Source organism: Nelusetta ayraudi, unplaced genomic scaffold (genome assembly GCF_046127955.1).
Source record: "Nelusetta ayraudi isolate G7.1 ecotype Tasmania unplaced genomic scaffold, CSIRO-AGI_Nayr_v1 ptg000019l, whole genome shotgun sequence".
NCBI classification, from domain to species: Eukaryota; Metazoa; Chordata; class Actinopteri; order Tetraodontiformes; family Monacanthidae; genus Nelusetta; species Nelusetta ayraudi.
This window is the reverse complement of record NW_027466069.1, coordinates 1,776,058-1,847,511: the sequence shown is the minus strand read 5'-3', so window position 1 is coordinate 1,847,511 and position 71,454 is coordinate 1,776,058. Positions and strand designations below refer to the sequence as shown.

Genomic DNA, 71,454 nt, shown 5'->3' with positions numbered 1-71,454 from the left:
TCTTTTAGGCCAGAACTAATAATCCTTTAAAACAGTGGACGGACCTTTGTGCTCTCGCTTCATCTCCACGTTTCAAGTAGGCTTTGCAATCTGCTCTTAGCTTGGTCACTGAATTTATCCCCACTGCCGCCACAACAGTCTGCCGTAGGGCACGGTAGAGTGCACAGGTGGGCAAACCAAGAAGATTTTCCCAGAGCTAAAAAAATAATAAAAACATGCAATGAAGAGTGAGAAGAACAATCCAATGCAAGTAAAGCGGGGAAGATGGAAAGGGATTATTGGAGATGGGAGATGAGGAGGAATGAGAGAGGCATGAATGGACAATGGTGTACATCACATTAGAAAATGAAAGTAAGAGAGTTGGAAAGAAAAGAAGCATCAACATCTGTGAGCCGGCATACCGGAGCACACAGGATATTAAGAGTAAGCTGGTGGTCAGCATGAGCAAAGCATTGTTGCTGTGTGTTCAAGTGGCTGAACAAGACATGCACACACGCACACACGCGCACGCGCACACGCACACACACACACACACACACACACACACACACACACACAGACGGACAGCCACACCTCACGAAACCAAATCTCCCACTAGGAGCCAGTGTGGTTTTAACCTGCGACCCCTTGACCTCGTCTTAGTTACACGCCGTTAGCTCAGCCGCCGTGAAACCATCAGATACTTGTGGTAAAGTTTTAGCCGGGGAGTGATAACGGCTCATTTTACCTCCTACCTGAATTAACCGCTTTTGAAGATCTTGGTGCCCAGCACACAGAGTATCACACACAGAGCTGTTATTCTCCATGTGAACATTCTTTTTTGAAAAAACAAAAGTAGTCTGTTTTGCTAGGTGAAGGAGAAATATGATTTATTTTATATCAGCTGGAGAGACGAACCCAAACGCTTTCCTACAGGCATTTTCTTGAGGTCTCAGCAGTGGAACAGGGAGGGAGGAACTCATCTTCTCCCTTCCGTATCCTCCTTAACAGCCTCTAGAAGACTTAAAAGAGCGACGTGTCCACTTCAGAGAACTGTTAATGGTTTTCTTCTTCCTGTTTTAATGGTTTCCTTCAGATGGCAGAGAAAGCAGAGAGGTTAAAGGTAGAGCAAAGTGGTTTCAGTGAAACCTCAGGAGGCCAAACCCACAATCACCTTTCTCTCTCTCTCCATAATTTTGCCCATCTGTGTGTGTGTGTGTGTGTGTGTGTGTTTAGGGGAGCATTCTAACGTAGATCCCCCCTCACCTTTCAGTGGCTCGTTTGAATGAGGCTGCATGTGGCTCACACAGTGCAAAGGTTTTGACAAAGGCTTGGTTCGCTGTGCATGTGTGTGTGTGTGAGGAGATTAGTGGCTTTTGCCAAAGCGTAATCCGCAAGTCCCCAGGGAGTCTGCATAGCCCACCACTGGACTGACTTTGTGGAATGAATTGTATAACTTATGTCCACGTGTGTGTGTGCGTGTGTGTGTGTATGTGTGTGTGTGTGTGCGAAAGTGAGAGTCTGTCTGTTCAGTGTGTGTGTGTGTGCCTTTCAGACCCACTACTGGGCACAGCGAGCCATTTCTCTCACGCTGACTCCTGCATTCAAATGTGATGAAGACTTATCACATCAGGAAGTGAAAATGCACGCATGAGTTAAGAGTGTGTGTGTGTGTGTGCGTGTGTGTGTGTGTGAGTGCGAGTGTGCGTGTGCAAGTATTCTTAAAAACTTGCCAAAAAGTGACCACTGAGATTGGAAGAACGCACCCAAAGCAGGCCTGTCGTGCTGCACATTGATTCTGCACGGTAGATCCTGTGTTTGACTTCATGTATATCCATCTAAATTCTGGTTTTAGCTTTTGCTTCGTATAAAAGAGAAGAGTTTGATTCTTAGCTGGTTCTCTCTGAGTGGATTTTGTCTTTTTGTTTTTCCTCTGCACGACTACGGGCAGGACAGAGAGAGTCCTGAATCCAAACCGTTTGTGGCTTTCCAAGCCAGATCAGTTGACATTCCATCCACAAATATTTGTTTGTATTGCCCCACATATCCAACACAGTAACCCACATTTTTTGACCATCGCTGAAATTAAACAAAGACAAATTCCAAAGTATAAAGTTTAAAGAAAAATTGGATGATTTACAGCAAAAGTCGTGCAAAAAATGTCTGGGCTAATGAAGCGACCTCAGGCCTGGCGGAGTGGGTGAGTGTGAGTGAGTGGAGGTTGATCGATGCTGCCGAGTTTCCTCAGGGCTGCTGGTGGGAAGGTTGCAGTCTTGAGCATGTGTGTGTGTGTCTTGGTGTGTGTTTGTGTGTCTTGGAGGGTGTTTGTGTGTTTATGGTTTAGCTTCGGGAGACATTTCAGCAGAGTTAAACCAAAGATTAGGACGAGGCGCCATGTGGAAATGGGAAATTAGACTGGGGGCTAAAGAGGGGTTTGGTTGTTTGTGTGTGTGTGTGCGTGTGTATGTGTGTGTGTGTGTGTGTGCGTGCGCGTGTGCCCAAAAATTGATGTGTACGCCAGTGCCCCCACACAACAGATTTTGTAATGTACGGCGCCTATTAAAAATATGAAAAAGTATGTTGCCAGTTCTCCGCTGCACTCAGACAGTAGATGTAATTCAGCCCCTGGATTTAATGAAGGGGCTTCGGACCTCTGACACTGCTGATGTTTGTGCAGCATCCAGTGTTATGGTTCCTTCAGCTTAGGCGTGGAACCACTTTTATAGCTATGGTGTAATTTACCAGTGAGCACAAGCCCTGTTTTTTTTTTTTTTTTGAATGTGAATCGGCATGGTCCTTCAATGAGTGCTGTTACTTTGTGGACATTGTCTGAGCTTGAACAAGGTCACCCTTGCTAATGAGTGAAAATCAGTATGTGTTATTTACTTGTCTCATCTTGTTATTTCTTTCTTTCTTTTTCTTGTTTTTTTTCGTATTTGCCAAATTCTCTTCAGTTTTCAAAGGGTGTGTCTCGTAATGTCTGCACTGAACAATCCAAATGCATTGAAAATTAAATCTATGACATTCAGCACAGGCATTTGAAAAACAAAAACAAAAAAAAATCCAATGGAAAAGCCAAGGCTGATGGGAAGTCAAGGCCAGACTGTAGCAGACTCGTTGAATTACCGCAAGATGGAAAAAAAACAACAACAGGGTCTTGTGTAAGCCTTCTAGTGTAACACACGCAACATTTTCTAAACATCAAACCACTGCGAACCTAAATCAGCTTCGCAGAACAAATGCATATGAAGATCATTTGCGGCCGACGTGGATGTTTGTGCTCGTTGCACATACGGAGAATGTTTAGGGCCCACATGTAAACTCGATATGTCGGCGAGAGAGTAAAAGACCGTAAAGCTCGGCCTTGCCTGCAGCTTCATCACTGCGTCCTCCTATATGGACTTCACTTCACAGCAAGAAGACTCCCGCTGTGGGGTTGCTGCGTGCCGCACTGAGAAACAAAGGAAAGCCAACCGTAAAGGTGAGGCCGTGAGTGCGCCGAGGATTAAAGCTGAGGCCTGCGCTTCATCACAAGCGGTCGGATCAGAAGAAGTGCCAAGAACCGCAGGAACAACAAACTCATATTTGTCTGTTTAAAATTTGGCACCAAGAGGCACGTTTCGCGTTTCCCTGCCTGACGTTGCTTACGCTGCCACACGCTGGCTGTTTAGACGGGTAAAACCATTATCGCAGTAACTGGAGGTCGCTTAATTAAAACCTCGTTTCTAAGGACACTTTTATGTTTTGGACGGGATTGAAAGCATCAGTTAAGGCTTTGGAGCAAGTCGTTAACATCAAAGTAAAGCCATCAAGTTGCCATTCGTGGCTGGGGAAACTCACAGTTAATGCGTGCTCACTTTTTGAATAACAAGTGAGGAGATGCTTATCTGGCAAGAAATAAAAAATCTTCTTTTAATCCGAAAGAAAACATTTGTTAAAACTTTTGTGATCGATCATTTTCGATGTTTTGCCTCATTTTCATCCTATTATCACATAAGTTTGGATCGAGAAAACTGTGCTTGGTGTTTTCTACCGGTATTCCCACAGGATGATGAAAAAGCAGGAAAAACAAAGAAACCTTTTATTCATGCAATTTTTATGAAATTGCGCCTTTTTTTTCTTTCCTTTCGCCAACTGTCAAAGTCTGGCAGCGACAATCCTCGGGGGCAACACGTGCTCCCACTCCGAGGCGGCTGGAAAAAGGTGAGAGCGGGGAAACTTTTTGACAGCCAACGCGAGGCCCTGAGTGTGAGTGTTGCAATGCGATGTCAGAGTAGGAGCCGGTGTGTTTCTGATAATACATTTCACAAAGCCAGCTTTCAAGTATCCAGGCGGCTCATGAAACAGAAGCATCCACCTCTGCAGGGATTCGAGTTTTGCTTCAATCGTGACGCTTAGTCAAACGCAGAAACTTGACAAGGGTCTCAAAGTGCAGAGAGCCTGAACATACTGTATATATACATCCAGCCTTACTTCCCTCTATGGTCTTCACATCCGTCCCTGTGTATTTCTTCATCAGTCGTTCACCCCGGTCCTTGCTTGCTTCGTCTCTCAGATCGTAACTTCCGCTCACCTCCCAAACTTTTGCACGCCTCCCTCATCATCCCCGTTGGTTTCTTCCGCCACGCTCTTCCTCTCCCCGCCCTCCTTCGCCCCCAGCCGTAAAACTTGTGACGGGTCTCTCAGGTGTAGTGAGAACGGCAGTAAAGTAAAGGACACGGAGGAGGTAATTGGACTTGACACCTGTTGTAAATCACAGAGGGCTCGGGTTCTCACAATGGGATTATATTTCTACCCTTTTTTAACTATCTCGCACACCATCTCAAAGGTCACGCATGTGGAAGAACACACAAGTGCAAAAAATGTGCATTCGCGCCTATCTGGAAATCTAAATGGATTGGTGCCATGTGCAGCAGGATGTAGCTGAGGCTGTTTGATCGAACTGTTAATTAAATATGGCAAAAAATGTCAAGTAGCGCTTGAGCTATTTAAGATCAACGTGACACAAATGGGAAAGAATTTGATAACCGACTTGTTTCCTGCTCAGCTATTGATGTGTCATATTGGTTTTGACAAAGGTGAAGAAACATTAGACCTGGTCGGGTTGGAAATGACAAATTCAGAGTGAAAAATGAAATTTATACAAATGAACTGCGCACCAGTCGCCTGCCTTCTACGTCTCCTGCGGCTGATCTGTGCTCTGTTCAAGTGATGCATATATTATCCTGAAGAAAGGGACACAAGAAATTGAGGGTGTGTGCCTGTGTGTTAAAATATGTGTTGTGAATATAGCAATGTTAGAACTTCCATTTTTGTTTGCTTTGACCAACAGAGGTTGGACGTTTTTGGGGAAGTGAGGCATTTCCAAAAAACATAGAAAAGTGAAAGTTAATGTAAAGTCATCTTGAAGGCACTTTCAGAAATGTGTGTGCGCGTGCCGTGCGTTTGTGTGTCCAGGCAGACGAAGCTGGTCGATGTTAAACGGCCGAAGACGAACGCGCGGAGACAGACTAATAGGAGCGGAAAGGGACGAGGCAGAAGGAGGAAGGAAGGAAACACCGAAGACATCAGTGGCTCCTGATGAAAGGAGAAGATGAAAGGGGTCACAACCAGGCTGAGAGTGACAAAGAGAGATCGCTGTTATTAAATTAAATGGAGGCAGTGAAAGATAAACTTTGAACCTTTATAGTGGCCGCAGTTCAAAGAGACACGGACGAGAAGCGCGTCGGGAACATCCTAGTGGACGGAGAGAGAAGAAGTCATTTATATGTTTTAGAAGAATGTATTAACAGTGTTATTAGGTGAACATTATTCTACACTAGCTCACTTTTCAAACCTACCTTATACCGTTGATGCTGCAGTGTGAATCAAATTTAATTTTGCCTTAACTTGCATTACATTTTACATTTCATCATTTCTTTTTTGACTTTAGTTGAATAGTTGGCCTATTTATATCATACAATGATGTCAGTGTCACACTAGGAAAAGTTCCACATTATGTTTTTCAAAGACGTTGACTTTTTATGTATTTTGTTCGTACTGTTAAATTTCATTTCACATACAACTGATTCAAGCAGTCCAAATGTAGATAATAGTCTAATGTTATTGACACAAAGGCCTACATATAAATTATCGTCCTTGCTGGGAAAGAATTACCAACAACATTAAAGAAAGGTTTCTTGTCATCAGATGTTACCCCTCACTAGCTGCGATTCCATTATCCCTACAATTGCAATAAAAAACTGGTAATGGAAAAATCTAAACTTTGAAAAACCTCTCAAATACCACTAAAAGGTTTTTACGCTCTCAAGAGGTGGTTTTTCCCAAATCGATATAGAGGTATGTTGCAAAAGTGTCATGGAAGCACTTTTTTGCATTTACATGCATTGGAAAATGCGAAAAACTGTAATGGAAACACAGCTATAGTTTAACTGTGGACACAACTTTTCTTCATGAGGACTTGAATTGACATTTACCTTGATTCTTTTGTAGAGCTTAACATGAACCTCATCAACCACTGCATTCCTTGACTTCACCGTAAAACAATTCTGAATTTTGGACGGGCCAAAATGTCCTCACATTGAAGAAATGCTCTCTCTCTCTCTCTCTCTCTCTCTCTCTCTCTCTCTCTCTCTCACACACACACACACACACACACACACACACACACACACTGTACACACAGTTTATCAAGTGTCAGCCGAAACACTGGTTTGGTTGTTTTACAGGCTTGGCGGTTATTTTGATAAGCCTTAATGATGATGGATTGACTGGGCTTTAATGGTTAGAAATTTAATGTCTCATAAATTTTGAGGTGGCACTTTGTTTTATCTTGGATCAGAGGTTTAAAAACAGTTACGGCAGCGAGGGTTACGGGACATTAAACAGCCCACCTTTACAGGCTGCCGAGGGACCTCAGCAACAGCAGTGGTGCTGATGTTCATCCTCGCCAGGCAAAATAATAAAAATGAAAAAATGAAACTTCAAGAAGAAGGTTCATGACATTTCTTTTCATCCGATGTGAAAGGTTTGCACTCAGTGGGATGTTTTCGCGTGTCAATACAGTCAGCGTGTTTTGATTTAGCGTTCTCTTGAACTGGTGCGTGTTCACCGTTCACATATGTGAAAAATGTGACGGGCAACCCAGAAAAATATTATTCGAGTCAATTCGGCGTACAGTTGTTAGTTTTAGAAGGGGAAAAAAAAAGGTGACTTCCAGACACGGCAGAACTAAAGCCAGCAAATGACATCACTGCTCAGTCAGAGCTGGTGACTGCTGTCATTAAAATATGAAAATAAAGCTTTTACAAGTTAACAATAAAAATGTTAATTTAGAAAACGTTGCGTAATGTTCGATAAACAGTAACGACCCACATGTCACATGCATTCAGGGAGTGCAGTTTTCTATAGGTGGAAACTTTGACTCAAAATTGCAATTCGAAAATATTTGTGAAAGTGACTAGAACATTTAATTCACTGAATTGAATGTTGAACTTATTGTACAGTGCACAGTATATTGTCTTTTAAGTTTTTCAGTGTTTTCAGTTGAGAATTGAGTGTTGGCTTTTGTGTAGCTCCTCTATAATCACAAAGTTAATTGGTCATACTAATTCTGAACTTCACTGCCGTTTTCTTTTTTTAAACTTCAACGGAGGTTTTGATTTCACTTAATTTCCACATAATATCATTTTTAGATTTTCCGCTGATGCCTAAAAAAAGTTAACCCACTTTCTGATGCAACTCGCTGTGGTGTGAACTCAAGTGCAAGTACGAGACCACACACACTCCCCTCTTGTCGCTTACGTCCCTCACTGCAAGCAAATATTGGCACACAGCGAATCAGTCAGCACCCACAATGCCTGTCAGTCTCTCTCACACCCACTCGCGCACACACACACACACACACACACACACACACACACACACACACACACACACACCGTTGCTACTCAGCTGACAGTGGTGACAGTGATGATGGATGTCCGTAAGGATGGAAGGAATCAACAAATGAAGATCTGGCCCAGCCGTGTTTGGGTCGAAAGGTTTCTTGTCCGACGTCTCCGCCTGTCTAGGCCTTAATGACACCGTCATAACGCTTGTCCACATTGAGAGATCGTAACCTTTCAGTGCGGGGTCGTGACCTCCAGTATAGCCTGCCAGAGTGGATGCACATGACCGGCCCGTCTGTTTTCACTCTGCGTCATCATCACTGTTGCGCTTTATTGGATGCAAAGCAACAGTGACTGAGAGTGAGGCCGGTGAAAGGCGGGAGAATGAAAAATGATAATTGACCAACAGGTAACAATCTCTCTTTTGTCCAAATTGGCAAGGACAAAGTCTTAATGGTAGAGTGTGGAAAAAGGCTTTGCTACTTTTTAGTTGAGCTGAGTAAAACACCTGTAGTAAATGTGGTTTCTCTAAATCCAGAAACCCCACGATCCTAAATATGGTAACTGGGTGGAAACTTCTTGTTCATATCAACATTCTGTGGTTTTACTTCAGCTGTGTTGGCGCTATTGGTGTTGTGCCTATTCACCAGCACACACTTCCTTATCTGTTCTTTCAAAGTGCCGTGGGCTATCCTGTGTCTTAGCTCTTGTGTCTTGTTTTCATATTTGTAAGTGTTGTTTCGAGATTTGCTGCCAGTGCTTACTGACATCCGTGTGAATGAAAAATATCTTTTTAAGTGCTTTGAAAAGTGTGACATATGAAAGAAAACATTATTGTAATGGACAGCCCCTTGAGATGCACCATCTCATGTTCAAGGGGGTCCAACATTAAACATACAACACAGCACAAAAACGGTCACATACAACACACATAAGGCTCCTACATACTAACCAACCCACACACCAGTCCCCACGCATACATCCGATTCATTGTTTTATTATTACTTGCAGATGGGTGACACCAACCTTTTTCCATATATTTTCATTTATTGTTGCATATGCAGTATTTGCAGGTAATGTAGAGATTGTGACTCTGGAATGCTGCTTTGGAGACTGGGTCAGTTGCCAGTGGCACTGGCTGTTGGCCTATGAACAAATAAAAACACAGGGACGAAAGGGAAAAGAGAGTGTTGTTGTTCACATTGCTGCTTGCCAACCAAAACAAGATAACAACTTCCCAGATCAACACATTTGCCTTGGGGTCTGGTATCCTTTGAGGTCATCGAGGCTTGGTAATATGTCTTCAGGCGCCTTTGGCCACAACCAGCAAGTTTCTTGTTTATTAAAGTCGACAGTAACAAATTCCCTCTCTTAGCAGTTACTGCCCCCCCCCCCTTCTTCCTAATACAGGCTGTTTAATACATTCATCTGAAAGCCTTGCGAGCAGAGAGAGGTGGATGATTTAGAAGTGGGAGTGGTGGGTGAAGACAGGAGATGTTGCTCAATTTGGATTTAATCCAGGAACATGACTAGCTGCGTGTGCCTGGGAGTGTTTATCCTTGTATTTCCACCCTTACATGCGGAAGCAAGGCCCTGCTGAGAAATAGATAACACATGGACAGTGAGTGAGCCTGTCTCTGTATTACTCCGTCCTTAGGGGTCAAAGCTGAGAGAAAGGACAAAATATTCCAGGCATGTGAAGAAACAATACAGCCATCAAACAAATGCTGATTTTTCTTTTCTTAAAAAAAAAGTCTTATCACACACAAACATACACTTTTTTGCCTTCCATTTTCTAACTAATCTAGATGGCGGCCTCTTAAAAAGCCATTATTCCAGCAACACAATCATAGCGCATTAGCGATAACGAAGTTAGGAAAAAAGCAGCAAAGTATTTAAAGGCAATTTTTAGCAAATTAGGCTCAGATACAGCCATGTTGTAACCATAAGTGGCCCCAGCACATTTCACAGACGTCGGCGATCACTCTGATTGGAAGCACATTGGCTTTGCCTGCACGGGAGTATTTAAGGGAGTTCAGAAGGGCACAATGGTACGAAAGCCTTGAATCATGCCAGGCAAGTGAATTAAAAAAGATACTCCCTGTCTGCGCAGAACCGGGAGCTTGAAATGACTTCCTCATGCAGCACAGCTTGGGCTTGTTCCTCCTTTTCTGCATAATGGTGCTTCCCCATGTTGCCTCTGCAGCAAGTTAGCCCTGTTTTATCCCAGTCTGGGAGTGTTTAGTGTCCACTGGCTATTGGCAGCGGGGTCACGGCTTAATCAGCGGCAAAAGTCGCCTGCGTTTGTGTCTGACATGTCATGGCGGAGGTCAGGCTCTAATCAGACATGGGGCACTCAAAGGTGGTGTCCCCGTTCAACCAGCCTTGGGTTTCTTTGTGTCTAAGACTATATTAAAATCTCCTTCACTTAAAGGCCACAGGTCATTATTGTCAGCAGTGAAATTTTAGAATGTCCTTTATTTAAAGTGTTCAAACATTCATACAGTTTCATATTAATGAAAGTCAATTTTAAAGTCTGCATTTTTACCATAACCTACACCCTTCAGCTTTCCGCTTTCTTTTTCTTTTTCTTCGTTTCATTAAAATCAACCTGTGCAACCTACCAAGAAATCTATGGGGTTCCGGCGCACACGTACACGAAGATCAGGCTTCTTATTCCCACTGAAGACATTAAATATTTTTAAGAGGCAGTAATAAAGGTGCCAAACGCCCTCAGCTATTTTGCCAGATTTACACAGCTGTTCACCATTAAGCCTTAATTTTAGGCGCGTTGCCAGAACTACATTTGCCAAGTTACGGCAAACTGCACGGCACTGAACGGTTAACAAAGATAATACACTTATTATTTAGAGCTCCAGCACACCTGTGGCACTGAGTGCAGATTAAGCACGGATGAATAAAGAAGGCAGGGAAAAGCCCAAGATGACTCCGTGTGCGGCACTGCAACGCCTAGAATGCTTAACAAACTGCAATAACTGGTGTTGAGTTGTGGATCAGATGAAGAGCAGCAGTGCCGACAGCTCCAAATGTCCCAGACACTCTCGGATGAGCAGTGGCAGACAGGAGCAGAGTGAAGGAAGGCAAATTCATAACGTTGGCAACAGGGAATAGATGCACTCCAGCAAGCAGCCGGGAAACAGAGCTGTCTGCTGCCCGCATAATGAATATGTTTCCCTTGACGGAGCAGTTGCGTTGCAAAACAGCCGTTGTGTAAATTGATGTTGTGATAACAGAAGCGTGTGGGACGTCTCAACGTCTCAGTTCTACCTCGAATGAAGTCATGACTCCTCGTTTAATTTCCTTTCTTTGTCAGACGCCGCAGAGAATTCTCGCAGCCGCGCTTGTTCTGGGATTTCTCGCGTTTTATGACCCATCCCTAACAGCATATAAAGTGCTCTGAAAAAGTCAAATATTCCGTTGGAGCAGAGTGATCGATGGTAAACGGTGAGATGCTATTCTGTTGTGGAGCTTCACTGAAACTCGCTTACGTACCCCTGGTAGGGTATGCAAAAATGAAAACCAGTGTGTGGCTTTCTTATATTCTCCTCCATTACATGCAAATTGATTTAGTTTAGTCAGCCAGCTGGGTCCTGGTGTCTAGCTCATGTTTTCCAGTCCACGATCTGGGGCCAAATGAAGTTTGGAAAAATAGGGAAACACAAACGAATGAATAATGTTTGAAGATGGAAATCAGCGCTTCGCTAGATGGCCAATTACACATAATGAGCAAGGTTGTGTTTTTATGGGCATTTGGCAGACACCCATAAAGACAACTCTGCCTCTTAAAACAACTTGAAAAAAAGACCCACAAGCAGTCCGATGACAACTTTTAAAATAACAATACACATTCCAAGACGTTCCATGTCTCCATGTCTCAGTGTGGCCAAATATGTTCTGCTTTCTGGAAACTGGGTCACTGCATTTTCCTGCTCGTAGAAGCAGCCGTTTCCTGATTGATCCCCCGTCCCCACCACCCCATGGATGTAGAATGTTAAATTGATGGTGATTCTTGGTGAAGTGACCCATGTGTTTGCAGGCTTTTCAAAGATACAGTAGCTCATATCTTCTGACACTTTGGTTAGGTTTTTTTCTTTATGCATTCTATATGTTGCCGCCATGTACATTTTATGTTATCTTATCTCAGTGTCAGACCAGTTGGCTGTACTTTTAAATAAAGAATCAACAACAAAAGCAGAGGTTTGGATTAAATGGCTGGAAGTGCAGCCACACTGGCCTACTAAAATTAGTAGGCCAGTGTTTACATTCATTTTGTGGACTTAATTAACAGGTTTTGTTCCTTAACCAAACAAAATATCGCCACAGTCTGTATCCAACTGAATCAAAGAGTTGGGATGGCATCAGTGTATCTATAAAGAAACAGAAAAGGCTAGGAACTGTGTGTTTGCCATGGGAACATATTGCTCTCAAGTGTAAAAAAAAAACACTGGTGTTGGTGCCAAAGGGGATATTTTCAGCCATCCAAACAAGCATATGTTGCATCATGAAATATCAGAATGGGACATGCACAGGTTGTCCCTTGCTTGCAGCCCCTCTCCTTATCCCCCTGTCATCTCCACTGTCAGGAAAAGGGTTCCTGCTCTTAACACCACGACAGATCAAACATTAATGAACCCCCCCGGGCACCTACAGTACGCGCACAAACTCTCATGCTCTGCGCTGTAAAATTGTTCTCCTGCTTTGCTATTTCAGCCCAGCCTCCCCACATTGTGAATTCATGAAGTTCTGCCCCGCCGTCCTCAATCACCGCTCAAGCAGCGCCAGTCTGATTCGTCAAAGTGACACAATGTCAAGATGCAGGTAAGTGGTTTTACGTTTCATCTCCACTGGCAGCCTGGAGTAGTTAATTCCGCCCTCCGAGGCTCAGAGAGACTCTTGCCGTCAGACGGTGCGATCCAATCAGACAGCCGACCGCAGCGCTTCAACGGGGCGGATTCTGAGACAGGCCACTCCACTGGCGGAGTAAATTGCACCGTGCGCTTGGATTGCGGCTCGTGAAACGATCCTCTGCGGTATTTTTTTGGGGGTGACCAACATGTTTGGCACAGATATGGGAGCCGTCTGTGATTAGTAATGACACTCAGGAATTTAGCGAGCCAAAGCTGTTTAATCAGCCCAAGTCCTCGTGTTCCTAACGCAAACATGTGGTTAAAGGCCAAGAAGACATCCATCCTTCCCCTCCATCTTTGCTTGCCAGGACGTTACAGGGAACACTCAGCTAAAGACATGGTGAAGTCGAGTCTTTTTCCTTCTTTTGTAGCAATGAATAGGCCCAGCTCTTGAATGCAAATGCTGCTCGTGGACCCTCCTGACACTGTCCCACGTGAGCTTGTCCTTTGATTCTTCCCTTGGACAAGTGTTGTCCAATCATAAGCTGCTGATTGACGAGAGCACTTGAGCTCAACAACGACAAAAAAAGTGAAGTCGCCAACTCCTCTGATGGGAGCCTTCAATCACACGCTGACACTTTTTGGTAAAATAGTTGGACTTGTTTGTTTGCGATAGATGGAATAAGAAAAGAAAAATGACAACTGTGCTCTCTTTGCATTGCGTTAGAGGAACTGATGTGAGTTTACCGTCGCAAGTTCTCGAATATTCAGCGAAACATATCTCCAGGGAGTTCATGTTGCGACAAACAACAATAGGCCGGTGATTATTGAAAACAGTCTATTTGCGTAGCTGTCTTGGAGGGAAACATGATGCGTGGTACTAAATTCAATGTTTATTAACGGGAGGAAAAACTGACACAGTCGTTCATTCGCAGATTCATTGGCACCGCTGACCGACTTCCCTTCAAATTAATCACCCCGGCATTTCAACGTTTTTCACTGGCACTCGATAGCCTCCCCCAATATCAAAAATACCAAATGGAAAAATCTGTTGAAACAAGTTTGCCCTCTTAAAGATGAAGATCAAGACAAGTAGCAACATCTTTATTTCATCATCGCTGTTTAATTAAACAAAGTCCTCATACCACAGGAATGAGTCGGATGCTACGCATTGTCAGCTCTGTGATTCTGATGTTTCCGCTGCTTATTATTTTTTCTTTGACATTGTGTAGTTAATATGCCACAGTGTATTTTGATGGTGCTTGTAAACTACAAGATTACCGAACTGATAAGAAACTTGGCAGAGACCAGATTTTTTTTTTCCTTGTGAGGTGAATTGCATTTCTGAGGTTGTGTCGGCACATGCCTCAGCTAAAATGCAGCCCGAATATGCAGCTCTCTCTTTAATCCATTAATGAACTACCAAAGAAACATAGAGCATGAGTGATAATAACTGAGCAGCAATGATATCTGTTGCGAGCACATCTGTAAATGAAAAAAATAAATACTGGTGAGCAACTTTGCTGTTAAAAAACAAGCATTCCCCTCAATAAAGCACTGAGTTGCTCTGTGAATGGTCCTCTCTCAGCCGTGACCCTTGTTTTCAAGTGCAGCCTTGATGTGAATAGATGCACATGGAAGGGTATTGAGGAGGAACCCCCACGACTTAATTAAACCACTGAACACGTCCCTGTGGTGCTGAAAGGGTTAAGAGCGGGACAAGCGCGCACATAGTTTGCCGGTGGGGTGGACTCTGGAGATGTTGTTATTTTTCTGTCCTTTCAGTTTTATGAATTTGCAGCCTTTACATCTTGCCAGCCTTTATGTCTTGGTTTCCCTGAATATCACAGTTGTCCTCCAGTCTTCTGCCTCGTAGACATGGATCACACAAGGGCCACTTGCGAAAGAGTTATGATTTGTATTCTTTATCACGAAAGGGGTGGAAGGTACTTAGTTGTATTTGTGACATGTAGCAGTACAGAAACACCTCTAGCCTTTCATTTGGTCGAGATGTATTATTATTATTATTATTATTATTATTATTATTATCATGCCAAATTAACACCAAGGTGTAGTGTTACATACACATATTTTATACACATCCAAGATAAAAAGAAAACAAACAAAAAAAAAAAACAGATAAAAGGTGAACAGATAAAATCAGTGTTACCCTTGGGGCTTGATATGTGATATCCACTACCATGCTCCTGTCTCCAGGATATTCTCCCATGATATGGGGACATATAAACGTTTAACTTGATTTAACTGCTTTAGTTGGCGAGAACTGACATGAACCTGAACCCGAAATGTGAGCAACATGGTGCTCCAAGTTTTAAATATGCTGCTGTTATAAACGGGTATTTGTGAGAGGAGGGCTCGATCACTTGGAGCCCTTCTCTCTCTCTCCCTCTCTCCCTCTCCCTCTCTCTCTGCTGTCAGACACACTCTCCCCTACTCGCTCGCCCTCTGCCGCCGCCTCCTCCTCCTCCTCCACTCCTCTGTCGCGCGCTGTGGTGGAACCAGCGAAGCAGCCGCCAGCACAGCAGCCTCCTCAGCGGAGCCACCTCGCGCACCCACACCTGGCCCACATTGGCGACGTCCGTTCCGCGGCGAGGACCCCCACGTGCCCGGCTAAGCTGCCTCATGTCGGCACCGTGAGGAGTGTGAGCTGCCCGCTGCCGCTGATATATATTTTTTCTTTTTTTTTTTTTACCTTTCCACCTTCTGTTTTTGGACTAGTCAACCGCAAGTCTTTTTGAGAAAATAACAATGAGGGGATTTACACCTTTCCTGGTTGTTATTGCGCTCTTTGCTGGCAGCGCGTCAACGACCAAGTTGAATGTGCCACGGCTGAGACTGTCATACAAAGGTATCTATCTATCTATCTATCTATCTATCTATCTATCTATCATGTTAGTGCGCGCGCGCTGGCCCACAGGTGGCATCACTAATTGCTGATTATGCGCTCGCTAAAGTTGGCTGTCCTTTTTCCTCCAACCTTCCTACATGTGTTTTTCGAAGGTAGCCCACATCCTTATGTAAGGGATAAAAAATAAATAAATCAAAATAAAGCTTTATTGTTTATTTATGTCAGCATTTGTTTGTTTGTTTGCCGCCTTTACCCGCCAACCTCCTCCTCCTCCTCCCACTTCGCGGTGGTCCGACCTGGAAGCGTTTATTCCGGCTCATGTTCGGGCTACCGTTTGTTTCGGGGGCTTTTGTATTTTTTTTTTGGTTTTTGTTGTTGGAGGAGGATAATTTGCCGGTTTCCAGGTTGGAATTAGCTCCGCAGCGTAGGCAGGGTGTCCGCCCGGAGGAGGACTTGGCCGAGCGTCGCGGCTCTGCGGTCGGACAGACCGGGGTGCGATCGGCTCGTTAGAGGGTTTTATGAGGACCGGCGACCGCAGCTTAAAGACCCGGGGAGGACTTCGAATAATTAGCGTTTACTGCTGTGGGGATGCAGGTATTTAGATTGTCAAGTTTAACAACAGCGCGGACTGTTATTTATTTATTTATTTATTTGTTTATTTATTTATTTTAATGTAAAACACATCTTGGCTATGTCAGGTTCCCTATGTCTGTACCACTCAAAGATTTCTGATAGATTGACTGGATGTTTTCCCTTTGGAACTCTGACATACAGTTTCATTTTGGCCAGTGTTCATGCCCATTCTTTCCCCATAACCTAAGTCCTGTTGTTGGCCATGACTCACTCAAGTTTAATGATAATAGCAGCATTGTGTGTGTGTGTGTGTGTGTGTGTGTGTGTGAGTGTGTGTGTGTCTGTCTGTGTGTGTCTGTGTGTGTCTGTGTGTGTGTGTTTGCTTGCTTTGCTGTTGATTGTATGGTTGCCAGACCTCGTTCATTGTTTCGTTCCACTCACTCTGTGCTGCTCTGCAATTATCATCAGCGATAGATATCACACAGGATTTCCTCCTGTTGGGCTCGGCGATTTCTGGAGAAAGAGTCACCCGTCTGACTTTACTGGCCTTCCTGTCGGCCGTGGAAATACTCCAGAGACAGAGGGGAGGCAAACTCTCAAAATGATTCTCCCCTCGACTTGACATCGGGCTTTTTCTCAAGAAAGATCGTGGTGAATCATTGCCGTGAGCACGTTCGTGCTCCCCAGAGGCCGAGCACTGTCCTTTAATAACACTCTGTCGGCTATCCTGTTGCACCAACGGCTTTAGGCCAAAACCCGAACTGGGCAAAAATACATTTCGTAATACGTATATTACCATATAATGTCCCGAGGATATTATGCTGCCGTGGGAATCAGCCCTTTTAATTTGTTTAAGCCAGTACTTCCTCCTGCATGGCCCTCACAAAAGCACAGATTACTTGGGGCTCAATTTCAGGGGCCGCATAGCAAATGAATGATATGCATTTTTCAACATAATATAGCAAATACGCCTTCCTTTATTGAAGTACCATATTGAAGTTCTTGTTTAACAAAGTCAATGTCCTGATACAATTTGTATTTTTCACATCTGGTATCATGCGGTTTTGTGTAATAATGTCTTAAAGGAATTAAGAAAAAAAAAAAATTAAACACAGTTTTTTGTCCCAGAATATTGTGTCACTCTTGACAGGTTCCAATACTTTTTAATTAAACGCACCGTCATACCAGTGCAATACTTTATTTTGTTTTCGGAACTTGATAATCCAGCCACACGGTTGAGAAGCAGATGTGTCAGGGAAATAAAACTGCCTTCTGTTCAAATAAACAAAATTGGGCCCTGGTCAAACAGTGGATGTGGAAAACAACTGTGCCCAGCAGTGTGAGTCACTGGATTTCACACTAGAGCAGCCTGTTCCTCGATGTAAGACTTTCAATTTGGTCTAATCCAAACTGCATCATGATTCTAAATTCGAATTGAAAGATTGGTGGGAATGAGGAAACTGTCCAGATTTATTGGATTCATTTAAATGATTAAATAAAACAATCAATTTAAAAACATAACTTTTGCATTCATTTCTTTCCTTCTATATTTTCACTTCTTCTCTAGCCTCAACATCGAATTATGATTTCCCCCTGTTTTTCGTAGCTTCGCCCTCCAAAAAGCCTCCCCTCCCCACCTCAGCTTCCTGACTGAAGTCTGGCTTGCACTTGTTAAACTTTCAGCGTTGAATCATTCCATACGTGTGCGTGCATCCCATCTTCTCCCTCCTTAGTTTAATTTCCTCACTCCTCCGCCTCACCAGCCTTCCTTTTCCCCCTTCCCCGTCTGTTTTGCATACCTCCTCCTCCATCACCCCTTCGCTCCTTATTAGCCGGAGAAGCCCAGGGGGTGTTTGCATCCTCAGGAGGATGCAGAGGTAATTTAGCAACAGGAAACGCTGTCATTATCTCATTTCAATCAATTAGTGGGTAGAAGTTCATGCACGAACGAGGCTGTCTGTACCCTCCAACTTCTGAAGCTCGCTCTCTCCTTCCCTCGTCTGTTTTCGCATACTTGAAGCCTCACCATTCAGAGCAGATTTAGGGATTTGGGAGGAAATATCAAAAGTGGGTATTTCGTAAGCGCCTGGATGCTGTCAAGCGTGAAGACACTCTAAATCAGAGTTGAAATGAGCACAAGGCAAAGCATTGTTCAGTTTTGTACTGCCTCTGACCTACAAACAGATCAGTTGCATCTCATTGATTATTCATTCATTCACTGTCTTATTTATCAAATATAAAAAATGTATGTTTATAGAATAATAAAACACTCATTTGCAATTGCGAAAACAAAACTGTGTCTCTCCTCATGAGGGTGTTGTGTGTCAGCGTGTGTGTGTGTGTGTGTGTGTGTGGGTGCGCATGGTTGGCTGGAGTCCAAGCCCTGCTGTCAATCATATATACCATACTCCCATCATGCATTGCTCCTCAGCAGCCTCTCTCAGACTCTGTCTGTCTTCATTTATCTTGACTGGGACTAATTTATTCATTTGAATTCTCTGTGTTTATTTGTGTGCAACGAGCACACATGCGTGCACACACACACACACACACACACACACACACACACACCCTCTAATACAATATTCACTTTGTCTCCCCAACTGCAGGGGGCCACTTGAAAAGTGTGATGCACACATCAGAGTCCCATTTTGATCTGATTGCATTAGTTCTCCGAGTGAAGGGTTGGGTTTGTTTTCGCTTACGGCTTTTGAATTAATGAGTTTGTTTTCTCAGTCGGCGGTGCCCAGACGCACACATGCAGACGCGAGTTGGTTGTTCTCAGGCGGAGCTGGATAATCTGTCACCGGCTGTCTGTTGGAGGCTGCATTGAATGTAGGCCGTCTTTCATTCTTGCTTCTCTCAGCTCTGGGCCTTTATTTGCGCATACTTTTCATCCTTCCTCCCGCTTCATTTCCACCGCTCCCTCTCTGCTCTCTGCAACCCCCCCCCCCCATCCCCACCCCCAGCCCCCACCAACCCCCGTCCTCCTGCATAAGTGTAAAACACAGCAGAGCACAAACCGAGGAAACAAATGTGAGAAAGTTGGATGGTTGGCATAACTTTCAGGGAAATGTTTTTGGAATAACAGAGGGGCCAAGTGAACTGCTAGGAAAGCTGTTAATGAGGATTTATGTGACTTCAGCGAACAGGAACACTGGGGGGAGAAAAAGCTCACATGGTTGGCGTTTGTTTGAAATTCAGATGTTTATACGTTACTGTATAATAGAGAGCTCTTTCAATTCAGGCTCAAGAGCTGTAAGTACGTAAGGGATAAGGCAAGTAGCCCATTAAATTGCAGAGCAAATGCAATCAGGACCAAATCCCAGCAAAAGTTTTATTATTATTTTGTTGAATTTGTTCACTAGACATGCTTCTTGTGCCATTGGCTATATTGTCTTTTAGACTCTGTGAGATTCAGATTCACTTTCATTGTCAGATGCACTGTTCAGGTATATATATGTGAAAAATGTATGCACGGAAGCTCCACTACAATAAAAAATAAGAATACGATTGGAAATAGATGAAAAAAACTGGAGACCTACACATGAGACCTAAAAAAAACGCTCAAGACAATAACAGTAAAAAATTCATTTAATAATACAACAAAGAGCAAGGTGCAGAGAGTATTTGCACTTTACATGACACTGTTATTTAGTAGTCTAATGAGGGTGTGAATGGCAAAATGCTGATTGTGATTTTTATCATGGTTCTCCATGTCCCATCAAAGACAATAAAAGGTGCCTGTGCCATCAATAAAAACCTCTTTCACTCTTCTACTCCAAGTGCAGCCTTTTTGTGATAGACACTTCATATAGAGTGAGGTTAGGTTGCATTCATTGGCGGAGCACATTTCAAATGAACCCTAATCTCTTTGGAAAATGAAAGTCCAACACAACACAACACAAAACACAAGCAGCTACTTGAAACCAGATGTGGGATGGAGGCACCGGCTGGCCGAGACGTTGAAGAAAAACAAAATCATGTAAATACTTTGCAAAGGTCGGCGCGCGCGTAAGCCTTCGCCATGCTTGAGTGAAGCGGGTCCGCGCTGTGAGTTTAAACATGTGACCGTGATGCTGGCATGGATAAATGGATTGGTAGCTGAATGGGGAGAGGAATTGGAGAACATCCATGAGAGACTGGGAACATCACCGGATTTCAAAGAACACAGCGAGAGCAGGACAGGGGGTGAAGAGATGGAAGTAATGAATGAGAGATCTGTTGAGTGTCAGGGGAAACCAATGATGGATCCATGATAGAGTGAATGGGGGGGAGAGAAGGAAACACCACACCGATAGGGAAATACCAGAGGGGGGGCAGATAAAAACAGGTGGGGGGAACGTGGACCATGGAGATAAATGGATGGAATGGAGCCGAAAGAATGAAAAGAAAAGGAAAAGACAGGAAGTTGAAAGAGTGGGGACAGGGCCGAGGGAGGAATGACAGATCGACGCATAGCAGGAAGACAGAGGGGCTAACCTGGAGGCTGAAAGACAGTGGGCCCTTTGAGAAGAAAAGGTTGAAGGTTCAGGTCCCAACAAAGTGCCTTTGACCATCTGTCATTTAGATTAGTGAGAACCTCGCTTACACACAGGAGCTGCGTGGGAGCTTCTTGCATCTCTACTCCTCCGGCCCCTCCTCAGTGCTTGACTTGGGATGTCCAAGCCAAAGATTAAACAAATTTTGTGTAACGTTAAGCATTCCACATGGCGGGCACTGCAAGGATGGTGCACTGGCTTATGTAAAGAGAGACTTCGCAGACATATATGGGTTGTTATTGGCTATTAATGTGTGTCATTTAGCAACAACATAAAAAATATGGATACAAGTTTAAGGTAGGCAGTGTGCTCAGTTGGAGCCCTTCCACAAGATGAGTGGTGGAGTAGAGAGGAAACTACATTTGAAACCAGACAGAGGTCAAAGCACAGCTGTCAAGTGGGTGTGGCCATGTGTGAACCTCAGCATGGACAGGAAGAAGGGAGGAAAAGTAGGAAGACTGCTGGTGGTGGATTTAAAAGTTTAAGAGTTGGAAGAGTTTATAGCCTCTCCACTTTCCCTGCCTCGCCACTTTATTCTCAATTCACTCATTTATCCTCATTTATATTTTTACCCTGTGAAACACTTCAACTTACTTGTAAAATTTTAAAACTTCAACAATGTTTATGTGAATGCTTTCACTTGGATTGTGTGTTGTATTTTGCTGCAAATGTTCTAATATGACTTTTTTAGGTTTTGGCCTCTTATTAGGTTTTATATTGATTTTATTAGATTGACGGCTTGAGCCAGTTGGTTAAGTCATATCCCAAGCTTAAAATGATTCTCATAGGAAGTTTTTAACATGGATCTGTGAGATTTTTGACTTCCTCAATCAATTCAATCTAACTGTTTTGCAAGCTGCTCTCTGAATGGAGGCAGTGGTGTCTAAGTTTAATGGGAACACACACTCTTAGCATCATTAGTCTCAAGATTAGCACGATGTTTACATCTTAATTGAAAAGGCAAACAACTAGCGACAGTACATTTATATTTGTGTTGAAGTACAATGTAGTGTGTGTGTGTGTGTGTGCGTGTGTGTGTGTGCCGGCCCCTGAGGAGAGGGCAGCCAAAACCAACTCCAGTGTTCTCAGCGAAGGCCATTGTTTCAACGCGAGCCTCACAAATCACAGCGGAGTTCCGCCGAGGAGGGTTCAAAGTCCTAGAGATCTATTTATCTAAACTTTCTACACCCTGCCACGCCTTGCAGGCGTAGACACACTCAGCAGCTTCTCTCGCAGCTGTCCTCAGGAGAGCCGCCCTTTGCTCTGGGGCTCATCTGATCTGTTGTTATCTGGCTCTGTGATTTGTGATGCCCCGCGGGCACAGAAACATTTGATTTCCTCGGGGAATGTGTGATTATAATGTGCAGATGTACTGCACGCGCTCACAGTTGCAGACGTTTCTGATATAGTCATTTCAAATTGAATGCAACCAACATCAGTGGTTGCAGTTGTGATTTGAGGCTCTGTTTCCTTGCGCAGTCTGCTCAACCACGGCACTTTTACAACGTTCTGTTTTTTTTCTTTGTACTCTTGTTGTTTTTGCAAAAGCTAGTAAAAAGAAAAAGAGATGCAATTGGTCATGCATACTGAACTTTCAAATAGTTTTAAACATGCCTTTCCCTGCCCAACAGTCAACGCTGCTGAATGTATACGGGCTGAAAGAACACACAGTCTCATTCATCCAACATGAAAGAGACCTCCATCCACTAATTTCCCTTTATGGTTTGAAAGACAAACATCCTCTGCACTGTTCATATATTTAGGGTTTTTTTTGTTTTCAGTGGAGCCACTGGAGATAGTTTAGCTGGACCTTCCTACAGAGAGAGGCAAGCATGAAAAGAAAGTAAAACAAAAAGGAACCCCCCCACTGGCCATTACACAAACATACACACCCATGCAAAGAAAAGAGGTCCTCTTGTCTTCTCGTGTCAAAGCAGCATCCTACCATTTGGCACTTTGGCGGAAGACCAATGCAAAGGGCCGGAGGTGATGGGAAAACTCTTTCATGGGAGACGCTACATGTCACACCGATGCCGTTGCCCTCCTGCCACCGAGGCGAATGCTGCCTCTCTCGCAGCAATTGATTAGTTCCACCGGAGCTCCTGACAAGAAAGAGCCGAGCGCAAGGGGGTCTCTGCTGTGGACTGATGAGTCTATTAGACGGCCGCTGACAAGCGCAAACACGCACAAACATCGCAGTTGACAGATATCAGAAGCAGCCTCCTCAGCGTTGGTGCATTTCTGTGCGGTAACCAAGAGAAAGTCAGCTGCCTGATGTGCTCAGCAACCAGCTGCTCCGCTGCCAGCGCTCCGTGTCTTTGCTTTCTTTGGCGTGGAGCAGAGCGTTAGCTCCGAGAGCATCCCGGTCTCCTTCGATGAAAATCATAGGGTTTTTTTTTTTCGTTTTGGCATCACGTTCTTTAATATGACACAGACACCCGTTTCCAGAATGTGCTCGACTTCAGTTTGCAAGTTTTTTTTAAATTTTTTTAAATTTATTTATTTATTTTTGCATTCCGTGCTGTAACAATGATCTCAAAACTGTGGTTGGTCCAGATAAAACACACACTGGTGCCCACAACCATCAATGCCAGGATTCCCTCCTGGCTTGCACCCTGATACTATAGTGAGGGAAGACCTGAGGGGGGAGGTACATGTGGGTTGGTTTAATAATGGAGAAGGACAGATTTTTAAAAAGAAGAAGCAAAAAAATGCCTAAAGAAAAAAAATGGAATGGCCAGTGGAGACGAGGATGATGAGAGACAATGAATTGAGTGATGAGGTAACACCCTGCACTGTTTTGATTGGCTAAGTGGAGCAGATCTGGTAACAGGTCCTCTAATAGGTGTCCTGAGGTTGCCGAGAGACGTGTGTGTCAGCGTGTGTGTGATATTTGCCGCCCCCCGTACCTCCGATGGTTTCATCACGCAATCGTTTGTGTTGGGGTGACATCTCCAGTGAGGAGCAGTAACAGGTTGGCAGGAAATCCCAGGATTAAGGCTGTCATGACTTTTCAAGTGTGTAAATCTCCGAGAGGAAGGAAATCCCTTCTGACAGTTGACTGCAAATATAACTGCTGAAAAAAAAGCTTTGTTGCTCAAAGCGAATCCTGACATGAGAGCCTAAACACAAATTGTGCCACTCAATATTTATTGAAAGACATGCTAATTGCAAAGTTATATCAGGGAAGTAATATAGCACAAATTGCCAAATATCAGATATTCTTGAGGTGATTATGGAAATAAATCTGCGGCAAATATAATTTTTTTGTCTTAATTTGTAAATCGTGTGTCTATATTTTCAATAGACTACCTGTATTTTTTTCTTACCAACCATATTGTTAATTTAGGTTCATGTACTTCTAATTCAGACTTCATCATAAATGTTCTTTTCCAAACCACCTCCAAATTCCACCTCAAATCCCCCCCAAAAATTCCAAACAAAAACAAACAACCAAATAAAGGTAGGCTAAATGAAGGCGGAGGGGTTCTAACTTTGAAGCCCAGGCGAGGACAGTGAGGTTGGCTGCGGGTGGAGAATCCCAGGGAGGAGAAGAACCGTGAGACGGCTTTTTGTGCATACAGCAAATTCCAGGAATACTTGGTGCACTGCAACAATATACATCCCGGATCTAATGACACCCTGGGAAGTCTGTCGGAGTTGTAATGAGTCTATTAGCTCCTTGTTTGCTCAGTCTTGCACGTGTTTGTGTGTCAAAGCTCAAGAAAACACTGAAGTGCAACTTTGCGACGCCAAGATGCATTTTGTCAGCAAACAGAGACGTGTAACTGAACCAGTGATACGATTCACAATGGTGATATGATGCTGTTGTGTCTGTGTGTGTGTGTATGTGTCTGACATGTATTTTGTAGCTGGTGGTGGTGGTGGTGGTGGTGTGTGTGTGTGTGGGGGGGGTGTAATAGGCTTCAGATGTGCCCTCTTTCACACTGAGCCAACGTTGACAACACGCAACCTGTACTGTGTGTCTGACTTAACATAGCGTGCTCTCCGCCGCAGCCCAATTTGTACTTGAGAGATGTCAGCATGAGATTTTGAAAGTCGACTTTTTTTTTCACTGGTTCTCCACTCTCCTGTTTCTCCTCCTTCACCTCCAAACCTGTCAGAGCAAATCAAAAATCTTCAACAGCTTGGGCTTCGCCCGCCTTGCCAAAATTTACACATGCAGTCATTCCTGCTCTCGTTTCTTCCCCATAGTTTACATTTTTAAAATTTTCCCTCTTAATCAGGCCATGTGATTACAGCTCTGGGGAATGCGACTTGCAAAGACCACTAATGCTTCCAGATTGGAAATATATATGCAAATAAAATCTTTTAACAGCTGCATAAGCCTGTATAATCCGGTACAACGCAACTTGATATGATTCACGTGAAGCTTTGAAGGACAGTTTGGTCAAAAAAGCTAAAAATTGAAAAATAAAATAAAAAAAAACTGCCAGTGGAGTGGTTCCTTTTTGCTGTAAAACTACTTGTGATGGGAGCTTTTAAACAGATCTTGTAAACAGTGACCTGAAGAAAAACATAATTAAACATCACAACTGCACCATTTTCCTCACAGAAATGCTTCAGTTACAGAATATTTTTAAAAAGCAGTTTGAAATCTATCGACTCAACTGCATCCAACATGTCAGGGTCAATTCAGCGCTCCACCATCTTCTTAAACTGCTACTGTTGTCACTTTTTGACTTTCGTCATGTCAGTGACGATCGTTTCCCTTCGGCTGCGGCTGCGTGTCGAGCTCCCTCAGCCACTAACCAAACAGAAACAAGCTGGTACTGGAGGACATCGCTGAACGGGGATCTTTTGAAGAGGCTGAGATGGCTGGATACGCGCCTCAGACACGCACTGTGAAACCAGACGCTCCCCGGCGTGTCGCTTCAGTTTGGCACGGCTGCTGTTTGTCAATGCGGCCCTGACTGGTGGCCCCCTAGGGAGGGAAGAAAAAAGCCACATTGGACACAGATGTGGAAGTTTCCCCGATGGATGCTGTGTGAGATGCTTGGGGACGTGGAGGGTCTTTAAAAAAAAAAAAAACGCAGATGGATTAAAGGTCGGGGAGACGCGGAGCCAAAAGGGCGGAGAGAGAAAGATAAATGAACGGGGCAAGAGCGGCGAAATCGAAGACACGCTTAGTAGCGATGAAGTAACGCGTGTAGTGGAAGTCAAGGGTGAATGAAGAGACAGAGGGTGTGTGTGACGGAGAATGTAGCGTTGGGAGGAAGACGGGATAAACAGCAGGAGGCGGAGGAGAGAGGGGTTGGTGGGAGGTGAGACACCGGTGTGGTTTCCACCTAGAGGTGATGAGCTGCCAGAGTGATAACAAGCTGCAGATGGAAGCTGGAGCTCACCTTCAACCCGACCCCAGTGTGCGTGAGAGGGTCTCAGTGTGTGTGTGTGTGTGTGTGTGTGTGTGTGTGTGTGTGTGTGCAAGTGGTATTTATGTTCTGACGTTCGTGTCGTTAAGTTGCGGTTTGGCTTGTTGCTTGATAAAGACCCAGTCGGAAGGAAGGAGACGTCAGTGAGGGAACCTGCTTCCCAGAGTCGATCGGGGTTTTGTTGCGCGGCGGCTGAGGCTGGAGGAGTCAAAGTGCAATGTGAAATTTCCAGGGCTGGTTGGAGATGAAGACAATGAGACGCATCTTTCGCTGTTAAATTAAACACCTCAACAGTGAGGATTTTTTTCTTCTCCTGGCAGGAAGTCGTTTGTCACGTTATCGGGTGCCACATGTGTAAAATCACATTGTAACGAGTGCAGGTGACTTTCTAAAGAAGGCTTGAGGTTGATTTTTGTTTTTAAATTGACTGCAACTCTGTTTTGTCTTTTCCTGGATTCAATGGTTAAAATTTCCTCCAATTCATTTTTCTAATAGTCATTTTTTTCACATTGAAATTCTTCCTATGTCCTATGAATTACTCTTTTGAAAATGGCACAGAAGGTTTAACTTACTCAGTGATTTGCCTCTGATACACTAAAAAAATCCACACACTGGTTAAGAAATGCTCTGATTATTTTCCAAAAAAAAATCTACTTTTATAACCTTGAATGAGTGCAGAGTGGACACAGTGAATGCAGTTAAAGTGTGACCTCTGCTAATTACTGAAAACAAGCCATAAAGCCTATTGTGAGCAGCACCTCATTATGACTTGTGCGACGCTCTCGCCCTGTTTAACCAGCACCCCAGACACACTTTCAGCATCAGGCGTCTCCAAAACACCAGCGCTGCCTGTCATGCCTGATCCCTCCTGTCCAAACAACAAGGTGTGTGATGAGCATGAGGCGCTGACCGGGCGCTATCTGGTCCCCAGCTAACACACACACACAGACATGCGCTCACACATACGTCATCATCACTCACCCCCCGCTGCCCCGGGTCATCTCGGGGCTGGGAAGAGTTAAACCCAGTGGAGACGGGACACCGGACGTCAGTCGGCCGACGTGTCGAGCGCCGTGTTACTCCGATAAAGAGCGTCGCCGATAGTTTGCTCCTACCACCTCCAGGAGCTCCCCCTACTGGCACCTCAGCGCAAGTGTCAGCGTTCAGTTAGTGCTAACGTGTCTCATCAAGTTGTGCTAAATGTAATATGAGTCACCACAATTTGAGAAGTGACTATGATTCAAAGTCAATGTGACTCATAGAAAAAAAATATATATATAATCAAACATTGAGAGGTAGTGAACCGTTGTTTGCATGAAGCGGAGATGACGGCGCGGCTCTCCAGCCAAACTCCCCTCGTCATCTTCTCCCGTCTCCTCCTCGTATTGTTTCTGCTCACCTTGTCTCTTCCAATGAATCCTCCACACATCACGACTGTCTGCTGCTTCTCCCTCCGCCTGGCTTCTATCTGCAGTCGTTATTTTTTTGACTTTTACCAGCTGCTTGAAGCCTCGGCGTGGCCTCCTATCGCTTCCCCCTCTCCAACCTCCTTTCTCTTATTTCCTTGCATGTGTGTGTGCTTTTAAAGTCGTACTTTTCCAAGTTTTTCTTTTTTCATTTAAAACCATTCTCTCCATTGCTGCCTTCAGAGGAACCACATTTAACAGGCCTGTGGTCGGCCTTGGTTTGAGTCGACGCTTCTTCCTGGTTCTGATTTGGCTCCCTGCTAGTCAGCGTGCAGCGGGTGCAGAAAAAAATTATTTGCGATAAATTGGAAGTTATCCTCTTGTTCTCCTCTGTTAAAGTTTCTTCCACACCGGCAATGAAGGTGAGCTCAGGTGAGGCTGAGTGTGTGTGTGTGTGTGTGTGTGTGTGTGTTTGTGTGTGTGTGCACACGCGTGTATGAGAATAATTTGTAATTTGACCAAAAAACCTACACATACAGTAGAGAATCATCAGCATAAATGTAACTGTGGGTGTCGGTTAGACTGAATTAGTGTGTCTGTCAGACTGAGTCAAAAACAAAGAGCGGTAGTTGTCCCAGAGCGACATTTGTGGGATGTTGGTTCGGCTGAAGACTCTATTGACAGTGCGGCTCACTGGAGATGTGTAAGGAACGCATTTTCCTCATGCTCTCCTTTCGCTGAAGAAAGACAGAACCTTGGATAGAAAAGTATTTGCGTGTTAAAATCGTCCAGCGTCTCGTCTGCACTTGGAGTCCAGCCAGTGTTTGCATCTCCTGCCGAGTCGTCGCTTCAACCTTCAGACTTTGATGCCGCTGCCAGATCAGGAAGGACGGCCAGGTGCAGGCCGCTGTGTTCCACGCACACACCCACACACACGCGTGCATGATATTTCACTTGACAGCCGTAGTTTTTGAAGCATGCAAGGCGGCTGGATGAATATGATTTCAAATCTGGATACTTCCAAGACCCCCCTTAAGATCCACCCTTAATAAGCTCCAAATGGTTCAGCAGAACAGAGTTTGGTGCAGCAAGTCAGTGTCTTGCGAGGAGAAAGCGGGCAGTGGCTACAGCCAGCAGGGGAGGGTTCAGCTGAGACACAAACAGGAAGCTGCCGTGAACCTGTAAACTGTGGTGGCTGCAGCGCTGGTGCTGACATCTCGTCGCACGTTCTTGGTTTTGAGTTTGGCTTTTGAAAGAGTTCAATAGTGATGCACTGTCGCTCACCAGTTGTGTCTCAGATGCTCCAGCTACTAAGGTGTATTAGAGGTGACCTTCTCCTTTCTAATGTGACCTTTGCTCTTTGTACCATTGAAAGAAAACAAGCAATATCTCACAGAGGTGTGCAACATTCAGTCAGAGTCAATGGTTTGGACCTTAAAGTGAAGAGAAGTGATGATAAAAAAAACCCCTCTAGTCATGGTTAGCCCGGACTTGTTTATTTTACGAGTGTAAAATAATGTCTTTGTTCCTAATAAAGCAGTGAGACTGAAGAATTGGCCTGGCGGGGATTCTGTCTGCGTGTTCGTTGCTGGGCTCAGACTTTATATTTGTTTGCCCAGAGGGACTTTTCATATCAGGAACTTATACTTTTGCCTTCTTCTTCCTTCCTGATCTTTCCCTCATTTCTCTCCAACTGTCACCCTCCCCCCCTCCATCCAAGGAAGTGTTTCCTCTGAAGGGCAGAGCTCACCCTCTCCGCTCTCCCTTTGTCTCCGCAGACCTGCTGTCCACCAACCGCTCGTCCGTCTTCAGCGGCCATCACGGCCAGCTGACGCTCTCCGCCGTCTTCCTGGACGAGTACCGCGACCGCCTCTTCCTGGGAGGGAAGGACGTCCTCTACTCGCTCCTGCTGGGACCCACCAGCAGCGAGTCCAAAGAGGTGGGTTTTCTTGGCACAAGTTTGAGTGGCTCGGGTATTTTAACGCACCCCGATCCACGGTTGAAGTCCTCAGGATGATGAAGGATGATGCTTTCATTTTTGATTTAGATTCAGTCACTCCACAGCGGCTGTGCATCCACAGGGGTTGAAATATGGCTTAACGAGATAGCTGAAGGTTTTTCGCCTCCCCTCTTCCCCCCTCGCCTCTTTCGATTCGCTCCTTTGCGGAACATCTGTTAAAGCGCTCTCCGTCGTAAATCAGCCGCCGGAGTGGTGACTCAAACCTGAGCCGTCACTTTTACGTGACTGCCATTGCATCACCACTGAAACAGTCACATAAAATTGAGCTGATGCTGAACCGGGAGGAAGACGGGAGAGAGCTCATGTCACAGTCGAATCAGTGGACTGAAAACCTGTGAGTCTCGACGTCTCCGCAGCAGACATTATTTTGCTCCTTGAATTTTTGAAACAAACACCTCGCTTTTCTTCTCAAAGCTCCTGCCAGGAAAACCCGTGAACCTGTGCAAGCTGTCAATCAAACTGAGACGTCTCCCGTTAAACAAGTCTGCAGCTGGTGTGACTTGGAGCCATGAGAGCAGAGTTCAATCTGGCAGCCGTTGTGAAGAGAGAAGATGAAGATGATGATCGCCAGTAGCGGGAATCAAGTGTTGTTGTTTACTTTGGGATGGCAACAAGGTTTGAATCGCTTGTGACACTTGCGATCGGCATCTTGTTCGAGTCAAGCAGAGCAGAAAAACAAAGTATGTGAGCAATTACGGATGAGTTTGCGCTTGTAATTGAAACAAAGTCCGTGCTTTGCGGTTGATTGCATGAAACAGTCAAGCAGATGCAGGCTCAGCTGTGATTTGCGGGTTTCCTGACACCCCCCCACCCCAAAGGGGGGGCCCTTTGACTGATATCGACCCGGCTTTCAGAGACGTTTTATCGAGTGGTAGTGGTGGTGGTGGTGGGGGGTGATCAAGCTTAAACTGAAACAGAATGCCGTGCTGTGCGCAGAAAGAGGGCCAGATGTCGGCCATCTTTTCCAGCCCATAATTCCACTGCATCGCTCTCTCTCGCTCGCTCTCTCTCTCAGCCCGGGTCTCCCTCGCTCGCCGTCCTGGCCGATGATCAGACACCCGGCGTGCTGATAATGTGCTGCGAGTTTCATGGGGTTTAATGCCTCAGTGTATCTATTGCAGCCAGAAGTCGCGATCGCTCACAGTGACGCCAGAGGCATCAGAGACAGAGAGAGCGAGTGAGAGATAAGTTTTATGGGACGGCATCTGGCACATTCTCCATCGGTCAGTGATGACAGGAGAAAATTCTCTTTAAAAAACAATTAAGATCATTTAAGACAAAGCTGGTTAGTCAGCCAGTCCAGTGACGCTACAGCAGCATGATGGCAAAGAGAGAGAAGCAGCTCCAAATTCTTATATTATCATTTATTTGAATCTGTATGTCAAAGACAGAAACACAACACAAGTTGTCTCACCAGCAAAGAGCTCAAAAAAGGTTTGGTGAAGAACTCTTTATTTGAAAACAAGCTCCCTGAACAGCAGCCGGGTCCAACTGAGACAAATCTGGGACATGGTACAAAGTGTTTAAAACAAATTAGCAGGGAAAGTCTCAAACAAATACTAATCAAGGTTCCTGGAAAGGTTTTGTATGATGAAATGAATGTTCCATTTTCTCCTCATCAATAATAGCAGCTACTACCACTGTATATACATATCTGTGAAAGTCGTTTTTGGCATAAAAAAAAGTGGCTGGCACGCAGTCGAATCAGTCCACAGGGTTATTGTGAGTCATGTTTGGTTACATCAGCTGCACCTCCTCCACCTGCGCTAACAGCTTTAGTGTGTTGATGTTCTGACATATCACTTATTATCTTGAAGGCATTATTTTCTCTGTTTTGCCAAATCAACATTTAAAGTTGCTCCCAGTTGTTTTATTAATGCACTTGAAATCAGCAGGAGTTTATCGATCAGTCACGACACTCACTCACTTAAAAAAATAAAAATAAAAATAAAGAACACTTTGAAGGTACCCAGTCACATGGATATCATGAAACAGTGGAGCAGTGGGGGAAACGTGGTTGGCTGGTGGAAGTCGGTCGCACTCCCTAAAATGGTTGCATAGCGGGACTCTTGGCCGACGGCTCGGATTCTTGCAGCACACTGAGTCACATCATTGCCGGCCCTGTTTTTAGACAAGGCCTCGATTTCACAGTATATCTGTAACCATCAGGCGTGTCAGAAGATGCATTGGGCCTGACTATTTTGTGTGTGTGTGTGTGTGTGTATCTGCACCTATGAGCACATGTGTGTGTGCACGTCGAGCGTCACGCCAAAGCAACTGGTCATGGGATCTAAAGTGTTTCAAGCCAAGCGTTAGACTGGCCCTAAATCACCAGTGTCAGCATTGCGAGGCAGGAAGCAAAAGGCAACTTGCAAGACACGTATCATAACTCTACATCAACATTTGTTAAAGTCATGCTCAGGTAAACACAAACCAGATTAAAAATATACACACATATAACTTTTACAAGACCAAGACATTATTAAGATCTCATATTTCAGATGATAATTTTCATCCCCAAGTCCAGTGGAGTAGACTTCCATAACTAATCGTCAAAAAAAAAAAATTAAAAAAAAATCAAGAGCTCTAAAAACACTGTATATTCTGTTTTACATCATCGTGCTAAAATGTCCAGCTTCCTGTTAAAAGTGATGCTATCCTTGACTGTGCACCAGTTTGAAAAGTGCCAAAAGTAAGATGAATAAACACTTTCCTACTCATTTCTGGGCAGTTCATTGTTCATTGTGTTAGAAACACACAGGTTATTGCTAGAAAAACATTGGCAAAGTGAATTTTACATTTAATATGTGACCCTTGCGGACATGTTTTAAATGGTTTATGTTTTCTCCATGAAGTCAAACTCAATTTTGACTCCGTTTGACATTTTAATGGGTGTGTTTTTTTTCCTGAACCTTTTGAATTTTTTTTTTCATGCTTCCATCAAAATATGCCCTGGATGCTGCAGTTTACAATAACTCCTGTGGCTGGAGTCTACACATACTGTGAATGTGCCCCCTTATAGTCACACACACTCTCACAAACACTGAACATGATCAGATATAGTCATGCAAGTCAGCGACATTTGTTTTGCTCTCTGGTTTTTATTCTGTCCTGTCAAGTCTGGACATAAGAAAGACTTATTGTCTCAGAGAAACCTTCTGTTAGTCTGCATCAAATTAGAGTTTGACAACGTCACCATCCAAAGACTGAAAGAAACCTGGGCTTCCCTCTCCAGTAGCAGCGTTCCGTTGCAGAAAGCAGTGTGAAAACAGTTTTCTGCTGAGGATTTGATTCCATTTCGATCTTCCTCTCACTTTATTTTCCCTTACAGAAGACTGTGGGACTTTCCTCTGCAGTTTTCTTGGAACTAAAGTGTGAGAATTGTTATAAAATAAACAGAGTATTTATTTTTTCAAGGTTTTCCAGATGTTTCTTTTTTTTTTTTTTTTTAATGAAGGTCTGTCTACAGGCACAGTTCCAGGTTGTTTGTCGCCCAAGATTTGCTTTTGGCATAAAGCACATGACTGACACTAATGGGCCAAATCAACCTTTGGCTTTGTATACAAAAGTAGATTGTATTTTGCTCATTAAAAGCCAACGACACAGCAACCAATCATATAGCAGAAGGATTGGCTCCACAATTTATTAAATACCTTAACGTAGCAAATCTTCAAGGAACTCTTATAGGGGAAAATTCAAATAATGTTGATCAATGAGGTGTTTTATTTTTATAGTTATGAAATGAAGGGCAGGAATGATGGAAGTAGTCTCACTTGCAATAACTGACTTCTTCACTTGAACGTTCAACACAAGTTTTTTTTTTCATGTAATTCTTCTTGGTTTCTTTGATGTTGTTAGCCCATTAAGTATAAAACCCCAACACTTATATTGTCACACACAAAGGATGTGCTCAAATATAATTAAAGACAAAATACAAACAAAAAAACCCCTTGGGTTGGAAATCTAATTTCACAAAAAAATGGTTCTTGACAGTCACATCAAGCATCGCTGCATTCAAAACAACATTCATACGGAAATAAACAAACCTTGTGTGCGTTTGTGTGGAGCTGCGTGACCATTAATCATCTCCCTTTGTTCTCTTTCTCCTTTGGCTCGTCTGTAGATCTACTGGCCCCCGTCACCCGGTAACAGAGAGGACTGCATCCAAATGGGCAAAGAACCACAGGCAAGAGACAGTTTCCATTTTCATATCTTTTCTAAAGAAAGTACAATCATGAGGAAGGACGGAAAATGCAGGTGGAGGAGGAGGAGCAGAGTCTGGGGTGGCCAACTTCAGCTTAGAACTTTCAACTTTTTCTTTCATCCCTAATGAACGCGGCCGCTGCTCAGGAATGCACGAGCACCTCGTGCAGTTTGCTTTCCTCGCACGCTGACTCAGCTTTCTGTTTGTTCGCCTGCAGGAGATTAAAGCAAAGTCATTCCGTAGCACATGAAAGCCAAAGTTATTAGTTCATTGGACGAGACGGACGTGAAGACTTTTGAAAAGGCGGCCAAAAACATCTGCAGGTTTTAGTTTTCAGCCGTGCCAGAGCCGAGGCTGTCAGCTGATCCATCACTGGGCTCCAGCTCGGGTCACGATGCCGGACGCTGCCGTCTGTTCCTTTAAAGATGATTACGTCCTTGAAGGTGCTGAAAACTGGATTGTGGTCATTTTTTTTTATATTTGGGTAATGACATTGTAAAACTACAAACAGGACCTTTTCCTGTATCTAAATTGAACCCAAACGCTTTGCGACTTCCATTACTTTAACAGTAAAGGCCTGGGGATAATTGTCACAAATGTTTTATCTCCTTCAAATGTTACAATTGAAAATACAGACAGTGGAGATGTGACTTTAATGACCTCGTAAAATGCGGCCTCCTGGACGTGTTACCAAACGTCTTTCTTATCAAAAAGACCAAAAGGGGTTGAAGCCTGCATCTCACAGGGAGGGGGGCGGGTTCCACACAAGGACCTAACAACAACTGGAAAAAAAATAAGAAAAGAGGGCATCATCAAAGGGAAACGGTAGTGTAAAGAAGGAATTCAAGATGTGTGTCGTCTTTGATGTGCTCAGACGCCATAAAAATCGGTCCCAGTTGGAGAAGAAGAGTCCCAGCTGCTTTACTGCTGCTCAGAATACACAGGGCTGCGCTAATTATCTGTTTAGGGGCCACGCAGGACACATACGCAGGGTGACACGCACCAGGGCGAGTGCACGTACGCTGGGCTACACAGCCATGGCTTTTTGTGTGCGGGAGCGTCAGCCGCCTCCATCTGGAACACTTTACAACGTGTGTGTGCGTAGAGGGAGAAGTGCGCGCCGTCCGTCTTTGAAGTGGCAGGTGTGTCCTGGGTGTCTTCTGTCAGTTTTATTAGGCGCTTCCTGCGCTGCGCGCGCCAGCTTCACTCCGCCCCATATGCATGTGTGTGTGTGTGTCGTCAGGCTACTGTCCCTTCCGCAGTGCAGAGGAAACACCCATCAGGCAGCTCCTTAGGCAGGATGTGTGTAACCCTCACCTTGCACGTGCCAAAAAGGCTCTTAAGTGTAATGTGTGTGTGTGTGTGTGCACACGTTCCTGTCTTTTCTTAACCCACCAGAACCCCTTTTGTTGGGAAGGACCTACCTTGCAGGGACCAACAGTCTGGATCCTGCTGGATATTATTGACACTTCTTCACCGCAGACTAATACTGTGGTTTACCTTTGAGCTGGGGATTAATGCGTGGTTATTGTTTTGGTTAGGTTGATCACAATACACTCGTATTAAAACAGCGTCCCAACCAGGGTGGCTGAATTGTTTGTCTGCTAGTATTGTTTCCACAGACCCACATTCCATCACGTCTCCAGTCTTTTTTTTTTTCAAACAAATTCAGTGAATTGCTCCATGCCCTCACACGCACACACATGTTGCGTTCCATTCATTTGTAATTTCTTTTTTTACAGTTTAACCCAAACTCTTACCGCAACTTTAAATAAATGACCAAACCTATTCAGTTTAAAAAACCATTGCCATTGAAAAAAGAGAAATTGGGAGAACCAGCCAATATCCTTACTTTGAAGAGATGCCCTCACAGTGTTAGTTACAAGCGTATTCCAATCCACAAAATTACCACATTTACTAATACAAAACAATGCACAAAGAAAAGTAATCTTGAAGGTCAAATTGGTTTTTATGTAACTTCTTTTCACTTTTGCAGGGATCAGAGTAACACATTTGGTGTGTGTAGATCATTTCACACTGGTGTTTGCATGTACTGAATTACAAAACAGATTTTCCTCTCAGCTTTGCATCTCTAGCCTGAATATCTTCCTGAAAGCACTGTTAGCCTTGGCCTTTTGTGCAGTTTAAATGTTTTCTGGAACTGCATTCATTTCTAAGAGTAATTTTGACGGGTATTTCTGCTTTGATTGATTAGTATATGTATCATTTAAAAAAGAATTGTGCCAGATCTGAAAATGTCCCGTTTGTTGAAAAATTATACAATTCATCTAAAGTATGAAGTCATTCCTGTCACTGCAACATCACCAGTGCACTGTAAGGGATCACCATAGCCACTTCTCTGCTTGTGTTTATGAAACAGAATCTTTTAAGTCTGAAAGTGTATGTCACCGTTTACACTAGACGTAATTCAAGACTAAACAGTGAAGCATTTGGCCTCCAGACGCAGAAACGATACACAGGAGCTTTTCGTTGCAGCTGCTTGATGTTTACTGTTTAATAATAATTTGGAAAAGATGCGATACGGGCCGATGAACCGAATGTGGCCCCGTTTGATGATAATCAGAGGATCGTTGTGCTGCCAACTAGTTGCTGAGCTTCAGTTTGAGCTTTTAACCCTCATCGCAGGTCAACTGCAGGTCACCACAACTTTTTGTTCAACAATTAAAAAAATGAAAATATCTGCCATTTGGAAAGTGCTTTGGTGGTGCATGTTTGTCGTCTGGAGCGTTTCCGCGTGGCCAAATAGCTTCTTCAATCAGTGACTTCTGAAGCTGCCGGATCAAACAGCTGCCGCGACCAAACACTTGGAACTGGCTCAGTAAAACAGCGCCTTTTTCACGCACCGCCTCTCCATGTTTGTGTGTGCCTGCCATTCTGTTTGTGCACGGGCGCCCTTTCGCTGAAGTCATGGGCGCTCGCATATTTCTCTGGAGACATTCGTCTTCTTATCCTGTTAGTGTTTGAGAGACTTTTGACATCTCTTCCGTGAACGTTGGCTGTTTATCCTGGAAACGTTCCCCCGTGTACAAACTCGCCTCTCCTGGCCGGGGTCAGCCGCCCATGGCGCCTGGCGTGGCGTCTATCTGCACGTTTGCTCAAGCCCACCGCAGTGCTCCGAGCGCCGCAGCTTCAACGCAGACTTTTATGCCTTTAATGTTTCATGGTAGTTAAGTTGAATCCCTCAATTCGAAACTTTTTTTTCTCTACAATGTGCCAGGCAACCCGATCAGACTTGGCCAAGCAATAACCTGAGAAGCTCTCGTGGTCCCCCTGAGCACATTGTTCAAATAGTTCACTGTGCAGCGACAGAATCTTGATGGGTTGCCAATCGTCTTTGGCAAAAGTCTTATTTCTTTGGGTTGCAACCATGCAAATATCTACTGTCGGATTAATCAGAGGCTGGAAAGAGCATTTGTGTTTTTTTTTTTTCTTTTGCCCTTGAGTAAGTGGATTTTGTGGGCAGGTTGAAGTTCAAGCTGTGTTAAGGAGCAGCTCGCGACAGCTGGGAAATGTATTTGCGGTCGGCCTCGCTCTCGCTGATAATCACGGTTAAACAAATGAACATTGCAAACTTTTCATTTCTGGCTCTGATAGCCAGTATTTATATAATGATGAAGTGACTCTAATATCATTGTGGATAGATTTGAGACAACTCCCCCGAAGTCTCGAGAGGGAGCTAATCTGGTAATATAAATATTTCATTTTTGTTTAATACAGACCCCCTTTATTCCTGCCTCAGTCAGACCACACAAACATGAAAGATCCAAATGGCAGGTCAGGAGAGGTGGGATCTGATCATGATGTCGCCGCTCTTCGCTGAGCAGGGTTGACTTCCTGAGTATTACAACGGAAACGCGCAAGAAAGATTCCTCCTCACTCTCAGTCCGCTCAGTAGTCTCTCCAAGGCCTCATCAGTCTTCCTCTTGCAAAGACATAATGTGGCCCTCACACGAGCTTCATCTCTCAGGAAGAACAAATTCTTTGCAGCTGTAGCCGTTTGTCACTTCTGAGGCAACAGAAACGTACCAGACTCTGATCTAATTTTTCAGAAATTAAGGGCAAGTTTACCTTTCGGTGACAAGGTTGTTACTTTCGGGTTTATCTCTGCTCCGGTTTTGTTTGGGTCGAGACATGAGGTGGCAGGGAGGGGCAGCCCTGGTGATGTAAACTTTCCCTCCTATGGCAGCGGCATGGTTTACATCAGCACCTCAGAGCACTTGAGGAAATTATCAACAAGTTCTGAGCCTCTGAGCGGGACCTTGAGAAAGGACCCGGGGCCACATGGCCAAATGCTAAAAGACAGATTTACTGCGCTCGCCCTCGCAGCACGTGTGCTTCTGAAAACGGGAAAAACAGAGGAAAAAAAACATATCTTGCACACTTGCACATTCATGTTCAGCCTTTAAACATACAACACTCAGAAAGAAACAATTAAAACACAATAGTCATTGTTAACATCATTGTTTTTTTTTTGTGGAGGTTTGATTGTGTGGATGTGTTTTCACACCAGGTGCTTGTTGTCAGTGTATGAGTTTGACCTCGCAGACCTGAGAGAACGACACCTGGCCGACCCCTTCCGTCCCAGCCGACGGCCGTTTGGCAAAGTGCTGTTGTTACATTCAGGAAGCAGGAAGTATTCCGACCCCGTGTTTCCTCTGTGCAACACAGCAACATCTCGCCGCTCCTCACATCCTCACAGCTGCTTTTGTTTTCGCCCTCGTGCGTTTGAGGATCCCTGTCAAGCTTTTTTTTGCGCAGCCAGGATTAGTTGCCTTTTCGATTTGTGTTTCCAGTGTAGCCGAGTCTATGATTGAGTTTATCAGTCTTCTCTTTCCATGGTACTTTCTGCTCGGAGGCTTTTATTTATAGCCAATGTTATTGTTGGACCCTTCCCGGTAGCGTGACTCAAAACTAACATGTCATTATTGAATTTTCATTTTTTGGAGCTCATAAGGTTTGATAACCTCCCTTCCAGCCCAAACACGATGGAACCAACAGCACCAGTGTGTCGCGCTGGTGGCTGGGTTCCAAAAACCCTGAGACGTGAGCGCAAAGTTGCAGTAATCTCATTTCATCTAATAACACCCTAAGGTTGGTGCTGGTCGTGAACATGTGGGATCAGTGAAGTTTGTTAAGAAATCGGCTCGGTTCTCCTCAGCGCACTGGAAATCCCTTCATCTGCGTTGTGTAATTGGATTCGTTTCCTGTTAGGTTTTTTTTGCCTGCGTGTTTGCAGCTCTCATTGTAAACAATAGATCAACAGTGCCGACCCCGACGAGGGCAAGAGCGTCCAGTGTTTACCCCGACACTCTTTTATTTGTCGGCTCTCAGTTAGCAAACATCTGACACGACTCGCCATGCCATTTTCAACATTGAGGTCTGACCCTGCACGTCTTCCCTGTCCTTCTTCTAGACGGAGTGTGCCAACTTTGTCCGTCTCCTGCAGCCCTACAACCGCACCCACCTGCTGGCCTGCGGCACCGGTGCCTTCAAACCGATGTGCGCCTACATCAACGTGGGGCACAGGGGAGAGGTGAGTCGATAATAAGATGCTGCCGTGACCATGACACACACACACAAGCCTCTGCTGGGGGTTCATTACGGGAAGAAGGGAGAAAAACGTGTCTCTGAGTGAGGAGGGAAACGGCTGTGATTTGCAGCCGTCAGAAAATCATCAGACCCACATGTTGCTTTCACTGTCTCGATGGAAGTGGTTAAAAACAGCAACCCTAACCTTAACCCTCACTTTTTATTCACGTTTTGGCCTTTTTTTTTGACAGACTATTAGGTTCTCTTCCATATCGTCTTACAGGAGACTTGTTTTTTCCAAGTGAGTCATGCCTCTGTGTTGCAAGGTTTTTCACTCCCAGGGTGGACAATTTATCTCTCTGTAAAAATTGAAACACTTCACAGTTACTTCACAGATTGTGTAATCAATGTGTTATTAGGAAAGTCCCGCACAAAGACAAACAAAGAAAAAAAACAACTAAAACATGCACTCTGGCCATGTAGTTTTTCATAGAAACAATTTCTATATAGCAGATACTAAAGGGTGAAGGACACACGGCTGCGACCGAGCGATCCTTCAAAGAGGAAAGCCGGGCTAATGGAACAAATGTGGCCGCTGGCCAGATATTTATTTTGAAGTCAAACGAAGAAGCCCTGGTCTGGGCTGGGATCCCAGAGGTTTATGGTCAAGTCTCAGCAGGCAGCGCTGTCCTCGACTTCAGTGTTGTCCTAAACAGCAGCAGCAGCAGCAGCAGCAGCAGCAGCAGCAGCAGAAGCAGACTCAGCGGGACCCACTGCAGAGTCTCGCACTTGGAGTCCTTTCAGACTGACTGAACAAACGAATGGTGGCTTTTCAGACAGACCTGTAGTTTGCGGTGCCTTGGCAGTCCTCCTGGCCTGCAGCGCTCGCTGCCCTGCTCCCATCCAGCACCGCAGGGTCACACCGGGCTCAGGGAGGGGAGGCGACTGGATATTGGCTCAGAAACAAAGGAAGGAAAGCAACGCGGAGGCCAAATATAAACCGAGACTGTATATGTGGAACTGCTCCGTGTGAGCGACTCGCTCTTTCCTCTTCTTTTGTGGATTTATGCTCCCCTGGATGGCTCTACTTCAGTGTCACACACAAAATGCGTTTGGCCCAGGCTTTTATGATCTTCCTCTGCTTGTGTTGGTTCACGATATGTATCAAGTGAGGCCCAGATGGACAGAAAGGTTTGAAGAAAAATACACAATTGGCTCTCTGAAGCTTTTTATTGTCGTGATGACTTTATGACAATGGGAGGAAGAGAGTCCAACTCTGCATCGTTGTCCTGCCGTGAGCGTGTGTCCGTCTGATAGAGGGTCGATTTGATCAAAAGAGAGACTTGTTGAGGTGATGTGTCCAGCGTGTACCTGCCGCCGCCGGCGTCCTCGCTACGTGCGAGACCTTTCAGCTCTGCGACCGTCTGGACAGACGACACCGCAGGGAGTCTGTCCGTTTATTTAACCAGTCGTTAACCAGGCGGCGAAAACACACAACCTGGTGTTTGCCTGACCTCTCCAAGGGACGGAGGCCGCCAGCCCTCGGACCGGGCTCTGGGTGGGATGACCTTTAACCCCCTGGGTGTTTCATCTCAGTTAGGTGCAGAAGTACACATGACTGTCTCTCTCAAGGCCTCTTTCTCTCTGGCTTTGCCTCTTTGTAGGCTGCCACAGAGACTCAAAGTAGCACTATATGCAAAAAGAAATGTGGATTTGGTTCATTCAACAGGATCTGTGATGAAGCAATGAAACAGCCATGAAATAAAACCAACACAAGTACATTTTTAGAATGCATTTGTGTTGGACAAATTCTAATTGTCCTGCGGTGCCACTTGATCTTCGCCATGTTTCCGTTTTTTCATCCCCAGTTTGAAATGAGGATTGTATTTAAACAATCTCTGCGACACACTGACCGGCATAAATCCTTGACAGAGGGGAGTGTCAGATTTTTATACTTCTGGGGAACCGCTCAGATTTTTCAAACCACATTTAACGATGGAAAAAACAAAACAATTCTGTGCAATTTCATTTCAACTGGCCTGCAGAGTTTGGAACACCGGGAGTCGGTGCCTTTGTTTTAAAAATAGCCTTAAAAAAATCTGTGCTGCTCCATGCATGCACACACACATGCACACGCACACACACACACTCTGTCACACACACACACACACACACACACACACACACACACACACACACACACACACACACACATACACACACACACACACACACGAGTCCCCATGGTGAGTGACATGGCGGCCCGAAACAGTGTCATGCATGAAAATAAACCAGTAGACTATGGTGACGACATACACAAGACTAGACCACACACACACACACACACACACACACACACACACACACACACACACACACACACACACACACGCAATTATGAAACAAAACAAATGACACAAACTCAAACAGTGAAATGTGCTGATGTGCAGACATGCAGGCTGAACCCACGCTGAAAGACACATTTAAACACTCTAATATAAATATATAGAAACTAATTTGTAAAAGGGCGTGCACACACATGCACAGCATACATTCGCTTGCAACGGCATCCGACACGCTGAGCATAAATACTCCAGCTGCCCCCCACCTCCAGCCTCCTCCTTGCACAGTCACACTGTACATTCTCCATCCTCCAGTGAAAGCACTCTCCCTGCAAAGCGAGGGCCTTTCTGGCACTTACGGGGTGACTTGCTGAGTAACTCACTTCCTCTCGACACCGTGGCAGACGTCCACCTTTTGTAAGAGCCACACTTGGGACCCGTTTTTGAAGTATGGGAGGGGGGAAAAGGCACTTGAGCGGCAGCGGGTTGAATTGCTGTGGCTTAAAAGTGGACTGAAGGGATTGAAAGTGTAATTAAAAATGAATTGCTTATGATTTGCCCTCACAGTTTTTCCCAGTCGTGCTGCCTTTGCATCCACGCCTTCATCTGGAGATGAGTGGTGGAGCTTATTTTACTGCCAGACAGCAAATCGCATGAATTTTTTATCTAAGTTGTGTTTATTTTTGAAATTATATTAATGATTAATCAGAACTTTTTTCCACTTTTATGTTAAACCTAAAAAGCAAAGAAAGATGAAGAGAGCAGAGAATGAAGAGAGTCACCTCCTGATCCTGTCACAGAGGGTCTGGCTGAACTAAAGAGAATCACAGTACTCTTCATCATCTGTCTGCTCCATGTCAGTGTCTAAGACACACACACACAAAACAACATAGTGTTAATATAATGATGCAAACACCCCATTCAAATTCAGCAGACCTCACTGTGATGGAGACACCAAAATCCTAATTGATGCCCAAACCAAACCTCAATTTTAGTTGCTTATTTCATTTCACTGAAATTATTAAACCAACATAAACGGGAAGAACTGCTCTCCAATGAGGTGGCATCTCCAACCTACCTGTATTTGGGTCACCATGAGAGTTTGGTTGACCATTTCACAGAGGGACACTGATTGAAAGTGAGTTGAGTTTCAAACAAAATCCCACAGTTTTGGTTGCACGGTCTCTTAAATGTGATTAAGGGTGATATCTGTGAAATGACACATATTTGTACAGATCTCTGCAGTCGCTAGTCCCTGTGGTGTTGTGATTTGGGGATCCTTTCTAGTTTTGCTTGGCGCGACTGAGCACCAAGTGGCCGCGGCGGTCCTTCTCCCTTCCGCATCGCAGCGCTGCTGCGTATTTGTTTTGGCTAAAGTTTGGCCAAAGTGACTCTGACAGTCTAATCAGCTGCGCAGGCCGCCTGCAGTATTCCTGCGGATTGCAATGAGATAACGCAGACACACGCGCTCACAATCACAATCAACCCCTGAGCTGCACAGTCTCCGGCGGGCTCGGTAGGGACGAGTCTGCGGCGGGAATTAGGGTGCCGCGGCGCGCAAACACATGCCGACTCTTACGGCGTGTCAGTCACCCCAGATTACAGACACGCTGAGCCTCATGGGACGCGCGCGGTGACGCATGCTTAAGTAATGAGAGCAAAGGCTCGCTGAAAGAATAATGATGACTAACGAGCAAGCTCAAAGTGCTCAGAAAAACAAGAGCAGAAATCCGGAGACGGAGGCGGAAGGTGACCAAAGACAAGGACGGCCGCAGAGAGACAAAGAGACACTTTTGCAACACGATACGCTGACAAGGACAGCTTAATTGTCAACTATTTTAATTTGAAACAGAATCCTGTCGAAACAGAGGCGGTCATCTTTTTTGGTGTGTCAGAAATTGCATTTCTCCTCTTCAGTGGGGAAATGGGAATGCCTCCAAGCTATACCAATGCACAGTTAATGATACTTTGTATAAACTCGAGTAAATCCATATAAATTTCAACTCTATATCATTGTGATTTTAAAGAAAACGATTCTTGGTAATTATAATTGGAATGCTGTCAGTCCTGCTAATATAACAGTAAATATTTGACAGTGATGAGCGTTGACGCATGACTTCATCCTTTTTATTTACATCAGCCCTTATTCTTCTATTCTGCAACATTTCACAGCGGTAGCAAATGTTCCAGCGCACACATAAAGCACACTGCGCGTGGGTGAGACTATTGTCCACTGTATTTCGTGGTTTTTTTCCCCCTCCCCTCCCCTACTAACTTCAATGTCATCACCTCCCCTGTGATCTCCATCCAGTCAAAGACTCCCACGAACAATGGCCCATTGTAATCAACGGAACACAGAGTCTTTTACGCAGGGTTCACTGTAAGGACGCCTTTAAATCAGCGATAGCGACTGGAATCAAACGCAAGGTCGTGCTGGAGGTCACGCATGTGGCCTGGCCCGTACTCCCTCCCACCCCCCCCCCACTTGTGGATAGTCACAGCGGTCACACCCTGGCGCGCTAAGCCTAAAGCAAGGCTTTTAAAATAGCTCTTTAAGAACGACTTAAAAAAAGGGTCTTTTGTGCACGTTGACCATATTGTGACCCAACAAAGTGCACGATCCAAGGATGTGGCCAGTGTTGGCCTAGCGGGCGGCGTCGAAAGCTGACGTTTTAATCTCATCCTCACTTTTAACTGCTAAAGTAATAAAAAAAATGCATATAAAATGTCCATAAAACTTGTTTTTGATTTTATTATACAGGCCATAATGCTGCTGGCAGTCAGTCAGTCACTCAGCTATAAATGTTTAATGGATGTGATATTGTTCTTATGCATTGCTGCCTTGTGAGAAGGTTGAGAGTTTTTATCCCACAGTGTCAAAGACAATTTTTCTACTCGGGTGAGTTTGATCTGAAAGTCTGCCATGTATTTGATGGCCATGCTGTGTTTTTTGGTTTCTGCTACCCCGCTGGCTGCTCGGTACAAAGTTTGCTTCCCAGCGCCGATGCACTGGAAGCCCAGTGGGAAGCTCGTCTGAACTCCGGCACCTCGACTGATCCCGTGTTTCCTCGTTTCTCAGACAGTCGCAGACGAGTTCAGTGGAGGGTCACAGAAACCTTGTAATCCAGGCTGAAACGGAAAGCAGTTCCTGCGCCGCCTCTTCTTTGTGCAGACAATGGGACATACAACCAGACGAATGGCGTTTTGTCAAGTGAAATTAACTCCTCATAAAGGGCCCGGGCTGGTTTTGATGGAAGGTGTTAAGACTTTCCAAATGGAGGTCGGTGGAGGAAACACACAGCCTTTCTTCATTTATAGACCCCGATTCGAAACACATGTAGCAAATTAATATTTCCAGTGTTTCCTGATGAACAGTTTTGTGTTCTCCTGCAGAGACCACCCTCTGGAACCAATAATCTAACATGCTCAACACGTCTTCTTTTTCCCTTTCTTTTTCTCTTGCCAGCATGTCTTCACAATGGACCCGGCTAACGTGGAGAACGGACGAGGGAAGGTTCCGCACGACCCCAACCTCCCATTCGCGAGCACCTTTGGCGGTATGTCCCCGTTCTAATCTGTCGCTCATTTGTTCTGTGGAGACTGTCCAACAAGTGGAGCCGTCACGTCGGGTTAATTAGACCCAACGCAGCGCCGTGAAAGTCAGTGGGAAAGAAATATGTAGCAGCAAGTGTCCGGTGGTTTTGAGCCGGTTTAATCATTGGCCGAGCCATCAAGTTGGGGCTGGGCGGGGCCAAGGCGGGGCGGGAGGGACTCGGGGGTTTGAGCTGCAATAACAAAATATCAGTTTCACAAGTTAACACTCTGCAGGAATTCTGTCCAACACGGACGCCTGTTTCCACACATGGTCCACACGACCAGATCTCTCCTGTGCTTCAGCGATAATAACCTGAGGAATAAGTAAATACAGAGACCCTGTCTGGCGCTGACACGCACACACGTGCAAAAGTATATAATATAATATGTATGTCTGGCGGTTTTCTCCTTATTAATACCAGTAACTGAAAAATCTTTTAGCAATGGGCCGTGTGTGTCTGCATGTGTGTGCGTGTGTGTGTGTGAGTGAGTGAGTGAGTGAGTGCATGCGTGCGTGCGTGTATTTATCCCGCTGTCTAATCCTTCTGTCTATCCCATTTCAACCTTTTTAGCATTGAACTCATTCGAGGATACATCATCACTGCAAAGCATGTCTATATATGTAAAAAAAAAATGCTTACATGCAAGTCAACACAGGCTTTACACTGAGCCTGCCAAAGTGTTCCATCGCGGACAGCTTTAAGAGATGTTGACTTAAACATGATACAAACGGAATGAGTTATTGGCAGTTGTTCACCTGCCTCAGAGAATCAAAGCATGGAGCAGTAAAAGATTATGAAAGACACAACAATGTTTCTTCCTCCTGCTGGGTCTTCAGATCTTCCCCGAAGATACACGTGGCTCAACAGGCTCCTTCATGGCTGGCGTCTTTCACTTTGTTCACTTGTTCACCACAGGCCGTTGGGATTTCTGAGGGAGAAGAGTGCGCAAATGTTTCTACTTGGATTAAAGCAGCCAAGTGATTGCAATAATATATTTAATTTCTTGCCTGGCGAGACTCTTGGTCCACTGCAGGCGCCACGCCTGGAAAAATCAAAACAAAGGGTTGTTGTCTTCATTGTTAAGTGGCTGATGAAAGTTTATCTGATGTGACTTCACGGTAACGTGTGAGGTCATGTTTAATAGTCGCAGCTCCCCGAGGCTCCGCCCCCGCAGGACGGCGTCTGTCCTGGGTGTGCGTCTCACTCTGCGCGTGCAGGTGTAAACAAGTGCCAGCCACTGTTAGCTGTAGTGTGGAAGTTAAACTGCTAAGATTAGACAAGTTGGAGACTCTTGATTGCACTTGCGGTCAAATAACACAGTTGTTTAAGATCCTGTATCTCATATTCTGGCTAAACTCACGTTATTAATTACAGCAAAGCTCCATAAGGCTCTGGATTGCAGCAGATTTTAGCCCTCTGTACAGTAGAAATGCTGCACTTTTACCTTATTGATGAAATTGATTCTTTGTTGGATCTTCTGAACTACAAGGAATCTCTCAGTGCGTGGAAGCAACATCTGGCTGGGAGGGTTTTTACTAACATGACATCATAAAGAGCTGATTTCCACAACTGAGAAGAAGAAAAAGAAAAAGAAGAAGAAGAAGAAGAAGAAGCAGCAAATTATGGACTATACTCACACTGTCAGAAAACATTGGTAACGTTGCTTTTGCTCAATACGGGATCTTCAAAACAAGTTTTTAAAACAGGAAAAATGTACATCACGTCAAGGCAGACAAAATGTTAGATATTTGACAGCTCAACCTTTGTGTGTGTGTCCAGCTCATGAAACACACACAGTGCAAAGGGGGGCGGAAATGCTGTATTTCGATTGCCGTGGAAAAATCCATTTCCTGACCTGTAAAATTCAAAGCGGTCCGGTGCCGACGCTCAGGGCCCCGGTGGAGGAGGCTAAACGCACAAAGCGTGTTTTTGTTCAGGTTTCACATTTCCCTTCCAGAGCGTGTGTGTGTGTGTGTGTGTCCTTATTGGATTTGTTTGATTTCCCTTTTCCTTTCTTGTCCTCTGCCTCATTTTCCTCGACCGCAACAATTTTTCCCCCTCTGACACGTGTAATTTCCTCACTGTTCTTCAAAGCCAAACCTTTTAACTCCCTCCTACCTCCTAATCTTTGGGTCCTGATTGCTGTAGTTGATGTGTACCATCTTGTACTGTTGCTAAAGGTCAGAGACTCTCACCCTCTCTGTGTTTCCTGTGCATTTTACATTCAGCTGGTCTGAATTCCTTCCTTGGCCCTCCTCAGGTGGGGAGCTGTACACAGGACTGACGGCAGACTTCCTGGGCCGCGACTCTGTGATCTTCAGGAGCATGGGCGGTCGCTCCACCATGAGGACGGAGACCGACCAGAAACTGCTGCACGGTAACGTTGAAGTTACAATCAAAGTGAACATGGGGGAGAGGAGAAGACCGCAGTCATTTTAAAACGCTTTGTTTTCCTCTCGTCTCCCACGTCTTCACTCCTCCGCAGACCCCAGGTTCGTCGCCGCCCACCTCATCCCAGACAACGGCGACAGAGACAATGACAAAGTCTACTTCTTCTTCACCGAGAAGGCCACAGAGGAGGGCGACAGGGAGGGGGCCATGCACACACGCGTTGGCCGAGTGTGCGCGGTGAGAGCCTTCGCAACTTGTTTTTTTCATGTTGAGATTTACCAAGAGGCGCGGCACAGAATTTGTTTTTGTCCTGTTCCTCTTTGTGTACAGCGGTAATGTACACTTGAAGCTTGTCCACTCCACTGGAGTGGAAGAGATGGTCCCAAACTCTCAGCGCAGCACATCCCAAACATAATTTATGGAAAAAAGGGGGCTTGAGCAATATCTGCTGGCAGGACTTAGCGAAGCCAGATGGTCCGGCGGCTTGCGCGGCCCAGTTTGCGCGAGCATGAGCGAGAACGCGTCTCCTGCAGGGGTGGAACTCACCGGGAAGATGTTGCCATGCGGGAGGAGCGTCTTGGAAGTCGCTTCTGATTCTTATTGTTTTCTGGAGAATCTGTTGTGGGCCTGAGCCAGGAGTGAAATGTAGACAGCGACAAGATTCGCTGGGAGGAAAAAAACGTGTGATTTAGCAACACCTCCGTCATTGCAAACATATTTCTGCGGGATTAACTCTCCCAGACAGGTGCCGCTAGTTTTTATGGGTTAATCCTCTTCCCGTTCTGCTCGTCAACTATGAGATTTTGTCCCCCCCCGAGGACTTTGAAGGCATCGCACAAAAACACCCACAGCTGTCAAACCGACCAGCTGCGACTCTATTCCCCGTCTGCAAACACTCTCACGCAGCCATTTGTGCTGCAAAGGCGGCGTGCAAAACCCAGCAACTGTTTCCACCGCGGCCGAAAAGTTTACCCCCTCCTCATACAAAATCCCGCCTATCAATCTTTAATTACAGCTTTAATTATCTGTCTCATCTCCATCTCTCCCGCCGTGCCCTCTCGCCATCTGTCTCTCTTTTCATCTCTTCAGACGCACTTTTCGTTCGTCCTGGAAAAGCGTCTGCAGCGCGACGCGTACAGACTCATCGCCCTGCACACACCGCGAGCTCCTCGGCTCTCCGGAGGTTTAGCAGCTCGTTTACCCATCGCGAGCTCCCCTTCTTACTCATCCAAGCTCCGCATGCCAAATACGGAGTCCTGAGCGCTGCATGTGTATGAGCTATTGCAGAAACTGGCGAATGCGCTCAAGAGGGCTTCTGGTATTAGCATCTGGTGCCGATTGAGGCAGTTTATTGAGCTGCCGGCAGACAAGAAAACCATTGTTTGCCATGGATGTTTCAGTCAGCGCGGGTGAAAGTGATTGATTATAGAAGGCCGTGATTACACGCCCATCATTCAGATCCCATCCGGGCTTTGTTTAAAGTTTATGCAGAGTAGTAATTTGTAGGTTCGGTCACTGATTTACAAGCAGAGCTACTCCTTCTCCGTGTGTGGCTCTGAAGGTTCCTCTCACTTCCAGCATTGTTCATGTTTTTTTGTTTTTTTCAATCTGAATGTTAAAATCTGGATCCACTGTGTTGTAACTAACTGATGTATATCTTTCTTTTTTTTTCCTTTCCTGCCCCTGTATTTCTGTTTGTTGCCACAGAATGACGTCGGCGGCCAGAGAGTCCTCGTCAACAAATGGAGCACCTTCATCAAAGCCCGGCTGGTGTGTTCCGTCCCAGGTCCCCACGGCATCGACACACACTTCGACCAGCTGGGTAACACACTTTTGCCACTCTTTGTCTTAGCTCGTCCTCACTGTAGAAAAACACATTTCAAAACACTAAGTGGTCCTGTTTACTTTGATAAACAGAGGATGTTTTCCTGCTGAGGACCAAAGACGAGAGGAATCCAGATGTTTATGCCATCTTCAGCACTATCAGGTGAAAAACATGTTTTTGTTTGTTGGGTTGTTTTGTACTGGTCAAATTAACTTTCCTTTTATGTTTTATATATTTTATGATCATGTTTTATTCTCTAATTGTAGTTTGGTAATGCCAGAATTTTTTGACATTAACGCTCTTAACCTCTCTTTAACACTTTGCTCATCTGAAACATCTCCTCTCTGCTCCACAGCAACGTATTCCAGGGTTTTGCCGTGTGCGTTTACCGCATGGCCGATATCAGGGAAGCTTTTAATGGACCGTTCGCCCACAGAGAGGGACCCGATTACCAGTGGGGGGTTTACGAGGGCAGGGTGCCTTACCCAAGGCCAGGCGTGGTGAGTGTTTGCCCACTTCTTGCACTCAGAGGCTACCACAGAATGAATTAGACATGTATTTTCTCAGTCAAGCGTTCAAAGTCCAGCGTGTACCACAAAATACTTTTGTGCTGATGACGCACAGTTACGCATTTTACATTTACGTAGCTAAATTTGTCAGTGTATTTATTATAAAACACCCAACAAAAAGGTTGAAAGCTGTATTGTCCATACAATTGCACAAATTCTACGGAGCAGAATCAGCAGTCGGTCTTTTTTCATCTTCCTCCTTTCCTTCCACAACACTGTTCTTGCAAAATAACCAGATTTATCATTAAATGTAATTGTAATAAAACAGTGAAATCAATGAATTATTATTCCATTCCTAAGCCTTAATAAATATAGATATGCTGCTGCTAATAAATAATTTCTACCTTCCACGCTCCACGCTTGCAGAGTAAGTGCTCAAAGTGTTGCTGCAGCTGCGCCGGCAGTTGACAGTGCAGACCCTCCACCTGGTTTACGTCCCGCTCAGCGGGAGCCTGTCACCTTCTCCAAACCGCATCGCCGTAATTTAGACCCACATGTGTGAACGCACAGACTCACGCGGTCACGTTAGGCCGTGTCATTCCGCCTCATTAGCGCGGTGAGGCTGAGCACATTCAGGCAGAGGGAGGATGGAGGATGGAGGGGGGAGGAAGAGTGTTGGAAAGCGGCAGACGCCTCCGCAGTTCCACTTCACCGCCGCCCTGATTAACGGCAACGTTTCTGGGCCAGAGAAGGTGATCGGAATGTGTAGACGAGGGGAGGAGGAGAGGTTTTGATATTTTGATGGCCTGTTTATCAAATCTTTAGGCCGTTTAACTCCAGGTAAAGTGGCTCTGGTGTGACAATCAGGTCGGCGCCGGTGGCCTAGATCTCTCCGCTCAACCTGTGCCACATGGGACATTTAAACCCAGTTTTGTTTCCCCAGGATTTTATTTTTGTTTTAATCTAAATGATTTACTCACAGATCTAAACTCGCGAAGGGACGAGAAGTAAAAGTTCAGTGGTTTAGTTTGAGCGCGATTTGGCAGCTTTATTTTCCCCAGACGTTTTTCTTGGATTGAAATATTAGCAGACGCTGTTGAAAGTTTATTCAGTAAAGAACTGCAGGATAAAAAAAGAAAGAAAAAATGACTTATGAAGGATTTGATGGTAATCCCACACCATTTTTGTAATATATTTGCCTTATCTCCAGTCTCCACACTGGGATCGAAAAATATTATTAAAAGTCAAATATTGGTACTAAAGTAACATTATACAACATTAGTAAAATAAGCAAATATATGACAAAAGTATTGCATTTAATATGTTGTAATTTATCACCACATGTTTTATTATTGATATTAGTACTGTGTGTCCAGGGATTAAATTGGGTAAAAAAAAAACTGTTAAAGGACTTTTAGGTCGGCTTCATTGTGCGCCTGTGTTGGGATTCCACACACTCGACCGAAAATGCAGCTAAAGCTCTGATTCATTCATTGATTTTCACAAAAACGTTGTGTCACACTGAAATCTGACCATTTTCTTTAGCAGAATATTTTTAGGCTTTTTTTTTCAGTCGTATTTGGGGATTTTCAACTTCTATTCATCAGATTCCAAATGAGTTCAACCACAAACAGTGAAGTGAATGTAAAACTGGAGAAAGCACAGACAGGGCTGTTTGTCATTACGGTCCTGTGTCTCTCTCCTGGTGCTGCTTCGCACAGTGGACGTACTTAACCCACAACTAGACCGACGCAATCACGAAGCAGTGGAGGAGAGAAGAGACGCTGCCAGAAATCTTCTCCTCTCCTCTGCCTCTCATTCCTCCTCTCTTGGCTCCTGGTCGGGGACACAAACCAGTCGACCCGCTGCAAGGAAAACCTGGACGAGTTGAGATGGATTTCTGAGTGTTCCCAGCTCGTGTATCGTGTGGCCGTGCAAATACACATGGGGTCATTTAGTGTGCACGTTAAAACGGACTGACGTCTCAAGGATGAGCATGTGGATGCTGCACAAGTGGGTGTCGCCGTGTGAAAGTGGAGGAAAATCTAAAAATGCTCTCAGGGAAAAGTCCCTTTGGTTTACATATAGAGCCATTTGTTCTGGTCGGTTGTGCTGATGCTATTATAATGTGGAGGTTCTAATATAGAGAACCTCCACTTAATATACAGAACAGTATATATATATACATATATATATATGTACAAATGCCTTTAGTTTGATATGTAACCCAAATGTCGGAATTCTTATCTTTTTAAAAAATAAAAAAACATAAATCCTTTCGCACCTGGTTTGAATTATATTTGATGCCAGTTTGAAAACTCAGACTCTGAGAAAGTCCCTCTGTACATGCATAGATTCGGCACAGTTAAGACTCTGGCTCTGAAATGATACCAAGGCCATTAAAGGGACGATTGAGCGGCTCAGTCGCTGTTGTTCAAAATAAATATTTCCACCATATGGAGGTACAGTGTGGTAACAGCATCATGACTCAACCATCCCAACCGTCGCTGCCATCTGAGCCTTCTCCTTCATGAAATGATTAGTGTGCTTATATAAATAAACGCAGCAGCGGCCATAAAGAAGTTAATCAGAACCTGCGGTACGAGTCCCAACGAATCGAAACCCACAAACGACCGCTCGCGCTCTGCCTCTTGATTCCGCGAGCGAACTGCAGCATCGTGGGACTGGTGAGATCAGCGGCCGCGTCACAAGTTTCACCAAAGTTACATCACACCGTAATCACGACTTTGAGGGGATCCCAGCCGGAGCTCTAGAGCAAAGAAGTGAGGTAGCTGCTCTCTAACCGGACCAGGCCTGTTTTACATCCAAGGACGCGCAAAACAAGCCAGCGCTAATGGCGGTTAGCGGCGGTCTTGGCCACCAGTGGAGACAGCAGAGCCAATTACATCTGAACACAACAGTTGACATTTGCTCAACCGCAGTGCATTCGGGGGGGAAAAGAAAAAGAAACTGTTGCTTTAGAGATTTTGAGGGGTAAAAACAGCTGTTTGTCGCGATGACATTGGCTTCTTTACAAAGAACTGCACATCATCTGTTGAACCTTTCACATGGTTCATGAGTCATTTGGACAACGATCAGTATCGCTAATTGTTGAACTCCGAAATATCTTGGCTTCGTTCCTGTGCTTTTTTTTAAGCCCCTGAATCCCGGCAGTGATCCGAATTAAACGGTCACTGTTTGGAAAGAGCTCAAATGCAGCCTGTCTGCACTGTACACACACATCATCTGCACACACATCAACCAAATCATCTTGAGCTGTTGCTCTGCGCCGTTATCCACTGCTGCAGAAACAAAAGGGGATAGGGGAAGCAACGGGGAAGGCGGTGACTGAGCAAGTCACGATGACTTGTTGATTTACATGCACACCTCCTGTTGTGGGACTGTTGAAACAGTTGACCAGGCCAAGGAACAGCAGTTCAATTTCACAGACTTGTTGGTTTTTGGTTGTTTTTCATTTTTCTCTGCCTCTCTCCTCTTCCTCTTCTTCTCTCCAGTGTCCCAGTAAAATCACCAATCAGCCTGGCAGAGAGTTTGGAAGCACCAAGGACTTCCCGGATTCGGTGCTGCAGTTTGCCCGCAACCACCCGCTGATGTGGCGGCCAGTCTACCCGGCGCTGCGCCAGCCGCTCCTCGTAAAAGCCAACATTCCTTACAAGCTGAAACAAATCGTGGTGGACCGGGTGGAGGCGGAGGACGGGCAGTATGATGTCATGTTTATTGGCACAGGTACGAGTGACTGATTGGCCGATGAATGAGCAGTTGTTTCGCTGCGAACAGATATTTGATGGTGCAGAGAGTTTGCTTTGAAATCTGGACACAAGGTGTTGGGTTTGTCCCCCAGATGTAGGAAAGGTGTTGAAGGTCATCGCCCTGCATACTGGAAACAGTCTGGAGACGGAAGAGGTCACACTGGAAGAATTACAAGTCTTTAAAGTGAGTGTTTATTTTTTAAAATCCTTTCAGGAAGTATCTGGATGATTTAAATGGGTTTTCTTCTCACTGTCAGGTTGGGACTCAAGGCAGGACTCAGACGCAGAGATCTTTGAGAAAGCAGACTTTATTCGATGCACCAATGACCTCTAAATAGAGTGACAAATCAAAGTGCCATGAAAATCTTCTAAGAAATCCTAACCAGCCTCTCAGAAGAGAAAGCTCAAAACTCTCAATAGTCTTAAAAGGAACAGAAAATCACTCCAGGATCAGGAAAAAAGGAATTACGATCTACATTTAAGAAAATAAAGCAAACACAAAACACTCCGACAGGAGGAATAAGGCTAATGACTATCGTTATGAAAACCTCTGGCACGAGACAGGGGAGACAGACTATTTAAGCCCACGGAGGGTAATGGGAAACAGGACAATTGGTAATCAGGGCAGACACACAGGTGACACATGAGGAAGGGCAAGTGCTCTGAAACGAGAGGAGAGTTAGTTTCTTTTCAAAATAAAACGGGAAACGACAAAAAAAAAACCCAAGACAAAACAAACCCCACCACGGTGTGACACTCACATCCTTGATTAGAAAGTCACATTGAAGACGCTGCCAGTGTAAATTCTCACCTGTACCTTTCTCATTGCAGGTGCCAACTCCAATTACATCAATGGACATCTCTGTGAAAAGGGTGCGCTTGCACACACAACCCAACACATAATAATAATAACTAAATAACAATAAAAAATAGTAATAACAACATTAACCGAAACCCTTCCTCTCTCCTCATCCTCCCGACTTCAAACAGCAAGCCCTGTATGTGGGCTCTCCGGCAGGTGTGGCCCAGGTGAAGCTGCACCGCTGTGAGACTTACGGGAAAGCCTGCGCTGAGTGCTGCCTGGCCAGAGACCCGTACTGCGCCTGGGACGGCTCACTGTGCGCGCGCTACGTGCCCAACAGCAAGCGCCGCTACCGCAGGCAGGACATCAGGCATGGCAACCCAGTGCTGCAGTGCGTGGACCAGAGTGGTGAGTGGAGCTCAGGGCCGGCACACACCGACAATGCGTGAACTTTCAGTGTCTTTTTTTTGTATCCAGCTTATTTATTTATTTTTTAAAAGAAAAGTTAAATTATTTTCATATTTAGCTCTGAACAACATGTTTGTTTCATTAAATGAGTGTTTTTCTCCAGGCGTTGCGGGAGGGTGGGAGCCCGGGAGTGTTTACGTGAAGTTTGTGAGTCCGTCCCAGCTGTTGGAGCAGATGTTGTACGGTGTTGTTGGTGGTAGGGGGAAAAAACAACCCCACACATTACAATTTACACTGTCCTTCATCATACCAGATTAAAAAGACTCTACCATCCAAAGCAGCTTGAATAGGAGGCTGGAGAGAAGCTTATTAAAGGTGTGAAAGGAATGTTGAAGAGAGGTGAGGTGGGGTGAGGTGAGGTGAGGAGATGACAGACAAGCAAAGGTGTGTCATCAGTGACCCTGTGGTGTAGAAGGCGGAAAGAAAAATGGAGCGGTGTGGGCGATTAATAATGTGTACAGTGAACTCAGAGAAGAAAGGAAGGACAGATTGACTGCGAATTGCAGCTCCCAGAGCCGAGCTGATGAAACCTGCCTCTGGGCCCGAGGAGGAACTTGCCTCTACAAAGTGTCTTCTGTCAAAGTGTCACGCCACGGTTGCTCAAGTCTATCATTATACAATGCTAAAAAAACAAAAAAGAAACTCAAACAAACGTCCTGGCATTAAAAAGTGGAGCTCATCACTTCAACCTCCAGCCTTTCACCTGGTTCGCTGCTGCAGCTGATCTTACTACTTCCTACTAACTCCCCGGTGTCTTTCCTCCCGACAGAAGAGTTTGATGTGCCGGAAGACAAGGTTGTGTTTGCCCCGGAGAACAACAGCACCTTCCTGGAGTGCGTTCCTCGCTCCCCGCAAGCCACCGTCTCCTGGCTCCTACAGCGGGACGATCGCAAGGAGGAGGTAAACAAAAAATAAACCAACGAAATGAACAACAGCCGAGCAGCGCTTGGCTCTGATGTGTCTGCGGCGGGAGCGGAGGGGAAGCTCTGGGCAGCACTTGTCCATCAGCCCTGAAAGTGGGGTGTGTGCGTGAAGTCGACTCGGCATGTGCCCGACACATTTGACAGCCCTTCGCCACCATCTGGTTCCATTTAAGCCGTTATGTATTTCAAAGGGGAAACGACGAGCCGCGCATTCTGCCAGTGAATTGTGCGCGAGCCTCGGCCACATGTCGCTGAAAGTGACACCCGCCGTCTCCCGGTGGCCGCGTCTAAAGTGCCGCCGCTCCCCTTCGAACCGCCGCCAAGGGAAATCGGAAAATGTTTGAGCGTTCCAGAGAAAGTTTCTGGAGCCGCCGCTCGCAGATATCGTCGGCCCTCGCCGCTTCTTCGCAAATTTACATTGGGTCGCCGCTCAGGCAGGAAGGCCCGCCCGTCGTGTTTATGTTGGCAAAGACGGAGCCTGCAGGGCCAGCTGACTTTAAGGTGGTGGTTGGCGAAAGAGGCGGGCAGGAGGGTGAAATGGAAAAGGACGAAGAGCAACGCTGAAAGGATTCCAGTGCACTTTCTCCAAATGTACGGTTCAAGCTGTGAAAACAGCAGCGCGCCGAGCCTCCGTCTGTCCTGGCTTTTCATTCCTGCCCTGCAAAATTGGATTATGTGCTCTCAAACGCCAAGAAGGGCCTGAGTGCTGTTGGTTCAGTTTGGTTACCGAAGCAGGAGACTTTTGCTTCAATCAGCCCAATTACGTTTACGGAGAAATGTTCCCTGTCATCGCATCGAGTAGATGCTGTGGTCTTCTGCTATGCACTGCAGAAGTAGACAACGTGCACTTTTGATACTGACCAGAAGCTGTAATAGTGAGGCCTGGGTCACTTTTGAAAAAAAAAAAAAATCATATAATAAGAGATGCTGAGTTGTTTTTTTTTACTTAGGATTTATAAATTGAGTCATCAGACATTAATGAATGGGCAACTGAACCCCAGTTAATGTTCCAGGGGATCTTGGAGGGAAAACTACTGCCAACCACATGTGATGTTATGATCTTTCACTGTTGCCACAGCAAAGACCAGCAGGTTCTCATGTGAACTTTTAATAGTTCCTGTCACTAGTAACTCTCTCACCACGTTCATACTGTGCACAGATTCACATTTTTTCCCCCCCCATCTAAAACAGTTTCAGCAGGTGCAGCTCAAATTAAACCAAGTACAGACTATAAAAAAAAAGTTATATTGCAAGGAGTTTTTTTTTTTGTGTATTTTCTTTTGTTTATGTTGTTTTTCAGTCACTGAGTTTTTATGAAATGTGAACTAAAGTACAAGCAAAAAGCTGAAACGCGTTGGTCCAGTCATTTTTAATCTGTAGCCATGCCAAACTAACCAATTTTTAATTTTCTATACACAACAGAGTTGCCTTGGATTTTTCAGTTTCTCATCCTGCGCTTCACTTGTGCACTCCCCATTTTTTGTGCAATGATTCAACTCAATCTGTCAGCTGTCTAAAAAAATTTTTTTTTTTTTTTTTGACTCGCTCTCTGTCCCTGCTTCCTCCAGGTGAAGCTGGACGACCGCGTCATGTCCACTGAGCAGGGCCTCCTGTTACGCCGCGTCCTCCGCCAGGACGAAGGCGTGTACACCTGCCGCTCCAGAGAGCACGGCTTCACTCAGACCCTGGCCCGCATCACCCTGGAGGTCCTGCAGGGGGAGACGGTGGACGAGCTGATGACGTCGCGGGAGGGCGGTGGCGGCGCCGCCCCCGCCGACCACTTCAAGGACCGCTCGGGCAGCTACCGGGCCTGGATGCCCTGCAGCACCTACAGCAGGTCCGGCCCGTCCAGCCCCATTGGCCAGTCGCGCACGTGGTTCAAGGATATCATGCAGCTGATCGGGCCGTCCAACCTGCCGCACGTGGAGGAGTACTGCGAGAGGATGTGGTGCAACGACAAGCTGCGGAGGAAGCACAAGAGCATGACGGAGAAATACCGGCAGGCGCAGGAGAACGCCAGGAAGGCCCGCAGCAAGAGCTCCGGAGAGCGGAACCGGACGCCCAGGGATCTCCGCGCACGCATGGGGTGAAGGGAGAGAGGAGAAGAGGAAGGAGGAAGGAGTAAGGAGGAAGGAGAAAGACAATTGAAGGGACAAGGTTTATATTTCAGCACATAGGGGAGCATTTAGCAGGTTTATATCCAGGATTGATTTGTTAAGTGACTCTTGACTCTGGGATCTGGATCACGATGTGTCAGAGTGCCAGCCGACACTTGATTTTGTTTGATTTGGGTGGTGGTGTGTGTGTGTGTGTGAGTGTGTGTGTGTGTGTGTGTGGGAAGGGACGGGCTCCAGGCGCGGCCCATAAATGCTGGTGAAGACTTAAAGAGAAAACAGGACTGAACTGAATCACTGTTGCCGACGTCACAATTCTGAATCAAGGGAAGGTGGAAGATCTTCAGATGTACCCCCCGCCCCCACCCACACGACTAAAACACACATCCCTCCTGTTCCACGATGTCATTTGAAGCCATTCTAAAACTCTACAGACTCTCTGATTTATACAAAAAAAACAAATAACGTGTTCATGGGTCGACTTCAACAGAAGCAAAGTCTTTGAACTCTGGCCAAGCAGGTGAGCGCCACGCTTGAACAAACTATTCATCCTGGAGTCCAAAGTGGTGGCGCACAGGAACAGGCCAAGGTCTTCTCACCCGAGTCAGTGACTGACACCTCCTACAGCACGTGTTCACCGGACTTCACTCTTGGTTGGACAGAAGCACAGAAACTGAAGACACTGAAATCTGGAGGAAACTCACGTCCTCACTTTAGCTGACTGGTAGTTTTCAGATTGATGTATATGCACACACACGCGCACACACGCGCGCGCGCGCACACACACACACACACACACACACACACACACACACACACACACACACACACACACACACACACACGCATGCACATCCTCTCATCTTCTTTTTCAGTGAAGTACTGAAGATTCCACCTTTCTGATACACTGAACACGTAAACTTTCACTGAACCAAAGTCGACAGATGGGCTGAAAAAGGCACATTGCCTTGTTTTTACTGCTGTGGGTTCTACGCGTCATTTAACCTTAAGTAGAAACCCTCCAGGCTGCCACCGGCTCATTAGGGTTGAAGCCCAATCTGCAATTCAGGCAAACAAGCAAACACAGTTTACTGCTGAGTGTCGTCTTCGCTGGTATTTTACATATTGTCCATTACTCCTGGTGGACTAGGGTCTTGATTGTGCGTTTGTAGTTGTGTCATGCTGATGGAGATATTCCTTTAATGACTTCTACAGGTGGACAGTATTCACACTTGCGCCAATTCAATTGGATTTTAGCTTATTTGAGTTGTAATGGTAGGTGCTGATCATCACTATTCTCCACAGGTTAAGACGACAAGCTCGCGTCTGTCTTTTCCTGTGCAACCAGCAGTTGAAAGAGCCTCCAAAATGAACAAAAATACATAACCTCTGTCTGCTGTAGCTTCCCAGTGACAATCAAGGTGACAGTAGAAGGTGTCTGGGTCTTCTCAAGCTTTGTGCATTGCTAACATTGGTTAAGAGGCGGTTCATGGTTAAAACCAAAAAAAGATTAAAAAAAAAAAAAAATGGTATACATATATGTCACTTCAGGTTTGCTGGAAAAAACAACAACACTTGAACAGTTACTAAAAACCAAAAAAAACAAAATGTTTCAATCTTTCAAAGACGACAAAAACAGAGGTTTGTTCTCAGTGAAGTTGTGTTTTCTTCCGACGGGACTTCGGCACTGGGATAACAGACTTAAGTTGGAGGGGAAAAGAACAACAAGTACATACAACTTTTTGAATAAATAATAGACTCCATCTCTGATTGCTCAGTCACACCTTTGTTTCTCTCCAGCTGATGAAAAACAATAGAATGTTTTTTGATCAGAAACACAAAACTCGAACAAACGAGTTGCATCCACAAAGAGTCGCTAAACTCTGGACTCCAAGCTGTTTTCTGTGTTCATGTAGAAACTGTATGTTCAAAGTTTTCAGCATTGTTAATCAAACATACTTATAAAGTATGACCTTCTGATGTACTTATGAAGTATACACAGATTTTTTAGCTGCAAAGGTGGGCGGGGCATTTAAAAGCAGACGGACGCTGAGAAGTTAAAATAAGGTACTTCAAGTCTTGTTATTTCTTTAAAACTTAATTACTAGTAAATTAACCATCTTTCAACTGGAAGTGTTTAGCGAGTGAAATGTTCACCATGTGTAAGGAACGCTAAAGCATTTGCTGTCCTTCGAGGCTGCGTGTTTTCCAGAAACAGACTGTTTTATAACTTTTATATCAGAAAAAAAGGACAACTGTATGTATGGTTTTAATGTTGCCCCAATTTGAATAAGTGCTTAGTCTTCTCTTGGGTCAATGTAGACGGTAGGACAACAAACCAAGTGTGCGCCGTGGTATAACGTTATGTGATTTATTGTAAAGGTTTTCCCCGTTTTTTGTCCGTGTTCAACTCTCCGAGACAAAGTCGTACTAACAGTTTCAAAAGCTCACAAAAATGTGTTTCTCTTGATAGCAGATTTTAAATCACTCGTGGCTTCACGTGCATGTTTGAAGCTCTTGACTGGTGTTCCTGCGTAGCTGTACAAAATGTGTGGTGGTGTTGCCTCATTGCATTTATACTTTTTAGTAACCTCTATAGCTGTTTACCTTGATTCATGGATTTAAGAAAAAAAAAAAAAAAAAAGTTATCTAAAACATGATAGATGTATTGCACTTGTTCTCCCTAAATATTTGACTATAAATTTTGTTTTAAATTGTACTTGTAAGAAAAGACTTACTAACTTTATGTTTTTCTAGAACTCATGTAAAAGTAGGAGTGGGGCCTCTCCTTTGGCCGGACAACACCAGGTGATTTCACTGACTGATTGCTCCTGCTGATTGGAGCTGCACCCATCATTGCGTGCAGAGAAAGAGTCTCTGATTAGCTAAGCTGGTTATTGAATCAATGTTAGATCGGTCTGAAAAAAACCTCATCTGCTGCAGCTTTTCAAATCAAACGTCAGGATTGGAGCTGGGACATCCAGGAACTTGGACTAACAAGTCCAACAAGCAGACAAACTACTCAGACCCAACAGAATTTGTACCAAACAAAATGCTAATAGAACTGAAGAATTTCAGCGTGCCATGATGTGGATCTTCGGGTTGACCATGACTTGACCGTCCACTTCGCCGCCTTGTGTTGTGACACTGTGCTGTTTGTGGGGTCTTTAACAGAACAAAAACATATTTATGTTTTATTTAAGTGTTTTCCCACCATGCATGTAATTGTATTCTATTTAACAACATTAAAACAGATTTTCTTGACAAAGAGAAACCACTGACTCTCGTGTTTCTAGTTAATAATTCTGCAGACATGAGCGAGACACAAGCCCAAAGGAAGCCTCATTTTGAAATAGCCAATAGGAAGCCTTGTTTTACACAAGCCGATAGAAAGCCTTGTTTTGCAAGAGCCAATAACAAGCTTTGTTTTCCACAAGCCAATATTAAGTCTCGTTTTGAAAGTGCCAATAGGAGGTGTAATTTTGAAAAGTTTCACTCTGGAAAACGGGGCTATTTTAAAATCGGCTCACTGCATTGCATTGTTTGAAAAATGCATTTGAAAATTAAAAAGTCAATAATCAGGAAGGTTCCAAAGTTATGGTTGTAAAGATTGGACGATTACAGTTGAGTTAGGTTCAGGGTTGGCTTTAAAAAAAAAAAAAAAAAATCCCAGAAAAAAAGAACGAAATATGTTAGTTAGAGTGATTTGGGTTGACGTTTGAGTTAGGTCTGAGGTTGGGTTTGGAGTTAGGTTTAGGGTTAGTGTTGGGATTGGAACTTGACTTTGGGTTAGTGTTGGGGTCAGAGCAGATCAAAAGGACTGAATTGTGAAAGATTTTTATTCAAGTCCAAATATATCTAACCTTTATTTGTTTGATTCTTTATTTGATTTATTTACTTCTAGCAATTATTGGTCTGATGACGCACCTGCCAGTGAATCAAGGCACCCGCCTGCTGTCGACTGGTCTTGGGTTAGGGTGTTGGCCGATGTTCATTTGAGTCTTCAGCCTAGAAGTTTTGGCACCGGCCAGTAATTTTTGGGAACTGCCATTTGGATGAATTGCTGAAATTGGACAGATTCTACGTACTTCATCTGGCAGCTGCAGTTTCATCAAGATTTATTTTTAAGAGAAGAAAAAAAAAAACACAAGAAAGAAAGAAGAATACTGATTTTTTTATTTTTTTTTGAGTGGGATTTCCGTTTCCAAACATTTTCTTTTTGCTCATCCATCCACCGCAAGTATATGTGAAAAATCCAATGGAGGATAGGAATAATATCAATGTTGGCAACATAATAACAGTGACAGAAAGAGAATTGTGGTCCGTCATGGTGGTCTTAGACTGCTGAGGGTTGTAGGAATGCTACACACAGAGGGAAACGTTTATGGGGGCGGTCACTGTAGAGCTGGTGACTCACCACACGCTCATTTCAACTGTCCTACTAGAGCCGTCTGTTGGGAACACCTTCAGCCACTTATCTGGCTCTTGTCTTACTTCTGTGAAATCGTTACTGCCAAACAGACCCTCTGCAACCCTGTGAAGCCACAAGGTTAGCCACGGAGAGCCGTCTCCAGACACTGCAGTGGTGCTCAAACCACAGGCGACAGCAAATTCTGCTGAGGTTGAATATCTTTCTGAGGAACCAGAAACCATAAAGTTTGTGCCTGTCTCACCGACAGCGTTGGCAAAACAAGTTGTCCACTAGTATGAGGATTTCTGGTTGTTCTAACAAAAACGGAGACTTTGGACTCTGATATTTAAAGTATTTATGGGGTTAAGAGCGACATGGCGCTGTGGCAGCAAAATATTTGCGTCGCGGGTCATGAGATCATCTACAGTCTCCCCTCGTACTGCATATTCAGCTGAGGGAGGTGGAAGACGAGGCCCAGTTGAGTAGACGCACCCTCCACCTCTCCTCACGGAAGCAGGGGTTAAAGTTTGCCACTGAGTGTGAGACGTATGCACACATAGCAGAGGTATTATGAGGAGTTTGAACAGTCATTTTTTTAAAATGTCGTATTCACTTTGTTTCTGCCTGTGTGTCATCGCTGAACATCTCACCTGAAGACACCTAAAGGAAGTTATAGACTCTTGCGGCCGTTGCATTGCAATCCAGTGTGTTATTTTGGTTTGTCAAAGGAATCAGGTCACCTTTCCACCTTCCTCTGGCTGCAGGTTATCATTTGGAAGCTCAGCTGATGATGTTTGGGTCTGTTCCTTGAGTCACTTCCCGTCATTAGAAAAAAATCCCTCTAGGCAACAATAGCGTTTCAAAAAAAACAACTGAGACGATGCCCGATTTGGAAAAGCAGGAGTGTCACGTACGTCAACACACACTTACACGCCTGATGATAATTGAATTGCGCGAGGAAGTCACATCAATTACTCATAAAACGCTTGTTGTTTTCGTCAGACACACTTGAGGTTCCCTTCCTGTTCCTTTCCTGTGTTGGAACAAAGCTGGATTTAGACCTTCACCAGACTGCCTTGATTAAGTCGGAGGTAACGATTTGCCTCTGACCGGCTGTTTGTGTGATAGCTGCAGCAGCTGTGCTGGAGAATGTAGCAGGCACCTCTGAAACAGGTCTCTGGAGACCAAACATCACGTGCCAATGTTACTAACCAAGTCTTTCCCGGGTTATTTTAGCTGGCTTGGCCTCACTTTAAAATGTATGGAGTAGAGGAAATGTGGAAGTATTGAATGAGATAGATATATCATGCACTTTAAAAAGTTGGCAAAAGCTAGACTTGCATTGCCAACCTCCTTCAAAGCATCCAGTCTGACATTAGCCTGAGCTACCTGTCCTGCTGCACACTTTCCGATTCTTGTAGTTCAGTTCAGATTCGAGGAAGTTGTTTCCACATCAGTGATTTAAGACAGTTGGAATTGTGCTGCTGTGTAGTTTTATTTGTTTTGAGGTTTTTGTCTTCCTTTTTTTTTTTCTTCCTTACACCAAAAATGATGTTTTAAGAAAATGAATTAAAAACTAGAAAGACCTTAACTTTACTCTTTTGAGAGACGGTGATGTTTTTGAAGGTTGAGTTTGAAATACTTGTCGGCTGTAGAAAGAAACATGTTGCCAAGAAGTTTGGTTTTGAAGCGTCAGGCTCTGGCATTAGAGGCACCGTCTCGGTCCGAGGTCGGTGTGGGCATGGTTGGTAAGCAGAAGCTCTTTTCTTCCTCTGTGTAAACAGGCACTTGCTGAGGCTAATCACAGTGGTAATTACAATTAATTAGGCTCATCAATCACCAGACCTGTCATCCATTCTGCTGCGTCTCTGTTTGTGTAAGTGTGTGCATGTGTTCGCGCGCGCGAAAATGTTTTGTTTTTTGAGATAATTAAGGAACATTTACTGGAAACATTACTTGCGAATAGCCTCCTGAGATTTGGACTGTTCTAATGAATTTCATCTGAGAATTTCTTATTATTTTCAGCACTAGTTTAATTACAGTTTTGACAAACAGCCAAGTTGTTGTTGTTGTTCTCATGGCTTCGGTCCACAATGTGCTTTGACTGCCACCAAGTGGTTAAAAAAAAAAAATGCTGCATGGTTGTGTTAATGGTTTACGACAAAATCCATCATTGATTAATTCAGTTTTTAGGTAACTGCATATTTTATTGTGTTAATCAAAAAAACAATCTGACATGACATTTCACAAAGATCTCTGGAAGTATTACAGGGCACCACATGAACTTTGGCCAGCGAATCTGGAACTTTCTTGTACAGACTGCAGTGCTCTCTCTCTCTCTCTCTCTCTCTCTCTCTCTCTCTCTCTCTCTCTCTCTCTCTCACACACACACACACACACACACGCGCACACACACACACACACACACACACACAGTCTCTCTCTCTCTCTCACTTATACAGTCATGCGCCTCTGGTGTAGGATCCTTCACATGGGCATCATATGGCATGTGACACAACAGAAGTGTTGGCTGGAGGGTTGTGTGAGCAACCGATGCTCACTGACATCAGGAGCAGGATCCCCGTTGGGAGCCCAAAAACAGACACGATGAGTTCTTTTCAGCGGATGTAAATCTACATTAATAATAAAAATGGGGGGGGGGGGGGGGGGGGGGGGGGGATCCACCACAACATATCAGCTTATCTTTGCACATAAATACATAGGAATAATGATAATATTCAACATTGTGCTTCCTTTCCATCGCTCTTCCCTCGCCGCTGCACCATTGTCAAACGCGGTAGACACAAACGTTGTTCATGCAATTTCAAAAGCGCACAAAAAAATAACTGCTGTCTTGAGGAGAAGGGGAGACTCTGACAAACTTGGCACCACTACCACTGTAAATAATCTCTCGCTTAACAACAGAGAAAAAGAACACGACTAATACATTTAATCCCCACAGAGAGAGCTATCTGGTTCATTTATTTGTCTGAACCTGCTCACAGACAAGGAGCATCTACCCAACATTTCCCCAACCTCATCTTTTTGCTGCGTGTGGTGCGAGTCCCTTTGTGTGGGTGTCAGACAGTTCATTCTAATGAGTTAATACATCTCTAGGAAGAAGGAATATAAATAACAACTATAAGTCCATACATCTAAGAATCCATCAACAGAGCTCATCTGTGCTTCCGCCTTGCTTTCAGGTTGTGTGAATTAAAAAAAAAAAAAAAATACAAATAAAATAAACACACCAAAAAGCCAACGATCAGTTTTGTTTTGTTTGTTTAAAGAAAACTAGCAAGAACAACAGGGGCAGCAACACGACATCACACCAGACACTCGTGAAATTCCATGAATCTAAACGTGTTTTCATCGTTCAAGGCCTGTTGCGGCTAAGGGTCGAGCTGTTCGGCGAGCTTGTACACACACAAAGACACTAGGGGGCAGGCAAGACACACCATGTTAGCACGAACGAGGAACGGGTTTCTTTACAGATAATGCTAATAATTATATGCAGAGAGATGGCGAGGAGGAAGACCTCGTCACACTAATGGAAGAGATGACGCCGTGAAGCAGCATAATTCGACTGTGTAGTTCTGAAGGCGGCACTGGGAAAACTACACGGAGAACCCAGCAGTGTGTTAAAGTCAGAGTGGGAAGATTTCAGTGGAAGAGCTAAAGTGTGGCGAGAGGAGAACTGCTTGGCGCGCATTTGTGCTGCGAGGAAGAACGAGTCTCCTGTGGCATTTGCATGTTTGTGTTTTATGCGAAACTGTTAGCGAGAGAGCGCAAAGGAAGTACCGTTTGGAGAGAGAAAAAAAAACAAAAACAATCAGAAAAGTCATAAATATCATGCTAATATATTACTGTACTGTAGCCCAGAACCACAGGTTGTCCACTAAGAGCTCTCCTCCTTTTTCTCAACTCCAAACCAAACCACCTTGTGTTGAACTTTAACTTTTTTTTTTTTCTTCTTCTTCTTCTTCTTCTTTTTTTTTTTTAAACACAATACATTGAACACAGTCTAAAATAAAACCAATAAATAGCAACCATTAGACACAAGGTTCCTCTAAGACTCTTGATCGGATCGAGATTTCTCTCGCACCTGAAAATCTGGATTTTAGTGAATTGGATCTTGTTTGATGATTTGTTTGTTTGACTCTTTCGCTACCCCGCTAGTTTCAATCCAACCTGTAAAATTGTCACAGTTTCCCCACTCAACATTTCTAGTGATGACATTGTTACTGAGTCGGTGACTGTTTCATGTGATGTGCACACAAATAACAAACAAACAAAAACTTGTTGTCACGGGGAAACAGTGTGCAACAATGTGGCCACAGGATGTTGATCACTTGATACATTTATGTGGAAATTTTCCAAGACAAATTTGCATGCTTCAACAATTGCACATTGCATTGGTTTCCAGTTTCCTTCCAGTTGAGTCCAGTTGCCATTCTGCAATGCACAGCAGTTTGATCCACTGTGACGATTCTTTTTTTTATTATTGTTTTTTTAAGTGTTTTTCTTCAAAGAAAAGTTATAAGCAGTGATCTAAAGCAGACAGCGACTTTGCACACTCTGCAGCAATTATCCAGACGTGCACGTTAGCCGACACATAGGTACGCGAACCTGTGTAGTATGTGGCGATCCTGATTGGTCCATGCCACCGCTTGAAGCCGGTGGGGCAAGTTGAGTGAGCGTAAGGTTTGCGGCGCGACAAGATTGAGGCAGATTCAGTCCCACAATGAGCCTGTCTTATGCACTCAGCTACACTAGTGGAACGGAGCAAAGGGGTCGTGCACACTGAGTCTGTGTGGTGAGGCAGTTCATGCAAGGGGCTGGTCAGCAGGGGACAAGAACTCTCGAGACTCGGTGTACCATATAGCGGGGTCATTCATAGATAAATATACACAATAGATGAGGTGCTGTGTGTGTGTGTGTGTGTGTGTGTGCGTGTGTGTGTGTGTGTGTGTGTGTGTGTGTGTGTGTGTGTGTGTGTGTGTGTGTGTGTGCGCGCGCGTGTGTTTGTTTGTGTTCTGTCAGTGTCTTTATGTGTTTTACGCGGGGGAGTGTATCAGTGTGTGTGGGAACAACTCCAAGAGTTTCTGATCAGTCTTTCTGATGAATCACTATTATCCTCTTTTGTTAATTTCTCGCATCAGTCACTGTGTTCTCCCTCCAACTTTCTCTCGTCTACGTCTTACTCCCCTGCGCTCCGAGGGGCCCGAGGATTCGGTTTCCCATCGTGGGTCCGGCGATTTCTCCCCTTGCGTATCTCCTGAAGGTGCTTCCACTTCTTGTTAGGTGGACGCGCGGCAGGCCCCATCGGCAGGCTGCCCTTCCCCTGGGCCGGGAAGCTCTTATCCGCCGGGTCGATGCCAGCGTTTTTCCGCGCCCAAACCTGCTCGCAAATCTGGTCGACCGTGCTGAGGTTAGGGTGGTCCACCAGCTGCATGAAGTCCCGGTACCAGAGCTTTTGATTGGTCACGGAGGAGCCGCCGCCGCCGCCGCTGCGGGGGTCTAACCGCACAGGGGCGTCAGAGGGCAGATTGGAGGCGGAGGAAGACGTCGCAGGCACGACCTCCAGGGTGATGCCCAGTAGTGTCTGGGTGAAGCCGTGTTCCATGGCGTGGCACTGGTAGATGCCGATATCTCTCTTCAGGACGCGTCGGATCAGGAGACCCCTGTCAGTCTGGAGGATGCGGTCATCCAAACGCACCTGTCGGGAAGGAGATTTTCATTTTTACATCACATTTACATGCATAAGAACCAGACCTTTATTCCCACAATGGCCTCCCTGTATTCTCACTTCTTCTCGTGGGTTCTGCAGATGTTTCTGGAAGGTCCAGGTGACTCTGGCCTGAAGGGATTTGGGAATGCACTCCAAGAAAGTGCTGCTCCCCTCGACTCCGTACAGCTTCTTCTCAGTAACGCGATGCTTATGATGGTCTGATGGGGGCAGCAGAGACAACAGCATTTGTCGTGAGATGAAAGCCCGGATGCTGAACAACTCCCACAAGGACAAAAACATATCAGTGCGGCACTAAAATGTTACCACTAAAGAAGGTTTTCTGTTCCCAGTGTGCGTTGTCAAGAACAAAAGTGAATTTCGCCAATCGACACAAATGATGAGATCCAGATGTGGACCATTCTTTTGTTCATTACCTAGAATCTTACCTTGGGCTGTAAGTATGCATGTTTAAAATTATAGAACAAAAACATTAATGTTGCAATTAGGTCAAGGCCAGATTAGTTTGAGCAAGTAAGATTAATTCAATAAAGTGAAAAGGTCACAGTTAAACAATAGTATCCCCACTGCCAAACGGCTTTGGGGCAACACAATTCTGATTCAATACATTCAGGCTGACCTCCACGGCCTTTACACAATCAAGCCTGCACGCCACATGATGTAAGTGTATTGCTGAGGAGCTCATTTGAGTTCATCAAGTGATTAAAGCGACACAAGTTATGCGGCAAAGTGACGGAGAGCCGCAGAATGCTGCTATTGTTGACTTCGGGGGATGGGGAGGGGGTGGGGGGGGCAAAGGCAGCAGTGGGTGAAGGTCACTGAGGAACTGGGATGTGCCAGAGCAGCCGTCAGTGGGCTAAACCAGTAACAAGAAGATTTGAATTATGAATGAAGAGTACCTACCTCCAGAGCACAAGGTGTTGGGGTCTCCGTTCCTCACATCCTGGCGACGGAATCGTCTGCAAACAGTTGTTGACGAGAGCTCATGAGACTACAGCAATGTTCCTTGGAAGCTAGCATGTGCTTACAAATGCATCAGTGTTTCGTGCTCAACAGGGAAAAGTGTCATGGGTGTGTTGCTTTTTTTTTTCTCGTTTGTCTGTTTTGATAGAGACCTCTTGGTGTTTGGCAGGTAGCGGGTGCAAGAGGTTCCGTCCCAGGCGCAGTAGGGATCTCTGGCCAGGCAGCACTCAGCGCAGGCCTTGCCGTACACACTGCAGCGGTGCAGTGGAACCTGGGCGATGCCCGTGTCCGAGCCCAGGTACAGCTGTTGCTGTGGGGACACAGAGTGGAGGGGCACACTTTGATAATAATAAAAAAGCAACAACCAAAAAAACACACATTCGTAATTGAAAGAAAACTACTCCGATTTAGCCATCATCTGAGATTGGATGAATATTTGAAGAAAGTGTGAGAATGTTGGCAAGAAAAAAAGAAATACCCGTTTGGAGGAGATCTGCATGTCGATGATGGACGAGGCATCCTGGGCAGCAGAGAAGGGTAGCAAATTAGTTGAAATGTTGCAAACTGGAACGCAATCTTACAGTGTTTGTCAATGTAACAAAGTTATTGTGACGAGAACAATTTTTAGACGCTGAATTTTGAGAAAAATACTCATTTATATATTTTAGGGTATCCTATTTGTAAAAGTGTTTCTAAGAGGTTGTGCACTGATTTAGAATAAACATTAAGGGGGTTTATTTCATGTTTTGCCCCGACAGCTAGGTGGCACTGTTGCCTCGTCCCTTCAGCCGTTCAAACTGGCTGAAGTGTGAAGAATTAAGCCCACACCTCGGCTAACAAGACAAAGACGGGCCCACACCATCATATTCAGTCATATTATTCTCACCTTGAAGACCTCCAGCTCTTCCAGCAGAAGCTCCTCCATGTTGTTCCAGCTCTCCTTGGGCACATTGATCACCTTCAGCACTGTCCCCTTGTCTGAGAGTGAAGGAGGCGTCGTCAGTAAATGTCCCTCTCACCGCGTCCTAACCATGTGAGGCTTCGAAGCGTCACCTGTGCCGATGAACATGACGTCATACTGGCCGTCGGCCGCGTTTACTCGGTCCACGGCGATCTGCGTGAAACTGTAGTCCACGTTGGTCCTGACGAAGATGGGCCGCCGGCTCATAGGGTAGACCGGATTGTACATCAGAGGGTGGTGACGCGCAAACTGGATCACATCGTCCGGGAAGCCCTTCGTTGACTCAAAGCTGCCGAATGTCTTGCTCGGACACTGCAAAGAAAAAAAAAGGCCAAACATACATGTTTATAATAATAATAATAAAAAAAAAAGACATTTAGCTTCTTGCATTAGCATTGTTGACATGTTACTATGATGCGCTTTTGTAAACAAACCACTTGGGGCTTTTATTGCTATTGACATTAAATAGCTGAGTGCTGATGGAGAAGAGTACACACACACCACAACTATTATATCGAGTCCCCATACTACATTTCTCAAGATGTAAGAGGAGTTGCCGTGAGTGGTTAATAGCCACACCCTCTTATTTTAGGGTTTGTTGTGGTTTTTCTTTTTCTTTTTTTTGTACTGATTACGTCTAAGATACATGGGTTCCAGTGTTTGTCAGAATGTGAGATATTGAGTTTTTATGCCCTTATTTGGTTGTGTTATAATTAACTTGCAGATTATACAAAGAACGGGGCAGACAAACCAGAACAAAAGAGGAAAAAACACACTTGTGACACTTTTTTTTTATAATCATTGAAACCGACACAGTCATTTTAGCAAATGTGATTGAGAGATTTCCGGATTGTGTGAATGTTGAACTTTATTTTCCTAAAAGGCTTGAGTGTCCTTTCAGAAATTCAAAGCACTTCTTTAATCCAGCTAATCCATTTCTTCTGCAAGAGATTTGTAATGGCTTTGCAGAGAAAAGCGCCGTCAGCACACACTTCAACACTCTCTGGCGCATTGAAACCTAAACATTTATCATGACTCAGCTTAAATCTGGTGAATAAACTGAAGAAAAAATAAATAAAGTACATCTCTGTGCTCCGCACGCAGGCTGAAATGTCAGACTTGTGAAAGGCACGATTCAGCAGACCACAGGGAGGGGATTACAGTGTGATGTGGTCACACGGATGTGAGAGATTTTCTTTGGGTCAGAGTCCAATGTTCCCCTCTAATTATAATCCACTGTTGGATTTACAGTCATAGATGCGTGGATATAATCCTCTGCATGCCGCAGTTATTTCTATACCTCTGAAAATAAACGTCCACAAAGAAATTGGCATACGA

General features: G+C 44.9%; 2 protein-coding genes across 3 annotated transcripts in view; one reads left to right on the top strand and one right to left on the bottom strand.

Annotated features, from left to right (window-relative positions):
* The first annotated feature begins 15,208 nt into the window (after positions 1–15,208).
* Positions 15,209–61,313, top strand: sema3bl (sema domain, immunoglobulin domain (Ig), short basic domain, secreted, (semaphorin) 3bl). Of its 2 annotated transcripts, XM_076026182.1 has the most exons (16): positions 15,209–15,605; positions 29,297–29,457; positions 33,662–33,724; positions 39,177–39,296; positions 45,101–45,191; positions 47,491–47,607; positions 47,716–47,858; positions 49,329–49,443; positions 49,539–49,608; positions 49,802–49,946; positions 53,471–53,702; positions 53,818–53,909; positions 54,557–54,598; positions 54,716–54,935; positions 55,765–55,895; positions 57,487–61,313. In XM_076026182.1, the coding sequence occupies exons 1-16, from the start codon at positions 15,506–15,508 to the stop codon at positions 58,006–58,008; spliced, it is 2,364 nt and encodes a 787-aa protein (XP_075882297.1). In that variant the 5' UTR covers positions 15,209–15,505; the 3' UTR covers positions 58,009–61,313. The 2 variants fall into 2 exon arrangements, with proteins under 2 accessions (XP_075882297.1, XP_075882296.1); XM_076026181.1 differs by lacking the exons at positions 15,209–15,605; positions 29,297–29,457; positions 33,662–33,724 and having other exon boundaries at positions 39,153–39,296; positions 55,768–55,895.
* Positions 61,314–66,429: 5,116 nt separating this feature from the next.
* The window catches only part of sema3b (sema domain, immunoglobulin domain (Ig), short basic domain, secreted, (semaphorin) 3B), a 17,132-nt gene continuing 12,107 nt past the window's right edge, over positions 66,430–71,454 (bottom strand). The window contains exons 11-17 of the mRNA XM_076026179.1: positions 70,209–70,428; positions 70,042–70,133; positions 69,634–69,675; positions 69,308–69,465; positions 69,096–69,151; positions 68,253–68,392; positions 66,430–68,162 (exon numbers count right to left, since the gene is read on the bottom strand). Coding sequence (XP_075882294.1) covers positions 67,644–68,162; positions 68,253–68,392; positions 69,096–69,151; positions 69,308–69,465; positions 69,634–69,675; positions 70,042–70,133; positions 70,209–70,428 — 1,227 coding nt within the window. The 3' untranslated portion in view covers positions 66,430–67,643. The remainder of the gene's footprint in view (positions 68,163–68,252; positions 68,393–69,095; positions 69,152–69,307; positions 69,466–69,633; positions 69,676–70,041; positions 70,134–70,208; positions 70,429–71,454) is intronic.

Bases quoted from the DNA above. Each gene is read 5' to 3' on its own strand.
- sema3bl (XM_076026182.1), top strand. From the start codon at position 15,506: ATGAGGGGATTTACACCTTTCCTGGTTGTTATTGCGCTCTTTGCTGGC. The intron at 49,947-53,470 runs GTGAGTGTTTGC...TCTTCTCTCCAG, and splicing joins CTTACCCAAGGCCAGGCGTG to TGTCCCAGTAAAATCACCAA. The intron at 54,936-55,764 runs GTGAGTGGAGCT...TCCTCCCGACAG, and splicing joins GCAGTGCGTGGACCAGAGTG to AAGAGTTTGATGTGCCGGAA.